Source organism: Falco rusticolus, chromosome 4 (assembly GCF_015220075.1).
Source record: "Falco rusticolus isolate bFalRus1 chromosome 4, bFalRus1.pri, whole genome shotgun sequence".
Taxonomy (NCBI): Eukaryota; Metazoa; Chordata; class Aves; order Falconiformes; family Falconidae; genus Falco; species Falco rusticolus.
Genome location: NC_051190.1, coordinates 97064576 through 97125523, shown reverse-complemented (window position 1 = coordinate 97125523; position 60948 = coordinate 97064576). Strand labels below are relative to the sequence as shown.

At 45.7% G+C, this 60948-nt stretch overlaps 2 protein-coding genes across 2 annotated transcripts; one reads left to right on the top strand and one right to left on the bottom strand.

Annotated features, from left to right (window-relative positions):
* The first annotated feature begins 4912 nt into the window (after positions 1–4912).
* CLEC3B (C-type lectin domain family 3 member B) lies at positions 4913–13136 on the top strand. The gene is made up of 3 exons (XM_037386378.1): positions 4913–5158; positions 9745–9843; positions 11159–13136. The coding sequence occupies exons 1-3, from the start codon at positions 5053–5055 to the stop codon at positions 11557–11559; spliced, it is 606 nt and encodes a 201-aa protein (XP_037242275.1). The 5' UTR covers positions 4913–5052; the 3' UTR covers positions 11560–13136.
* A 12778-nt stretch (positions 13137–25914) lies between these two features.
* Positions 25915–53841, bottom strand: CDCP1 (CUB domain containing protein 1). The gene is made up of 9 exons (XM_037387122.1): positions 53707–53841; positions 40476–40679; positions 38808–39164; positions 37106–37474; positions 33353–33580; positions 32294–32674; positions 31443–31808; positions 30048–30129; positions 25915–28856 (listed from the first exon to the last, which is right to left on the bottom strand). The coding sequence occupies exons 1-9, from the start codon at positions 53780–53782 to the stop codon at positions 28418–28420; spliced, it is 2502 nt and encodes an 833-aa protein (XP_037243019.1). The 5' UTR covers positions 53783–53841; the 3' UTR covers positions 25915–28417.
* Between the last annotated feature and the right edge of the window lie 7107 nt (positions 53842–60948).

Below are 60948 nucleotides of genomic sequence, written 5' to 3'. Positions count from 1 at the left end.
GTGGCCTGCCTTTGAACTGGTAGCAGCCTTGAAAAGCCAGGTCTGGTAACTGCTGATCTTGATAATAACTGTGTGAATGCTGTTATCTAGTCCACCCTTCCACTTTCCAGCCATTGTGCAGCAGTGCTGCTTCATTTCTTCACTTGGCGATACCTGCTCATTTCCTAGGAGCTGAATCAAAATAGCCTCTGATCTTGCTGCCCATTTCCTTGCCTGGCTGGGGATGAAATCGCAGGTCTGCATCGTTGCCAGGAGCATCCAGCTTCCTTTCATGGGCTTATTCCAGCCACTGTTTTGCTAACTGAAAGCCTTCCAAATTCAGCATCACAGCCTGCTTACTGGGTTTCCCAAAGCCACGTAAACTTTTCTGACTGCTTCCCTGCGGCCCTGGGACAGTTTCCATAAGCATAGGTTCTTCTGCCCTCTTTTTTTGGTTTTTTTATCTCAAACAATTTTCCTTATAGCTATGAGGAGCTACTTCGTGTCTGACGAGACCAGGCTTGAAACCAGGGAGTGAAGTGCTTTCGCTGGGAGGTAAAATCCACAATTACACAGATTTAAAAAGATCATGGACAAAGCCCTAGTTTCTTGGCACAATTACAGTCTGTCTACTTCTCATTAACCCTTCCATGAATTAGCTGTTGCTGTCTTTCCCCCGCTGCCTGCTCCCTTTCTCTCCGATGGGCTACATGTGCCACGAGCCTCCCAGCTGGTTCTCCTCAGCTCTCATGTTTGCTGCTTCTCTTCCAGCCCTGAAGGGGAAGGAAGGGGCCGCGTTGCCAAAACCTTGCTGCTGTCTTCCAGTTCTGTTAGTTCATCTAATAGAAAGGCTTACCTCTTCCCACCTCCCACGCCTCCCTTACATAAGAAGTGTGAATCATCGGGATCTCGAAAGCGTGGTGTCTGCCCAAAGAGCCACCTTCAAAGGGACCACCCATAGTCCTGTGACTTAACTGGAACCGCAGCCTGGGGCTTCAGCAGGAGCCCGGGCTGGGGACCGGCAGGAGTCTTCCAGCTTTTAGGTGCCCGTTCCCTGTAGCATCCCCTTCTGGGCTCATTGCAGCAAGACTTCAGCTTGCTTCTGTCAGGTGGGTTTGCAGGGGTTTAAGAGCTTTTAAAGTGTCAAGGATTGGTTTTCTTTCAGTCTACATAGGGCAGAATTGGAGTAAAGCTCCCTGTGAATAGGTGTTACAGCGAGACAAGTTTTTTGAGTCTACTTCTCTTCATTTTTTCTCTCTTTCAAGAAAAACAACGGTGGCATCCAGCACAGGACCTGCTGGCTGGCACAGGGAGAGGTCCCTTTGGTTGCAGACCTGTTCTTCAAGCGCTAATGGAAAGCCACCCAGCCCTTCTCATTTCGGCTGGGGAACTGGAGAAATGCAATGCACTGGCAGGTCCCAGACACCTGTGGTTAGGGATTGCTGGCAGACTCCACACCAGAGCCACCCGTTTCACATGCAGCAGCAAAGGGAACATTCTGGGTTTTTTTCCCCAGCGTAGCAGGACTTGAATCAAAGTAAAGGCTGGCAAGCAAATCTGGAGCCAAGGAAAACTGGGAGGTGCCGAGTTACCAAAAGTACTTTGGATAGGTAAGTGCTACTCAAGTGTCAAGAGAAGGGAGGATGTATGTGTATGCAGCTGTCTGGCATCTCCTGGGCTTCATTACATTTTGGGATAGTCCAGGCGGAAGAACAGCAAATCCCCAAAATACATATTCTCTGGCTTAAATTTGAGCGGGGTTACATGTGTGTGGTAAAGGGGAGTGAGAATCAAACCCGTTCCTCCTTGGCTTCATGAGCGTGGACTCCAAAGGAGCTCTATTCAGGTAGGATTATAAGGGCAGGGTTTTCCTTAATCAGTACAAGTGAAGGCAGGGAAACGGTTGTGGCCAAACTAAATCAAGGGCAGCTGTTTTTCCAGCCACACCCCTGTTTATCTCGGACTTTTTATGCTCCCACAACTCCAGTGGTTCACATTGTGCTGGGTGGCATCTTGCCTTAATTTTTCAGAAAAGATTTAAGGTTAATGGCCAATGTCAAGAGCACTTTGTTCTACAAAATGCCCATCCTTCTCTCCTTTCTCTGCGTGAATTTTCTCCGCTTGCTGAGATTGTTCCTGTCCCTCTTGCAGGAAAGGCTCACCCACTTGCGTTGCAGCTGCTGAACGACCAGCACCCAAAACACCAGGCAGTGGCCTTGGTTTAGGCTGCAGTGTTGCTCAGCGCAGCCTGGCTGCTCCAAGAAGTCAGGCTGGGACCCTGCAAGGGGCCCTCAAGGAGAACGGCTCTTTGTGGAACTTGTTCCCCCTGTCCCGAGTGCAGCTCATCCCAGCTCTCTGTTACAGCTCTAAGGGTACTTAGAAGCCTGAACGTTCCCAAAACTGAGTGAAGACCCAAATCTCTAAGCATTTTTGGTCACCTAACCACTCAGGTGGCCCTGGGGAGGACCCCTCACATACTCAGCCTGGTCCAAGGTGGTGGGTGTGAAGCGTCAACCAGCTTTTCAGAGCCGCTGTGTCTTATGAAATGTCTGTACTTTGACAGACCTGGTAGTCTGGTTCCAGCTGGGACGGAGTTAATTTTCTTCCTAGTAGCTGGTGCAGTGCTGCGTCTTGGATTTAGAATGAGAATAATGCTGATAACACATGGATGTGTTTAGTTGTTGCTAACAGCGGTGTTTGCATTATGTCAAGGACTTTCCCAGGCCCTGCCAGCGAGGAGGCTGGGGGTGCACAAGGAGTTGGGAGGGGACACAGCCCGGACAGCTGACCCCAGCTGACCAAAGGAGTATTCCATACCACAGAATGTCATGCTTGGTATATAACTGGGGGGACTTAGTTGTGGGGGGCAGGACTGCTGCTGGGACTGGCCGGGCAGCGGGTGGTGAGCAACTGTATTGTGCATCACCTGGTTTGGTTGGATTATTTTTTTTCCTTGAGTTTTATTTCTCTTTCTCATCTTGCTGTCTCTTACTATTATTCGTAGTAGTAGTATGTTTATTAAACTGTTCTTATTTCAACCCATAGATTTTACCTTTGGGGTTTTTTTCGAGATTCTCTTCCCCATCCCACTGGAGGAGGTGAGGGAGTGAATAAGCGGCTGCATGGTATTTAGTTGCTTGCTGGGGTTAAGCCACAGCACCTGGCTACAAGATACTTTGGATTATTGTCCCTGGTGCATGCCGGGTTTCCTAAGTGCACAGTGCACCTCTAGGTTTTGATTCTCACAAGTGTGACTACTGCCAGGGGAGGAAGGGAAGTGGTCCAGTGCCAGGCAGATGCAATGCACTTTGCGTGGAGATGGAGCCGCCTTTCTCTTAGCGGGGCATCTGCAGCAGCGGATCAAACATCCGCCCAGGTTTCTTCGTCCCTGCTTTTGCCCAGACCTGCCAAAACACTGTCCCTTTTCAGATCATTTTTGGAACAAAGTTGTAGAAACTGAGATCTCCTCACTGCTGGTGGGGTTAGGCAGACTCAAAATGCCTCCAGCTGCCAGCCAGGGCAATGGAAAGGGTTAAAGAGCAACATGATGAGCAGCTCTCTGGTTTGCTTAAAACCTCTGGAGCTGTTGTTTAGTTTCCTGTACTACAGAACCAAAAGCAGGTTTGGAAAATGAAAAGCACATGAAGCCGCTGCATGGTCTGGTGGTGGGGATGTGTTTGCCACCAAAGGAGTCTCGCTCCCCTGGAAGGTGCCACCCAGATGCCTCCAAGGTCTCAGTGTGATGCTGCTGCCAAGTAGCCCCACAGCACTGACCACCCCTGTCCTTGCAAAATTGCTACAGGGGTACAGGACGGTATGGCCAATGCAGATGTTTTCCACCCTGAGGATGGGAATCACTGTGTGGAGAGCGATTTACACTGGAACTGCCCCAGAACTGGCGACTGGAGCCAGGGCTGGAAGCCACCCTGTCCCCAGGGTGCAAGGAAAAGGGAGGTGAACACCAGGTCATCCCCTGCTGCCTCCCAGCCCCAGGTAGGTCCCACAGCTGAGGGGGAGTGCCACCAAGCTGCCCCACATGGGCATAGGCCAAAGCCTTATCCTGCAATATAAATTTGGTTGCTGGGAGAGAGCAAAGGCACAGCCGTGCACACCACAGGGCAGCTGTGCACAGCAACCCCCTTTCTGGGGGGGACTGTCTCCAAAAATAGAGATCCAAACCTATTGTGTTGGAAGCTGCCCTCAGGCAGAGCTGCCCAGCACCTGCCTCCCATCCCTGCAGGGAGGAGGGAAACAGGGGTCCCCGCAGCAGGAGTCACCCTCCAGAGGGGACCTCATACAGAGATGGGAAGAGGCAGACAATGAGGCGCCAGTCTCATCTCTTATGGAGAAGCACTGATGGCAGGACAACCCCCCCAAGGCCGTGGTAGAATTGCTTTTCTGAGGGGTAAGTGCTGTCCTACTCCATGAGCAAGGACTACCCTAGAAAAAAAAAAGCCCTTTGCCCCTGTGGCTGCGCTCAGGCTGAGGGGATTACAGCAGCCCCTTGCAGTGGGAACAAACCAGACATCTCCATGCAGTTGTGCCATGGCAAGGAGTGGGCTGCTCAGTCCCCCCCGCGCTGCCTCTGTTGGGGCTGGCAGCATCCCCTGCGGGCAGCCCTGCCGAGGGGCTGCCCGGGCACCTGGCCCCTTTCTGTTCTCTCAGCCGCCCAAACGCTGTTTCACACCTTGTGGTGTCGATGCCATCAGTGACACACAAGATCAAACTCACGGCATTTTGCTAAAGAAACTTAGGAAATCATTCCAGCTGTATTCACAGCCTTTCCTCATGTTTAGCTTAGCAGGCTTTCATTCCCTTTTTTTTTTTTTTTTTTTTTTAAGAAAAAAAAAAAACGCACAAAACCAATCAGTGTGCTAAGAAACGCAAACCCGCTGGGATGTTTTCAGCCTTGGCTGGAGCCGCCGGAGCCCCCCCCGGGCCGGGCGGCTGCCGCTGGCCGGGGCTCAGCGGGCGGCTTTCTGGGACAGCCATTCGCGATCCCAGGCGGTGCGAAGCCGGCTGTGCGGGCAGGGCAGAGCCACTCCACCTCCGCTCGGCACCGACGGCAGCGGCATGGCGCTCCGGGGAGCCTGCCTGCTCCTCTGCATCCTCTCCCTCGCCCAGGTCTCCAGCCAGCAAACTGCCAAAGTCCGGCAAAAACCTGGGGCTTCCAAGAAAGGTAAGAAGCGGCGGCACCTTCCCCACAAGGAAACCTTGCGGGGGATGCAATTAGCCTGGTCCTTTGGGCATTTAACAGCGCTTTAATGAAACTGTAAAAGGCATCTTAAAACCTAATGAAGTGTCTTTCCCCCACCACCGCCCCGTGGGAATGACTGTGTGGCCCTTCTGTAAAGCAGTGAGGGTACTGAAATGCTTTTTGGGGAGTTGTACCTTCGATAAATCTGATGGAGCATCTTGGTCAGAATTTCAGAGGGCACCGCATTTTCCGTGTTACCTCTAAGGTTTGCCCCGCACTTTTCCTCTACTAAAATCTCCATTTCTATGACCCCCTACCCCTCCTCGTTAACTTTACAGAAGCAAGTGGCAGATGACTGACAACTGTTGTAGATTTGGAGACAAGAGTAGGCAGATAATATATAACCCATTAAATACCAACATCGATCTTCATTTTAAAAGGCTTGCCCCGGGTGTATGTCAAGCTGTACGCAGGCTCCAACTACTCAGGCTTATCAGAGGGCAATGCACACAAAAAGATGCCTAAGTTTTCTTTTCCCTGGTGGTGTTGGGTTTTTTTTATTTTTTCTTCTTTTTTGCTGCTGCCCCAGCCTTTCTCTTTCTGACTGAATGCACCTTAATTATAGGAGCAGGCAGGTCGGGAAGCAGCTTGTGTTGCAGCCCGGCGGCGTGTGAGCCCACCTGCCCGGTGTGTCCGACTGCACTTGCATGGGCTTAGACTGCTTCTGGCAGGCGCTTTCCTGCTTGGAATGAAGCAGAGAGTGAAGAAGCATCCCAGGAATTTGCTTGGCCGGGCTGCTCTCTATGCTCACCCGGTGTCTGTTTTCATTGGATCCCATCCTTGAGAAATTTTTCCTTTTTCTCCCATTAGATCTTTCTATGAAATCATGGCATAGCTGCTTATTCCATATCCTTAGTCTGTGGCTGTTTTCTAGAGAAAAAAACACACCCCTGGGTGCATTTAGGGTACACATGCATTGCACTTACTGGAGGTACTAAGAGAGAGATCAGTTTCTCAGAGAAATCTTATTTTCCTCTCTGTATCACTGCAGCTGCTGTTTGTAACTGATTGGTCACAAGAAGGTGGGAGAAAATTCACCTTTTTGACAGGAAAATTGGGCTCTGATTTAAAAACATTTGAGGAGAGGTATCCTGAAAAATCAAGCCATCTGCAACAGCTGGTGGCAATTTTTACTGAGAGCTTAGGAGTTGCTTTGCAAAGGAGAGGTCAAGTTTTCTGTGGGGAAAAGGAGAAAAAAAAAAAACAAACTTGGCATTTTTTGGCCAGATGCATCCAGCCCCGTGGCAGGTCAGCTGCCCTGCCTTTACTGGAAACTTCCATCGTTTCTTGGTTAATGCCAGGGGGTGGGGAAGGGGGGAGGAAAGCACTACAACTGCCCTGCCAGGCTCCTCTTCACCCCCCAGCCCCTGGCCACATCCAAGCCTGCCTGCCCACCTGCTGCAGGGGCCAGGGCTCAGCTGCTCCTGCCCTGAGCGATGACAGGATGGTCCGGTCCTGTCCCATCCCCAACCCCATCCCAGCTCACCCCCTGCCTTTCACCCGGGAGGGTCGGGCAGGGTGAAGCCACTGGAGGGTTGGGGTGTTTGGCTGGATTTATTTTTTTTTAATCTGTTCAGCCAAACCACAGATGTTAGAAAAGAAAGCAATGATTCAAGCCAAGCTTTTCCTCTCTTTTTGTTTTTTTTACTTTTTTTTTGTTTGGTTTTTTTTCTCTTCTTTTTTTTGTAATTATTGCTTACATTTGGATCTGCTTCAGAACAAAAATGGTGCTGTTTCAACATGAAAAAGCCAAACCACAACATTTAGGAAATGCTGAGACAGCACATTCACTTTGCCTGCTGTTGGGTTTTTTCACCCCCAAATTGCTCTCCAGTGATTTTTCCAGATGCAGCAGTTCAGCAAACTCTCCCTGAACCCCAATGTCTTGGGGGACAGGTGGGATTCCAGCAGTCTTGTTAAGAAGGGTGTCCAGGGAAGGCAGGTGATAGCACCTCCCAGCTGGGGGGGGGGGGGGCAGGGGGGGCTCCCCTTGGTCACATTGGAGTGCTAGGGGCATCTTTGCATAGCACTCACGTGTATTTTTAAGGTAATTGGAGATGGAAATCAGAGCCCGGATGCTTAAATCATCGGATAGGGACTGATTTGGGCTCCACCCCTGATGCCACCCAAAACTTCAGTATAATGGCACTTCCCTGAAGATGCCTGTGAACACTTACAGTGATACAAAGCCACCGCAGGTGCATTCGGTCCCCTCCTCTGATCCAGGGACAGACTGCAATATGGGACCTGACCTCTGTCTGGGACATCTGTGGAAATGCCTTGTGTTACAAGAACTACTGATGGCCAATACTGTGAACCAGAGCGATGCTCACCCTGCTGGGGGACAGAAACCCATTCAGGTGGGAATAAAACAGATGATGCTTAGCTGAGCTAAGCAACCCAGATATAGATCCAAATTTCATATAGGGGTAGTTAAATAATCAAAAAGAAGTACAGAGGGCTGTGTTTGTTATTCAGCATATGATTAGAGTAAGGAAAACCAGGCAAGAGCTCCCATTTGCAGCGTCCAATATGTTACTGGCTAGGCTTTCAAACCAAGAGACTGTTGCGACTCACATCCTTCTGTGAGTCTTCTTTTCATCTTGTCTCTGCCCACGCTTAACCCCAGTGCTGACACTCAGACACCCAAGGACCCGCTCCAGCTCCCGCGAGCGACACTGGCAGCTGCCACGCTGGCTTCAGGCACAGGAAACCCAAGCTATAAGTAGCCACGATCATGGGCTGTGGGAGGCAAGCCTTGAGGAAGAGACAGCACAGAGGCAAAACCCTCTGGCAATAACATAGAAAACTCAACTCCTGTTTGATGCAGCCGCGGTACTGGCTTTGTAGCCGAAGTGCAAATCCACTGCTCCCAGTTCTCCCTGGGACACCCCGCTGAATGCGCTGCTGTAGGAACATGCTGTGGCCCGGGATTTGGGAATGAGGTGGTGAAAAGGGACAGGGTTATTCAGGAGGTGTGTCACCTTGTGTGGCAGGGACCCTCCAGATGGGAACCCACCAGCAAACTCTGCTGGAACGAGGTAAGGAGCTGCCCCAGCAAGACTAATTGGCAGCGCTGTGGCCCTTGGATGTTACTTAAACCTAAGTGACATCCCTTCTGCTGCCAGACAAGCTCCGTGGAAAACAAAGGGCATTAATTAGCTGTTTCCCACAAAGTGTTTTCATCAAAGGCAGCAAAACAACTAGTGCCTCGGTGTTAAGTGGGCCCATTAAAGTTAATTGAGCAATGAGCAAAGCAGCTTAATGCCCTCCTCCTGGTTCCTCAGGCTTTTTATAATCAGGGCACCATGTAATCTTTGGACTGGTCAGCATCCAAGCTACTTCTCCATTTGCCTGGTCTGGTGCCTTGGCTCCTCATCTCCTTGACCCTTGAGGAAGCCCATCCTACTGCCTTCGTGGACAAATTGTCCCCTTTCACCCTGTGAGGACTACCAGATGCTTATGCCAGGCAAGGTAAAGCAATAGGAGCAGTAGAGATAGCGTAATGAGTACAAATGCCTCAATGTTCGATCTCCTACCATCTCCAAGACATAAGGGTCCTTCTAGTTCTAGACAGGAAAAATCCAAGTACCAATGAATAGCTGGTTGGAGCCATTGTAGAGGCAACACACCTAGCAAGACACGGACTTTAATAGCTGGCTTAACCAACTCCCCAGCCAAAGAGGTGTCTTCTCATGGCAGGAGAGCAGGTTTTGGGTACCTGCACTGGGGATGCTGAAGGCAGAGGGGAGATGGAGGCAGCTGTGATGGCCTGAGGGATGGCGTGGTTGGTGGGCTGAGGGCTGGGGTGGCTGGTGGTGCAGGGCAGACCTAGTGGAGGTACTCCAGCACTTCCTGCTGAGCATCAGCCTGGCGAGAAAAGCGCTTTCCTGCCAGCACAGACAGGGGCACAGCAAGGAGTACATACAGAGAAAATCGTGCGTTAGGGTGTTGAAGGGAAGCTAGGAAGGTGTGCTGTGAGTAGAGAGAGGGAGGGCGTGTTTTTGAGGAATTGAAAAAAAAAATCCTATTCATCAGCAGCTTGAAGTTCCCCACAAAACACTTGTGTGTGGCAGGACTCCGGCTCAGGCAGAGCAGCATCAGATGGTGTTCTGCATTTTGGGAGCTTGACCCCAGTGCAGCACCACCCCAGGTGAGTGCCCTACATAAGGGCTCCAGAGACGAGCCCCTTGCAACATTCATATGTGTGACCACCACCCCAGCACTGCAGCAGCAGCCCAAGGGGAGACCCCCTGCAGCACAAATCCCCACAGGGTGCAAAGACCCGAAACCCAAACTGGGAACCCTGTGTTGACAGTGGAACCAGGCTGGTGAGCACTCACTCTGATGGGTGTGTGACAGTCAACAGGTGTTGACTTTGTGGATTCATTTTGTTTGTCTTTCTTTGAGGGCAGAGAAATGGGGAGTTCTGCTGATAAGAACAGCTTTGGTTGTGTCCCCTGGGGATGCAACCAATGTTTATGCTCCTCCCTTGATTCCTCCAACAGATGGTGTGAGCCTCAAAATGATTGAAGACCTGAAGGACATGATTGACAACATCTCTCAGGAGGTTGCTCTACTGAAGGAAAAGCAAGCACTCCAGACAGGTAAAGGACTCACTGAAGGCAGCATGGCTTTTGCTTTGAGAGAGGAGCTGCTTATAAAGCGGCTACTATCTCTCCACACGTTCTGACAAGAGATGCCCAAGTGCCCTGCAACAAGGAGTCCATCATGGGGAGAGCAGCTGGGGGAATCAAAGCAAAGTGCGGGGTCATTGCAATTCCTCCAAGCAGGTGAAACCCCTTGAGCAGTTAATGACTTGAGTTGTGCAGCACGTGCCCTCCCCCCTTTTATGTGCTAGAGCTTCCCTTTTGTAAAGCTATGGATAGTGCTATGACGCTAAGCCAGATGTTAATTTTCATTTATGAGTTGGAAGTATGGGTAATGGATTAGTCTGTGCTTTAGTCAAATGTAGCTTACGCTTTTGTCCGGTCCCCAGTGAAATGGTGACCTGGTCTCTTATACGTACCATGCTGTTGCCCAAGGAACTTCACTGGAGGTCGGTCCCACCACGCTTCACTGAACACATATAGAGGATGGTCCCAAAATGTCCATCTTCTAGCCAGGCTCCACAGTTATTCTGTGCAAACTCCACCGATGTTGATGGGAGAGAGATTTGCAGAACGTGAAACAGAAATGAGATGAAAATGCAAGTTAAGGAGATTTTTTTCCTTGAAAGAAAAGGAACACTTAAAAGCAAAATCAAGGCTTTAGTTCCAAACTCACATTCACTGAGATGTAATTGGTTTGGATATTAATACATGGCTCTGATTAGTTATTGTTTGGCTACAGTACCCTGCATTCTCAAGATTTAGAGCTTAAAAGAAAAAAAAATATTGCCATTCTTAACAATAAAGTCAGAGGCAAGTAGAAATTTCCGCTGAAGACCTCGAGCTATGCAAGCATAACACTTCTGATCAAAGCTTATTAAAAAAAGGTGGGTTTTTTTCATCCTGCGTAATTAAGATGATTGAATTGGCATTGCAGATTTTCCCCCCAAATACTCCAACACTGGGCAGTGCCCATCACCACCTTTGCCTCCCACAAACCCGTGAGAGAAGAGCAAGGCCAGGGGAAGGGGCAGGAGAACCAGGCTGTGCCTCTGCTCCAGTGGTGGCAGAGCCCAGGAGGGGGGCAGGGGCACCCCGAGGTCCATTTTTCCCATCGGTTTGCAGATGGGGAGGAGATGCAGGAGGGAGAGGGCCCCCGGGACCCCCTCACAGCAGAGGGTTGCTGCGCAGCCTAAGCAGTGAAAACTGTTGTTTGGCCGCCACGTTTGTGGCTGCCGCTTCTTCCCAGGCACCATTTTTAAAACCAATTCCCTTTCTGTCTTTTTGTTCTGTTCATGTGGTAACCTCTCAGTCTGCCTGAAAGGCACCAAAATTCACCTCAAATGCTTTCTCGCATTTTCGGAGACCAAGTCGTACCACGAGGCCAGCGAAAACTGCATTTCGCAGGGCGGCACGCTTAGCACCCCGCAGAGTGGGGAGGAGAATGATGCTCTCTACGACTACATGCGCAAGAGCATCGGCTCGGAGGCAGAGATCTGGCTGGGCCTCAATGACATGGCGGCGGAGGGCAAGTGGGTCGACATGACGGGTGGCCCCATCCGCTACAAGAACTGGGAGACTGAAATCACCACCCAGCCCGACGGAGGCAAGTTGGAAAACTGCGCAGCTTTGTCAGGGGCTGCCGTCGGCAAGTGGTTTGACAAGAGGTGCAAAGACCAGCTGCCCTACGTCTGCCAGTTCATGATTGTGTAGCAGCAGGGGCTCCCCCCTGCCCGCCTGCCACCCGGGGCTCCCCCCTGGGCAGCAGGATGATAAAGCTATAAGTATGTGTACATGTACGTATGCACACACGCACACACGTTCAAGTAGAGTCACTCTTTGCAGAGAGAGTCGTCACGGCTCGGTGTCGGATTAGAGAGCATTAGAGCATTGTGTTTGGCCACATCCAACCCTGTTAGCAGCTGCATCGTTCTTACTAAGGCGTGATTTATAAATACATATTTTTTACACAGGGAATTTATTAGGACAGGTCGGTTGTTTCAGCAAAGAACCAGTACAGCAGTCCAGCCTGGCAGAGAGCCGCCTTGCCTGCCCCCCAGGGCTGTTGCTCTGCAATGTCCTTTCCCATCTTGCTGAGCTTTGCTGGGACACCAGCGCAGCTAGTTCTTGCTTTCTTCTGTTTTGCTTCCCCATAAGCCCTGGCAGCAATCCATGGGAGCTCCTTGTTCCTCACAGTGCCCCGATTCAGGCTCCCTGTGGATCAAGGTCCTGCCTCCATGAGCAGGGGGAGTTACTCCTGCTTTGCTTTGAGATACACAATTGGGCTTATTGGCCAACTACCAGCTGCTCAAAGGGTTGTTCGACTAGTTTTGTTATATGCATGAATGAATTAGCAAGTAACAGGCATGGGTCAACTTACTGAAAAGGCAAGTGTCTTTCCAGAAGTGTTCCCCACTTGCTGGTCCTTTTCTCATCTGCCAGAAGCCAGTTTCACTGATTTCAGTGGGAGAGCGGGACCTGCTGCCAGCTATTTAGAAAAAATCCCATCGGAAACTTGGTCTATGCTCCAGCATTATGAGGGAAGCAGCGACAGCATAGTCAGTCAAATATATTCTGGGAAACAGAAGATGAAAATATTATATCAATAACAGAAACATAATGCTATTAGGGAATATGCTGCCATATAAAAAACAACTGTGCATTGAAAATGAACCCCAGAACAACTTATTTCAGCAGCTTTAGGAATCACCTGACCTGTTGCAGTGATGGAAACCCAGCTGAAATAGTCCGGTCCTTGTTGGTCCAGGCACAGTCCTCATCAAACACAAACCTGCCGAGTACTGTTTGTGCTGATAAAGTCATGCCCTGCTGAAGGTCTGGCCTCAGTAATTTTTTGCTGGGGAAAGGGTTAAAGAAACAAAAAAAAAGTGAAATAAACAGCAACGATGGGAAAACAGTGCAGGGTCCCCCAACAGCTTAACGAAGCTTTGCTGGCTGTTGGCTGAAAGGTATCAGCGGTTCTTTGCAGTCCAGTGCCTGGAAGTAGCCCCTCCAGTTGGGGTCACGTCCCCTGCGCTGCCAGGTTGGGGGTCTCGGGACATGATGCTCTTGAGGAGCCCATGGGAGAGGTATCTCGATTTGCTGCTTTGTTTAAAAACAGTAACGGTGGGTCTTCTAAGACATCGAGTGGGAGCCAAGCTGGAAGGTTCGAAACACACACACGCACATACACACACCTGCAGAGTGCACACTTCCGAGGCTGTCACTATTGCCAAACTCTCCGCTGTTCAAATGACTATAAAATAAAGAAATATATATAGCTTGCTGAAGGAATGGTGTTGCGTCAATGTGATTGGAGTGCTTTCTTCTCCTTGCATTTCTCTTCAGAGCAGCTTCAGGGATCTGTCAGAAGGTCAGAGATATCAAAGGCAGAGGGGAAAAGCAGAAAGCGAGAGCTTTATCCCGCCCTATGATATGGTTTATAGGATTCCCCCCATCCCCCACCCCCCCCCCTTGCTGTTATCATCCCAGTCACATGCCACATGTGGGATACAGGCAGGGAATCCTTTTATAGGAAAATAAGATTTCCTTCCTCCCCTTGCTGCTAGGAAATGTCACTCTGCGATACATGCCAGCTCAGAAGAAAAGTCCTTCCCTCACCCCCGTTTGGCAGCAGTAGCAGTGCCGGGGGAGGTGGCACCTCAGGTCCCAGCACAGAGCCAGCGCTTCCCAGGCTGCCTCCCACCTCCTCTGCAACAAGCCGAGCTGCAGCATCTCCAAGCATCCCTCTCCTTCCCCCACTGAGTTGGCGACAACTTCTCTCTCCTCCTCCTCATCACCCCACAAAGGAAAGAAGATCATACATGAAGAAGACAGTGCTCCACACACGTCTGGGAGGTTTCAGCTGCTGCAGAACTGCATGTGAAATTAGGTTGCTCTTGCACAAGATGACAGCCCTTTGCTGAACTTTACTCTGGTCGCTGATCCTGAAGGTTTCCAAAGCTTTTTGCTGTAGGTCACAGTTACACCCTACAAGCCAGCTTGTCTCAATATAAACCCTCTAGTTCCCTTGGCACATGATCCCTCCACATTTTGAGATACAAAGCTGGAAGTGTTGCTGCCTTTGATCCTGACTGGTCATAAACCACAAGGTCTTAAAACACAAATGTGTGGTCAGAGAAGTGAACAGAGGGCTTCTATGGGAACTAAAGAGGGGCAATGTGAAAGCCACGGACCCTGGCAATGCTGAGCTTTGGGGAAGACGCGGGTGCTGTAGCGGGACCATCTCTGCATGGAGTGTGAGTCTGAAAAACAGCCGTGGAGATGGATGCCAAAGGATATTCCCAGAGAGGACATTGAAGACTCAATCTGTCAAAATCTAGAGAATAACAAGTTGCTCTCAGCAGATTTCTTGCTCATATCTCTCTTGCTCTCTGTTTTCACATAGCTACACTCCTGCCAGCACCATTCTTCATAGATGTTTTGCTCTTCTAAAGCTGGGAGGAGCACAGGAAAGGGTGGCTTTGCTCCTGCTGTAGTTGTTGGATCCAGGATGCCAAAACTGACCTTGCAGTTCCAGGGTTGCATTTATGAGTTTAGTATTATTCTACATGCTGTTTCTTACTATGCATTATGGATTACGAATTTTGTTTTAAAAGCCAAAGAAAAAGAAATTCTAGAAGATACCTCACCCTTGCTTACCACAGCATTCTTTTGTTTGTTTGTGGCCAACCCCATGTTTTGTGCTCACAGTGAATGATGGGGTGCAGGGGTTGAACAGGGGACACTGTCTGTCCCCACTCCAGACAGGCTCAATGGGAACTGCCCAGAGCAGATGTGGTCCATCTGCTGGGAGCTGGGACAAGCATCACTTCTTTGATCTTCCGTTAAATCTTTTTGGCACTCAAGCCAGAGAGCAACATCTGCTGTCCGCAAAGCGTGGTCACAACCGAAGGCATGCAGACTAATGGAAAGAAACCTCAGCTCTTCCCCAAGAAAAAGAAATGTGGAAGCGATCACATCTGAACCAATGTACTGCGATGCCTGCAGTCTCCAGCAAACCTCACGTCATTAAAATAGGAGATGTTGTGTATGTAAGGTCCCGTGCTACTGATGGCGCTGCTCAGCTGCCTGAGGCTCTGTAACACAGCAGAGGAAAGATGAAGCATGAAACGTGCATACATTTATATAAACAAAAGTTACTAGGGGAGCACACAGAATTACCCCAGCGCTATGCTGTCCACAGCTGACTTCAACAGAGCTATGCTAATCTACCCAACCGATTTCCCCAACCCCAGTTCACCAAGGTCCTGAAGTACCGGCAAAGGACTAAATAGTTAAAAGTAAAATGGTTAACCAGAAAATGGGTAACACATTTCTGAAGTATCCCTCCCAGCAAGGGCCAGAACAGCACACTACGACCACAACCCAGCACCCTGGCCAGCAGCCATGTTGCTTTTGGCTTCCACCAGTAAAAGGGCCAGGTAGGCAAAGTGGGTAAGAATTTGGAAGTCACAAGTCAAAAGCTTGTTTTGAGCCCTGAATGCTTTTGTGGGACTCGGTCCTTAGCAGTCCTGGGTGAATTCATAGCAAGAGTTTGGTGACGTGGGAAAAGGACCCCAAGCAGCCAGAGGGTGAAGATTCACACTCAGAACAAGCAACCCAACCCCACGCCTCTGCCCTTCATGCCCAGCCACGCAGCCTGGGGGTTACTCAGACCCAAGGCTCTCACCACATCAGCTGTGCCCTCTCCCTGTCATCTTTTGCAAGGAACAGCCCCCAAACCTCTGCTCCTGCCTGCCACGTGGGGAAGGCACTTCCCACCTCCAGCTGTGGGATGAGACCACCGGTAGGACGCCCCGCAAAAGGGAAGAACTTCTGCCCCAGCGCTGAGCCTTGCTGTTCCTGTAGGCTCTATTGTTTGGTCCCGCTTCTCCATAAGCAGTGAACCTCATTCAGTACCTGACCTCTCAGTCCCACCTCTTGCAAATAAAATGAAAACTAAATTAAATGAGTTAAAATATACTAAAGCCATCTATGTAGGATTTGGTATTAAAAAAAATAAAGGGAGGTAAATGCTAGAATAAGTATAAAGATACATTTTCCCAGCTCACAAGCCACCATAGGCGGAGAAGAAACACAGATCTGTGACGATCAACAAACAAGGGTCAGCCAGACAGCCACTGGGAGCGTAAGTATAAAACAGCTGGGGGTCACTATGCTGATGGAGAGTATAAAAATCATCTCGTAGGGGGTAGAAGATAAAACAGGGGATGAAAGAATATCAGCCTGTGGTGTACAGAGTGAAAAAACAGTGGTTTACCCCCTTTATCTCCAGTATAGAAGTACCTGGAGGGAGTCTAAAGGTGACTGCTAGGAACTGTTGCAAATACAGCTAAAACCAAACATCTGAGCTGCGACCAGCAGCCAGCAGCCTCACCGCCCCGTCCTGCCCCGTGCAAACAGGTCAGCGGCTGCATCACCTCGCTGCAGCCTCCCGCCCGCACACGTGTGCTGGGGCTCAGGCCACGGGTGCTGCCACCCAGCACCTGGTGCTTGCTCACCTGCGCTGTGCCCTCAGCGTCCAGCCTCACCCCAGGGAGGAAACAAAACCCCACAAACAGCCGTGCTGCCATGGGGTGAGGCCATCAACTAATCGCGGAAAATACTCACTTTCGCTCCAGCCCTGTTGGAAAGCTGACCCTGCACTTGCTGAAGAGAGCAAAACGCGCAAGCGGCTTGCCAACCTTGCAGGCTGGCAATGAAGAGCGCGTCCCAAGAAGCTCTGTTTAGGAAACACTGTTTGGGAAGCACTACACCTTATAGAAAGGAAAATACAAAAGGGGAAATAAAACCTACAGCACCCACTGCTTTGCAGAAATGCCCCCCGGCCAGCTTAATTTCCCACTGCACTATCAGTAACCTTATTTCTATCCCACCCATTGACAGGGATCCCCAAAGCCAGGTCCCTGGCATTCAGTGTTGTACCCTGTTTCTCAGGATCAACGAGGCCACATCTGGAGCTCCAGGTCTGGTTGTGGGCTCCCCAGTCCAGGGGGGACACAGGCTTACTGGAGTGAGCGCAGCAAAGGGCCACACCAATAGTGAAGGGACTGGGGCAGCTGCTGTATGAGGAGCTTGTGAGAGCTGAGGCTGCTCAGCCTGGAGGAGGGAAGGCTCAGGGGTCTTACCAACACGTTTAAGTGCCTGATGTGGGTGGGTAGGGAAGACAGAGCCATGGGCACCAACTGAAATACAGGAAATTCTGCTTAAAGAGACTGATAGAATCATTCAGGTTGGAAAAGACCTTTGAGATCATCAAGTCCAACCGTTAATGCAGGATTGCCAAGCCCACCACCAAACTATGTCCCTAAGCACTGCATCTACGCGTTTTTTAAACACCTCCAGAGATGGTAGAGAACCCTCTTTCTCTGTGAGGGTGGTCAGACCCTGGCACAAGTTGCCCAGAGAGGCTGTGGAGTGTCCACCCTTGGAGATACTCAAAAGCTGGTTGGACATGGCCCTGGACAACCTGCTCCACAGGACCTTGCTCTGAGCATGGGGTGGAACCAGGGGATCTGCAGAGCTCCCTGACAACCTCAGCCAGTCTACACAGACACCGAGCAAGGGTTCCTACCTACATAACTGGTTCCTCTTCTACAGTCACAGGAGAAAACCAGGCATTTCAGGGGGAGACCGACCTGATGTTGTATAAAAAAAAAAGGCTGTTGTATAAAAGCCTTCCTACAGAGGAAGGTTATCAAGAAAGACAATAAAATAACCTCTCATGGGATGGGATTTCTCTCCATAATGTTGCCACAGCTCTAGATACTAGGTTTTGCTGCTCTGCCAAGTATGATCAGAAGAGCTGAAACTTCATTCAACTATTCAACCAAAAGCAAACGAAATGTATTTTTATATTAAATGATCAGTCCAAACATAATTCACAAGTGGTTAGATGCAGTTGTGAATCAGCTCAACCACAGGGTCAGATTTGCTTTACTGTTAGAGCAGGGTGGTCCATGGGCAGCTTGAATTTCATCCGGATTCACGTGCAGTGTGGACACTGCTCTGTCTCTGAAAAGGCTTGCATTCAAACCCAAACCCCCTGAGTGCTGAGCCACATTGACACAGGGGACCCAAACCCCAGGAGATGGGTGATGCCACAGGTCCCGCCTGCCCATGCACCAGCACAGAGGTGCTGCCACGCATATGCATGGAGGCTGGCTCTTGCACTTTGTTCTATAATGTATCAGAGCAGCAAGCCAAACCCTCAAGCGGGCAGACCTTAAACGAGTCAACTTTTGGGAAATGCTCCAGAAATAGCACTGGTTATAAACACAGTTAAACAATTGGCTCCTTTGAAGAGCGAGGGCCTGGAAGGAGCTGTGTGGGTGGGGTGCTATGTACCTACAGCAAGCGACTGACAGCCTGGAAACGGAACCTGCCTTAAAAAATGAAGCAGAACAACAATCAACGCTTTTTAAATCCCTAAATTAAAATGTGTGCACCAAAAAGGGATGTGAACACAGCGAGTAATTGTAGCGTATCGCTAGAAAAAAATAAGCAATTCTGAAAGCATGCTACTGGAGAAAAAAAAAACAACCACCTTACATATAAAATGTGGAAAGCCTAAAACCAAATAAAAATAACCATTACTGAGAATTTTTCCATCTTTTGAACATTCACAGGAATTGTTATGCCAGCCTACACAGGTAGCCTATTTTCAAGCCTGCTGGAACCGCAGTTGTAGGTAGTGTCCACAGCCAGATATAAAACCACCTCATGACTTTTATTAGGTGATAAATGCCCATTAAAGAGAGCAGACAGCCCTGGAGGACAAACTGCAGTGAGCAGTGCATGCATCCAAAACCAAAGGTTCAGCCTTTGATTCATGTCCTAACAGGGAGCCTGGATGATCCTGGAAGTCCATGGAAAAATCACAGCCTTGAGTATCAGGAACTAGATGCATCAGGTGAGACAGAGCTCATGGTGCTGAGATACTGCCTTGTGATCACCCACCTTCTCACCTTCCCCTGCGGAGGGCAGAAGACACTGCTCCTTTCCTGCCATCCTTCCCTTTTCCTGCTCTTCTTCCCCTTTCCCATTGCCCTGAATTCACACTCCTTGGGAATTAAAGTTGGTTGGGAATTAAAGTTGGTTGCTCCAGGCACGGGGACTTGGAAGTTGCATAAAAATTGTCTGTTAAAAAAACCTCCGCCACATAATCTGACAGTTCTCTAGCCTGCGTATCCGTTATCCATCCACGGAAACTGCGGCATGTTAGCACTTACCTGCACACATTGTATTTTGCAACAATTCAGCTACTTCTCCAGCTGCATCCCCACAGCACAGAGCAAGCTGGGATATTCAGTGTAGCGTTGAGGTATACAAGTGCAGCACTAGGAGTTCAGCTAACAGGAGCAATGAGGAATTACACATACCTGCGGTCTTAAGCCATACCTGGTCCAGGAACCCAGTTCTCTGTTAAATTCAAGCCTTCCCAGGCAGATAAAACAGGCCAGCACCACAGCAGCCAGCCCCTCTCACCCCTGCTCATCTCATGTACAAGTTCCCATCGACTCGCTCCCCAGCTGCTCTTAGCAGAGCTGCAGGGAAAATCCAGCTTTGTCAAAGGAGAGGGAAAACTGAGAAGACTACCAGGGTCATAACACCTATGTTCCAGCCTTTTGCCACAGCCACACCCCAGAGACACGATACTGCTTTATTCATTGGGAAAGGTAACCAGGCGGTGCGAACTTCGCCATGGGGAGCTGGTTTAGAGGCACAGGTTGGGGCAAGACAAGGCTCCTGGGCATCAAGCACCCTGGCGCCACATGCGCCCAGAAATGTCTGTGTTAGGGCTGTGATCATTCATGGCGCAGAGGGCACCTGAGTATCACAGACATTGCAGTTATGGGACCTCAGGTTTGAATTCTGCACAGTGAAAGACAACACACACACACAAAATAAGAGACATTAAGGCTGTAAAGCTCTGGATCTTGATAGAAAAAAAAAAAGGAGGATGTGAAAATTAAGGTCACCTGGAAATCTCAATTCAACACTCTTCATCCATTATATCATCATGCATTAGCTGTACCAGTTATTTCATAGTAGGGTTAGTACATTTACTGCAAGCATAACAGCAGCACTAGCCACAGCAAATGCTATTACAGCAGCAGCTTTGCAGAGAAAGATGAAACAAGCACCAAGGCAGAAACACGCTCTCCCGCTGTGCAGGAGAGCTCCTCTTCTCTCCCCCCTCCCTCCCATTCCTGGGCTGTGACCTAGATGTGATCAGTTTCTCAGCCAAAACCCGGAGTCCACTATCAATGTTGACAAAGTTAGTATCTCACATTCCTACTGTTGTATAAAGTCATCTAAAGATATTGTGCTGGCAAAGGTTAGGCAGAATAGCGATGTAACTAAACATCATGGCTAGGAGGGGAGACTTGGTAGTCAGAGAGGTACTAACTTCAGCTAACACCACCAGAAGCAGCTTGTGGTTTGGGAACACCCAGGGGCAGCATGCTCCGTTCTTGTCACTCCCAAAAGCTTTGCACAGCCTGCCTGCCCACTGCACCTGTGGGACACTGGTTGATTTTTCCAGGAATAAAAAAAAGAAAAAAAAAGAAAAAAAAAAAAGTGTCATTCACAGCTCCTGCCACAGCAAACTGGGTGCCCGTTGAGTCTGCATCCTCACAACGATGACGTGAGACAATGCGAAGTTTAGCATACATTATGAATTGTTGACAATAAGATATACCAAAATGAGGTGAAATTACCCCAAAAGGAAACATACAGGAAAGCATCTAATCTCAGAATAAGCAATAAGCTTCACTCTAATGATTAAATTTAAAATTGGTATCTGAGCCTTCAAGAGCAAAGGAAGGCATTATTGTCATCATCTTATTTACTTCGAGGTAAGTGGGAGGGGAACGGCTGCTCTGTTTTGTTCCTCAGTAGCAGAAAGTCATGGAGTCATCACATCACCTAAAGCAAGGTGTGAATGGGTGGAGACATTTTTACTATGGTAAATGTTAGTGAAACTATTACAGATTTTATAAAGCATATCTTGAAAAGAGGTTATTGGTAGCGACGTCATTCTTTGCCTTGTCCGTGGACCTGGCTTATTGTTCTGCACACTTCCATCTAATTTGGTGTCTAGTTAGGTATTACTCATATGAGAGGTCGTTCATGACAAGAGGAGTAATAGTTCCCAGAATAATGTGAGGTTTTCCTACATATATTAACGTTTTCCCAAGTACTTCTCCAGCTATTTGAGACGTAAACCAACTATGTCAGGTACTGCCACCTCATTCAGCACTGAAGCAGCTTTGTGGCAGCCATACTAGCAAATCTCACCCAGCAGCTTTGCTGTAACCCAAGCAGGTTCAAGTGTGGCTAGGGTAAGAAATATGTAGTACACAGAGGTTAAAAGTATTTCACTCCAGCAGCGGCTGCTGGCTGTACATCTCATAGAGAGCATTCACCAAAGAAATGGTTTCTGGACAATTCTATCTTGAATTTGGCTGTTTGGCAGTGTGGGGAGAAAGGAAGACAAGACATGAAAATACAGCAGTATAAGCCCAGAAAGGGGGTTAAGGCAAAAAAATCTGCTCTTCAGTGGTGCCTGGAGCAACTTCATTGACAAATAGTTCAGCCTCTCCAGGCTGAGTTGTCTCACTTCCAGCAGTGTCACCTCCCCAGCTATAACCCGGGCACAGACTCCTTAAGACTCACGTCCCATGAGCAGCAACGGGAAACGTCACAGAAATCCAGCACCTCCTTTCAGCTGAAGCTGTGTCTTGTCCTTTAACCCAGACAGGTGGCTACAAAAACCTAGGGAAAATGTGTAGGAGTTTGATCTGCAGAACTGATCAGCCAAAAATCAGATGTTAGAATACACCAGTACATAATAAATTGCCCATTTTCCTCAAATGTTTCACTAGCTGGGAAAAATATTAAATTGTCTTCTGGAATATTAGACATCTGCATGAACCTGTATGCTTTGCTAGGCTGGTTTAAGATATTTAGAAACTTGTTCTCCTGTTAACCCAAAGCAAAGAAATTAAAGAGGAAGATCTAATTGCTTGCTGCCTTTTTTATTTAATTGCTCTAGAAGACAAAGCTAAAGTGTTCACTGAACAATCATACTAGAAGATTTCATCATGCTTTTGCTTACTTTTTAGGGTTTACCACTTATTAAATAAACACTCATTAACTTAAGGAAACAAATGAAGGGAAAACATACATAGGAAACTTTTCAAGATTTTGCATTGGCAAAGCATTAAGCTGCGAAAGTAATTACCAAGTATCTAAACAGATTTGATTTGGCAGAAAGTAGAAGTTTTGTTTCACTATGGAAACATGAAATCTATAAGGATTCAAGCTTTTGGGTTTGCATCTAAGATGATTATTCTTATACGAAAACATTTATCCCAGCATTTATCTTTAAAGCCCTCACTTTTAAGAACATTGGAAGTCATGTCACTTATCTAAGTAGCATAAATCTGATAGTTCCTACAGGGTGAGAAGGCACCAGTGGATGTGCAGGTCTTGCAAGTTGAAAGCTTCACGCAATCATGCCCTGAAGTGCAAATGTGGCGTTTAGTATGAACAAAACTCTACCTAGCATCTTAAACTGTAGAGCAATCATTTTTTGCCTTTATTGTTAACCATATGTTACAGAACAACATCTGTGTGTATTTGAGTTTGGGTTGCTTTTTCCAGAATCCAGCAATTAAATAAAAGTAATGTTTTGAGAGGAGAAATGCATCATTAATTTGCTTAATTTTTTTTTTTAAAAAGCCAAACAAACTTTTAAATAAAAAGCATTTCCAATGATGAATTTGAAGCAGGTGCTAAAACAATGGGCTCAGGAGCCCGCAGTTCATACTTCATTTAAGGCCAGGTCCTTCTGTGCAGAAAACTAGATTTATTCACACGTACTTAACAGATGCTTTGTGGCAATTAATCTCATGTAGGGAAGAAGCTGTCTGTGTGGGCAGGCTGTCTCATTTTTTAGCCCTCTAAATAAAGATCAAAGGCAGGGATACTTCTCCCATAATGGCAAGTGGCAAAGGTTCAGGATATCCTAATATCACCTGCAGGCAAAACATGCCCAGGGCTCACGAGAAAAAGGAACACCCACACCTGTCCCTGTTGCGTTTGAGGAGGTACCCCCTGAAATGGAAGCATCCCCCCACCTCTCCCAGTATTCACCCACCCCACCCCACTGGAGGACGCAGCCCTTCCTGCCTCAGCAGGCACCAGTGATGGCCTCGAGTAACATTCAGACATGAGCACTCCAAAGGCCTTTGATAAATATCATAGAAAAGGTCAGTCTGAACGGGAAAAGCCTGTGGGAGAGCTCCAACACCCCTGGTCTGCCAGGAGGCCTAAGGCCACTCAGAAATTCTGCATTTCTGGAGGAAAAAGTCACATGCAACAGCAACAGCAGCAGCGATGCCCTTGCTGGCTGATGGAGACGTGCTGGGACCTGCCTGCCTCCGGGGGAAATTGGTTTCAAAGCCAAGCAGCTAGGTGTAATTGAGCCAAGCACTGAGGGGCTGTGGCTGTGCAAGCACTGCGGTAAAAAATAGTGTTTAACCCTTGCTGGGGAAAACAGCAGGTAGGTCAAAGTTGTTGTAGGGACCCTGATGTACCCTGAAACTCTGCACACTTCACGAGCCTGCTCTTGTTTCCTATAGCTGGAAAACCCTCCACCCATAAACAAACTCAAACAAAAACCCACCCAAACACCACACCAGAAAAAAAACCCAAAACCCTCAGAACAAAAAGCTTCCAGAATAAATTAAAATACATCCAGGAGATCTGTAAATGCCGGCTTTCTGCTTGCTAGGGCTCAGCTCCCTTCAAGCCAGTCACATCTAGCAAACTTTAACCCTCCTGCGCTCGCCTTCGCTGTTTCTTCCCTCTGATGGGAGGAGAGGCAGGTGGCACTCCCCTCGCCCTCCGGCGGACCACCATTCCCTCCAGCGCAGACCTGCACCTGCGTGGGACAGGCACCCTCTTCACTGAACAACATCAAAGTTCAGCTTTATGCTGACAATGAAATAAAAAATAATAATAAGGGAAGCACATATTTTACATGAAACATTTTGTTTCTTCTAAATAACACTTTCTGAAATCAAATAATTTCCAGTTAGAAAAAAATAAAATAGTTTGCTGCAAAGATGACAGGACATCACCAGAACGTTTCCCCTCAATTTTCTTCTGAGAAAACACCTTTCAGAAAGTGAGACTGTTTTTCTAGCCTCATGTCTAAAAAGGTGTGTGCTGATGGAGTGTTGCTCTATTAGAGCATCTGCGACAGGACATGTCATGGCACTCCGACGGCTAAGAGTGACTGTAGCAGTTATATATAGACATGTGTATTTATCTTGATACAAAATACACACTCAGACACAAATGTAGCAAGAAACAAAGCAGTTCCTTCAGTTTTTGACAACTCACCTTGCCCAGAAGCATAAAGCCTGACTAGTGTGCAGCAGCATACCAATTCTTTCATACAGGAGATGGATACAGCCCAAACCACAAACACCCTCTTTCATATGTTAGGGGTGCTGCTAATTAAAACCATTTTCCATGCTTCATTTACGTTGATGGAACAACATGCCAGAAGTTTCTAAGTCTCTGTAGAAGGACTGCCCCTGCAGGCTGGATCAGTTTTCCACATCAGAATTCCTCAAAGAAAATTAGGTAACCCATGCTTATTTAATTGCTGGGAAGCTATACTTTAGGAAAGATAAATCAATCACCAAGTCAGATGTAGAAAGCCATTTATAATAAAAGGAATGAATCCTATAATTAGTTTGGGGTTTAATTATTTTTTTTTTTTTTACTTTCCAGCTCACAGTTTTTGGGGAGACAGATTTGCTCCCATCTTTGTGCACGCTGCAGCCCACAATTAGAAGCTGGCTGGTGAATATGTGCACATGGATGAGGCTTATTTCAGCATTTTGCTTCCTCCCTGCCCAACAACATGCACGTACTTAAATGTATTCTGTCACACTCACAGGTATCCCTGGATAGTTTCTTCAGAGTAACAGGAGTTCCAGCACCACCACCCAGGGTCAAGGAGTTAGAGTCTCAATATTACTCTGGTGTCAACAACAACAAACCCAACTTTTTCATTTCTTACTGCTGCTCTACAATTTTTGCTCTAATTCCAAGACTAGTAACTTGACTCTTGATTTATCTGGAAATTGTACTAAGACTATTCGCATACGTGCTTAAAAATGAAACAATTGCTGAGTGTTTTGATAGATCAAGATTTTACAAACCTCATCGATTCAAGCCTAAGAAGTATCTTTTCAGCTTTGCTGCTCTGGGCAGTGAAACTCCGCACTTTTCTTTGCTCTTCAAAAGCAAATTTCATTTGGGCCAGGAGTTTCTGCACTGCTGTCTGCCTATGGACCCCCACCTTGCAATCAAGGGTTAACCAGACTTAGAAACTTAAATTTTTAGATAAAGACCACTGCATAGGAACTACTCCAGGATGGCACAATCTCAGCAAAGATTCAAATGCTAAGTACTTTCATTTACATTCATATTAAGTGGCAGTTTTGGAGAGGCCCAGGGACTCGCCAATCCTTGCTGAGCTTCCTATGCCTTCCAAGAGTAGATCCAACTAATTTAGCCTAGGATCCATTGCCAGCAATTACATGGATCCTCCATAGTGAGGATTTCAAACATTTTCTATGTGCATTAAAACTTGCCCCCCCCCCCAAATAAACCAAGAAAACAGTCAGTATTTACTGATTCCATACACTTTAATTTAGAACAAAAAAAGGGCGTCATACATTTTCATAAGGGTCTCTTCTAGGCTGAAGGACTAGTCATAGAATGTACTTTTATGCTATTATCCCTGAAAAGAAATTAATTTGGAATCCAACTATATGTATCAGTTGGGCGTGAATAAATTACAAACACCACGACCCTACTGAGAAGCCAGTGAACCATTCACTTTTATATGAAAGCTTCAAATATTTTATAACCCTTCTCCCCAGCAATATAAACACATGCCTTTAAAGACAGAAATTAATAGCATATCACTGACTATGCGAGAAAAGGGCACGCACAGTCGGCAGTATATTGTCCCAGCAAACCAGATTCTCTAGAAACCCATTTCTATTGTCTAAGGTGATGGTGTAGCTGCCAGCACTAAGACATCAAAATACTCGAGGCTAAGTTTACACACACATGAGGAAGACATACACCAGTTACTCCAGCATTGTTGTATTTTATTTACTTTTTAAAAAAATTAAGTCACAACTTTCTCTTAATGAAAAGTGAACCGGAATTTGTGCCTGAACTCTTAGTCTAAACATACCAAAATAAGCACAGTGAAAGTCAACCTTAGACTGGAAACAACTGTAAACTAAGGTTTATATTGCCATACCAAAAGTTATTTATTCTAACAAATAAAAATACCAGTCAATAAGCATCATCATCTTCCTTCAAAGATCAAGAAGTTGTTCACAAAAGCCTGACTTCCACTACATTTTCTTTAGTTACTTAGCAGGAACATGAGCTAAAAAAATTCATCTAAGCAATTGCAGAAACCAAGCTAGAGGGATGAGACAGCCTTGACTTTCTGTTACAGATTTCTCATTCCTTTTCAATAAACAATAAGTAAGAAACATTGACCAGACAAGTCCACAACCAAACTAATCTGATAAAAATGTATTGTGGCAATTCAGTTACCTGAGAGAAACAGCTATCAGTATTGTAAAAAAACCATAAAAAATAACAAAAAAAAAAAAATCTTTTAAAGCTCTCAAATGACATTACAATGACCCAAGTAAACATTGAAATATGTGATTCCAGTGCCTAGCCAGAGATCTAGGAACGCACAATTCTATATTAAAATTGATAAACATAAGCAGGAAAATACATGAAAAAATTAAAAGGCACTTTTAGCTGGCACGTTTTGCCATATACTACAGAAGACTGAGTCAGATATGTCACTATACTGAATCTTATAGTGGTCCAAGCAGTATAATGGTATACACTGTTAAGTACACACAATTGACCAAATAAATAGTCAATTCACAATGCCAGCATAGTTAACATAGGAAGAAATCCAATTATTATTTTTAATGTAAACAGTAAAGTTTTTAGTAAAGACATTTCAATTTTAGACATTATTATATTTTTAACATCATGGCATGCAACACTGTTTAAAAGTTTTATGGCACCTCTGTATCACTAGGCAAGAAACAGTCACGATAAGACTTTGGAGACAATTTCTCAAGTCATCAAGCCTAATGCTGCACACAAAATTGCAAACATCCTCAGTAACTGCACACCTGGACAAACCAGATGTTTGTATATAAAAGGCAGCTTTATTCATATACCTGTAGTCCCCTGCACAAAGACCTGACCCTCAAGTTTTAAAAGGCACAGAAACCGAGGGGCATGCTAACTACAGCACTTAAAAATGAGACCTATTATTTACCCGATTTCAAGAGGTGTCTTTCAAAGGCAGCCAGACAACTGAAGTTCAAGTCCAGCAAGAAATCAAGAGCTGTCCCTACCATCATTTCAACATGGTTGTTGTATTCAGGCTGATTAAAGAAATATTTAAACATCTAGGCTTTCCTTATGGATTCACTCTCATTCTTTGCATTGCAGAGAAACCACCTGCTGGAAACAGTCAGTTTTCTTTACCCCTTTTTAACACTGATTAAATAACCGAGCATCACTAACAGGTGAAGTGAAAAGCATTAGTAAACAGCTGTATGACCACATCATTATTTCTTTATTGAATTCTTACTCTTACTTGAGCCAAAAGCGTAAGATGTGTCGTAAAATGTGAATGCTACAGGTATCTGGAACAGAAGCCCAGATTGTTTTAGACTTCTGAAACTGTTTTTGTAAAAAAGCAAAGAAAACACAATCTTTGGTGTAGGCTCACACAGTGCTATCCAAGTATGATAAAATCAGCTGGAAATGAGAGAAAACCCATACTTCACTTCTGAACTAGAAGAGCCCAAGCTCAAGCGTTCACACTGGTCTTTCACTACACTTGCATAGTCACCAGCGTGCCAATTACAATGAATTTCCAAGCAGCAAGTGGTGGAAATTACAGTGTCCCCTCCTTTGCTCAGACATCAGCAGATTGCTTAGACATCTGTGCAACCTGGAGCTGCCCCAAGACGGTGACGTAGCCTATGCCTTCCAAGAGTCACCAACCAACACTCAGGAACAAATTACTGTCCAGTATTTCCTCCACTCACAAAACGCTCTCCCCACTCTAATTGCCACAGTTTTAAGCTGGCAGTTAGGAATTAATTTTCCTGATGTCATTATAATAAAAAGCAGGAGTGTACCTTTGCCACCTGTTTCAGAACCAGAAGCGCATGCAGTCCTGGAGTGTCTCAACCGGCTTTGAGTTTGCTAGATGTTCGATCTAAAACTGAAAGCTATCAACAGCTGAAGTTTTAAAAAAAATAATTAAAAACACACACACAAAACAAACCAACAGCAAAACATGTTTTTAAATAACACTCTTCAGGTTTTTTCCTAGACCCCTGTCCTTACACCTGTATTTCCACAGGAAACTGCTATACCTGGCATAAAATTACTCCTCCAAACCATCCTGTTCCTTATTTTCCAGCAAGGACTGACTCCTATCTCCATTATTCTTTTCACTTGTATCTCCATTGTCCTCTGATTTCTGATGAGCAAACGTGTAAGTGTCCTGGTCTCTGTCCGTCAGAGGTGGAGATTCCTCGGTGTTAGAAGAGCATTTAATGTCTTTTCGGAAGGAGAATGGAGGTGGAGAAGGTGGCAAGCTACCAATGGGTCCATCAAAAGGCCGGTACACGTCAACTTCTGGAGTGACTGAGCCATTGGATTCCTTCAGCAAGTGCCCATAGACCATAGCATCATCAATAACCGCATAGACATGAGACTCATTGTTTTTCCTCCCTTTTGTGAATAAGCCTTGTTTTCCCGGCACCTGAGTATTCACGTTAGCATTATACACTCCCACCATGGGATTCTGGCTTTTCTTCCTCCTGTTACAGAGTTGAAATTGTTAACAGGTCAGAAAGAACACACGGCTGATGCATCTGAACTCAGTAACGACAGCTTCTGTGTACCCATCCCAGTCACCCAGTGTCAGGCAGTCTGCCCTGACTGAAGGCTTTACTTGCAATCTTAGGATAAATAACTCGAGTTTAGACATGTTTTTTTAAACAGAGCAGAAAGTAACTTCATGCTATTTGGTTACCTACTGCTGCTCTGCTGACCCTGAATTTTGCAAGATTAACTCCGATGGCCTCCCAAGCATGGGGGTCCTGGCTGTGCAGTGTACCGAGACACCCAACATCCACGCACATTAATAGGACCTAGAGGCCACTAGATCCTCACAAAACAACACTGAGCATTACTGAAGACAAGTAAGATAGCGAGTTCTCTATGAAAGTCAAATGAACTTTTCTTGGTTGCACCTTCTGCAGCAACTGTCCCCAAAATAGAAAGACCAAAGGCTGAACTGAAGAGTTCTAAGCCTGTATTTGTAAAGTCTTTCCTGTGTGGTAGTGTGCTCATAACTGTTCTAGCCTTCCTATTGCACAATTTTATTCAAACCCTACAGTTTTAGAACCCAATCACCCTGCCAGCATACATGTATCAGAAACCCCAAGCTATCGATGACTTCAGACTCTGCTTGCATGAGTAACACTATGCATGTTTGCTTAGCACAACCTAGTTCTCTCCCCAAGGGCTTATCTCATAGAAAAATGCTCCCACTTGATGTGCAAACTTCAGAAGTTGCTGGAGGTTGTGCAGATGAAAGATAGCTCCTAGGCTATCTGGGTGAGTTTACAGCTTGTTTAAACAAAGTCTTGTCTAGAGTCAGAGGTGCAGCAGCCACATTCATTGTTATTTCATTTCATAAGAATTGCTGGTGAAGTCCAACCAACAGCTAACCAACAGTACAGCCAGAAGCCTGCGCTAAGGCCAAGGCAGGCAATGCCCTAGAGGTTGAAGTAGTGTGACTCCAGAAATGCTGCTCTACTCTTAAAGTCAGTCAATTTAGAGTAAAGCAGCATTCCTGGAGTCACACCGCTTCCACTATTGACTACCTCATGCTTCAGACTCTTGTTCAAGGCGTCCATACCAACACATGAAACAAGAGGGCCCAGCAGCTTTCCCAAAATGCCTTCTTGAACTGCTAAGTTACACACACCAAATTATGAACTTACTTCTTCTTAACACAGCACACAGTCAGTCCAATAGCTGTGAGAACTCCAGCCCCAGCCACCACAGCAAGTATCACTCCTAGGTCTGCAAACAGAAAAGGCACAAGGACATTGAGCAAGAGAGAAAACATCCAGCTTTCTGCTAAAAGTTGTCTGGGTTTGAACCTCTTTAAAAGCTTCTAAGCATATCGGCTGCCTGCATGGCAGGAGTTTCCGAGCCACACTCACCACAAGGCAACACAAGCCATTTCCAAGAGATTGAAGGCCAAGCAATGACAAACTCCTGCTGCTAGCAGTGGAGCGCAACCAAGAAACACAACCAACCCACCCCACCTCCAAGGGTTCAATACAGCTCATGTGTGGCTGAACTTACCTGCAGCATCTCATATGCCTCTGGCTGAATAGGCAGGGAAGAGAAGAAAGTGTAGAAAGAGACAGAGAGGGATTCAACAGAGGAAGCGGTGACGTTTCACCAACTTCTCCTCAATACCATCCTTTCCTCTGAAATAAACAATTTGTGTTGACCTGCATGTTTCTAGGAGTCATAAAATTGATTAGGAAAGTCCATGCATAAGCAAAGGAAAATGCTGCGTGTTTTAAAAGCATACATTACAAAAAAAGAAAAAAAAAGAGGAAAAAATAGAAATGTGTACTGGTTTAGTTCTAGCTCGTGTAGCCAATACCTTGACAGACAGAAGTCTCCCAGAAGTGAAGAGGCAGTGCAAATTTGAAGCAAATTTACATAAGCAAAGCCCACCCCAAAATGTTTCCCCCTCGCTGTTTTTGTTGTTGTTGGGTTTTGTTTTTGTTTTTGTTTTTCTTGTAAACTATGTTTCAGGGAGGTGAAGGACAACAAGAATGCAGATTTTGCCGTCAATAGTCAGAACGCTCTCCACTAAATGGTCAGATCTGCCCCAGAAATTATTTTTTTGTTTGTGTGAACACTGAGACTAACTGAACTACTACCTGGATGAGTAAGTTTGCATAATCAAATCCCAAGTCATTTACCAGGTTTGTGAACTTGGGAGGGAAAAACATCACTTGATCTTCTACATGCTGGCTGTATTTTTTTCCAATTAAAAAAGCTAAATTAAATTTAAAAAAATAAAATCTAGTCTTCCTCCCCTCAAGTACTGCAATCCCGTGTCAAAAAAAAAAAAGGAAAAAAAAAAACCCCAACCAAAAAACCCCCTAAAATCCCACAAAAACCCTACCACCACATTAAAACCCCTCCTTCCTCCCCAGCTTCTAGAGGTACCCAGCTGTAACTCTCAGAGGTTTTTGAGGAACAGGTATTTCCAAAGGCAGGGCTCTCATAACCCCCCCACGCAAGGAGGGCCAGCACCCATGACTGTTCCTCCAAGGGAAAGCAAACCACCACAACCTCACAGGACTCACCTATCTGCTTGTCAGCAAAGGCTACCCAGAACTGCAAGGTCAGTTGCGTCTTATCCACAGGTTTACAGTTGGAGACGTTTACCCAGAAGTTGTGATACATATTTCGGGGCTGGGGCAGAAGCTCATCCTCACGGCGCACAGTCTCCTCTGCCCCCAGTGTTTCCTCCTTTATGTTGACATAGGCACGGCCTGTCTCACAGGTGACACCCATGCGGTCCCTGGAGAACCCGAGGCGAGCAACTTGCTTATTGGGCACAATGACATACCAGGATATGGAGACATAAGGACGCAGACCATAAGGCCAGTTGGGAGTCTGCAAGTAAACTTTAGCTTTTGGATCTGGACTCACAGTGAAAGTGCACTCATCTGCAGTAAAGGAAAAGAATAAAGGAATGAAAACTTGGCTTTGATACTTCCTGGTTTGTTGTGGGGTTTTTTTTGTTGGTTCCCCCCCGCCAAGCTTGCTCTTTCAGCATGAAAAATTATCTGGTCTTTCTTCTCCATAACAAAAAAGCATCTACTATACTTGTGACCAGCAAATTTCTACAGTCAATTGCATCTCAGTATCAGCAATACAACTCACCTGTTGTCCCCTCCCACATCAATAATTATCACAATTAGCACAGATATATCTGCAGAATTTCCCACAGCCAACTATGCACCACCTGGAGTACAAAGTTCCTTCCTTCTTCCAGGAATAAACCATGACCCTGATTCAGACAAAGATTGCTCCCAGCAGTGGCTCTGGGACTAGACTCTAAAAAATTGAACTCTTATTTCTATTTATCCGCAAGCGCTCTAATAAGCGTATTGAGACATCCAACACCGTACAACAATATAGTATGTTTTACCTTTAATATGTGGCACAAAAGACATTTTCAGATCCTGATGGTTTGACTCATTAAGGAATCCTTTACCAAATGTTTTTAAGGCTATGGTAATATTATTTCTCATCTGAATCTTTTTAATGGATCCACCAGGACAGAACACACCAACATTCAACTCCATCTCTGGGGTGGCACTAACAATGCTGTAACTGTAGCTCGTGTTGCACCTCTGCTCTGGGACGTGTTGCTGAAGTTTCAAGGACGGAGACGTAATTTCTGTGTTGATCAAATCAGGAGCCAAGAGCTTCCAAATAAACTTATGCAGGCGAATTGGCAATTGGGTAATAGCCTTGGGCACCGAAAGGGAATAGATCTTCCTCTGACACCACCGAAAATCGAAGCAGCCTGCAATCACAGAAACAAGTCCGGATTTTCCTGTGTACCGGAGTACACGCACACACAGTACTGTCAGTTTTGTGTTACAGACCCAGATAAGCATCTACCTGAGAAAATATCCTCTCTTAGTAACCACATGTAACCAAACATATATCATTTGTATTTAAAGAGCTTTCCTTAAAAGGGTGCAGGACACCGAAGAAACCAACAGATACAAACATATTAAAAATCCCTCACTCAGCATATTGCTTTTGCTATATCCCTTGCTGACTGGGACACTGTTGCAGGCTAGTCAAGGTCCAGATACATATTTTAAAACTGTTTCTCTACTGTTAGTTGAAAGCATTTGGGAAAATCCTACACCAAGTGTATATGCAAGTGGCACATGACGCACTCCTGATGGCAACCTTGGTCCTGCATTTTCATGGGCAGATTTATGGCTCTCCTGCTCCATTTCCATATTTTGCAGTTTTCAGTGAGAAGATTCTTATGTGCCTCATAGGAATAGCTACGGGGTTCAACAAGGCCATCTCCAGATTCATTGTACCCATCTCTCAGCAGGCCAACACCTGGTTTCCACCCACACTCTATTTAAACTCCAAGCGAGAAAGAAGGTTTGGCTGACTCCTGGGGAAAAGCATGCAAAAGCATTCCCTAGGAAACAACATTAAACCACTTTTGTCATACTTATGCCTTTTTCAGCTGTGATCCTCAGACGGGACAAGTCCTTGCAGAGAAAGGAGATCTTGTAGACAGCACCAGACACTAAAGTCAAGACACGGTCACAGGTGCGAGGATCTTTACAGATCAAGCACATGGATTCAGACATGAGCGGGATGTGGGTGGGCCACCCTTCAAAGTGTATCGTTACAGTCATATTCCACTCCTTGCTCAGGTCGACCAAATGGGTGACATCTGCAACAAAAAACATCCCAGAACAATTACTAGCAAGCAGCACGGTGTGAGGAAAAACTTACTCTGTCTCCTCTCATCCCATTAGATGAGCAGCCACATCAGCTGTTTCTGTGTCAGGTAAAACATTATGTACTTCTTTCCATCAGTGTAATATGAACTCAGGCAGTATATCACATCACTCCTAGTTTACAGGGTTGAGCCCTTCCATACACAAACTCCATTTCCCTACCATTTTCCAGCTGTAACAGGATAACACATATGCTAGCTCCTTTTAAACAGGTTAGGCTACAATGTAAGGAGCTCAGCCAACTATGTTAGATTTGTTTTCCCCAAGAAGTTTCTGGTATTTCTTTTAAAGTCAGTTCTACTGATCACACAACAGTTGATCAGAAAAAGCATCGACAGCAGGTTGAGCAAGGCAAATCTCGCCCTCTGCTAAAGCACTGGTGAGACATCTGCAAATGCTGGGTCAAGTTTTGGGCTCCCCAGTACAAGACAGACCCCGATGTATTGGGGTAAGGCCAGCAAGAAGCCACAGAGACACTTCTAATGGGATGAGAGCATCTCTAATAGGAGAAAGGAACAAGTGAGCTGGGTGGCATAGGGGGATGTATGCACGTGTGTGTAAATGATATGTGCCAGACTCTTCTTGATGATGCCCAGTGACAGGGCGAGAGGCACAAACGGAAATACAGAAAATCTTTCTTAAACATTAACAACAACAAAGCAAGGTTGGTCAACAATGGAACAGACTACCCAGAGGCCTTTGGAGATACTCAAAACCCAGTGGACATAGTCCTGGGCAACCTGTGCTAGCTGACCCTGCTGGAGCAAGTGGCTGGACTTTATGATCTCCAGTGGTTCCTACCAACCACAGCCATTTCTGTGAGTTTGATAGCCTAGATGACCGACAGAAACATCTACTCCAGTCTAACTGAAAAATCACAACCCCTTATGAGACCTACTTCCATGAGTCTCCAGGCATGCTCCATAAAAGCAACTCCTACACAATATGTAAAACCCAGACATACATAAGGAGAAAGAGTTATGATTTATTGCCGGGTTTCCCCGATGAACTGGCTTCAAGGCCCTGTCTTCCATCACATACTGTTTGGCAGTGACAGCACGCTGGAACAATGGAGGTAAGAAGGGATGACAAACACCTCCCACATAAGCTAATGGCAGGTGCAAATACTTGGAACGGCTGCAAGGGGGAAGGATAAGGAAAGAGGAAAAAATCCAAAATTATGCACTACAGCCTAGTTCAAAGATTAACTATCATGTGGAAAGATAGATTTGGATCAACACAGCATCCTAATGCTGTTAACAAGGCACATGTCTCTGATGTCAAAGCAAGCAAACTGATCTGGCAGAAAATGTGCCTGTCCATGGCAGTGGGGTTGGAACTAGATGATCTTTAAGCCTCTTCCTACCCAAACCATTCTGTGATTCTACTATTCTATAAAGGACAGATTTTTTAAAAAATATACATACACACATACACTGTTATTACTCTTCATTTTCTGGTTTTAGCTGTGGACCTCAAAGTCATAAACAAAAGGTGAATAAAACAGCTTTCTCCAATGTGGGAAATCAGACACATAAAAAGGCAAGAGGTCAGATGGAAATCTCCATCATTGCCACAATCAAGCACAGAACCTAGGATTCGTACTGCAAGGTTAGCCATTCTTCAGAATGTTTTTTCTTGGAGCAGCTAAACATAGAGAGGGTTAGATCAAGAAGTTATTTCAAGTGGGAAGAGCTGTATTTCCCCCTTATTTAATGATAAGCAACACAGACAGCTGTGGAATACCCACATGTTTGGGAAGCTTTGAGAATATGCAAATACCAATAAAATTTTAGTAAGAGCCATGTTTAATTTGCACACTGCAGATGGCTTTTTTTTTTTTTTTAATTTAAATAAAAGTTTCAATACCATCCTGAGGGCTGAATTTGAATCTTTGATGAACTTATATGTATAAGATCACTCATGAAATCCTAATAAAATCCCTAGAGAAACCACTGTTGTCTCTCAAATCCAAGTGGTTCTTTACTTGCATTTCATTCAATAAATGACAACCTGTTTTTTGTACCTTTTTTTTTTGTGATTATCATCTCATTTACTGGCCATGAATACATTAAAATCCTTTTTTGCTTTCTAAAGTAGAAGAGAGATGAAGCTGATGAGTTGAATACAACGTTATCACTCTGTCTGGCTTCCAAGATACAACACAATAAATGTAAGCAAACATGATTTTGTTAACAATTTCAGGAGGATTTGCTGTTCCTGATTGGAGACAGGCTAGACAGACAAACAAGTGAGGATTAAAGTGGTGAGATGCTTCAGACTGTTCCTGGATACGTGACTTCATGGTACAGGGCATTCAAACTTTATTCTCTCTAAAATTACTTAGAAAGCCTCTGTAGCTCCTGATGCAGTGGTAGTCCAGAGTGTGGACTTTCCTCCACCTGCTCCCTCTGCAGTGAGGACACCTTGATTATTAATCTCCACCATGAACTGAGGTCACAGCTTAGAAGCCAGAGGATAAATCACTAACTTCATAGCTCATCACCTAACCAGGCCTTTTATTTGTTTTTAGATAAATGCTCTAGTATTACAAGTCATTGTATTAAGCCAGTCTGGACTTTGGGCAAGGAAACAGTAAAAGAATAATTTCCTTAGTGTAGCAACAAGCAGCAAGAAACCTAAAGAACATCCAAACATGTAGGGAATATTATTAGTGGAGTATCTTACTGACAACTACTTATCTAGTGTGACTTCTTCACACTAGATTGTGCTCAGACTTCTCTAGGAAGCAAAAAAAAAAAAACTCAGAGGAAGAAAGAAAGGAAGGAAAGATGCATATTGATGCCATTAGTAGTATGGAAACAATTTTACGTATCTCATTTCACCAGTTCATGCCATGGATCTTGCCACCTACCACGACAGCTGGTTTTACCTTGCTAAATGTGACTGCTTATGTAGAGAGCAGAAACCTAGGCTCACATTTTAATAATCATAGTGTCCCAATAAGCTTGGATTAAATTCCTGTACTGGAGAGCAGGCAGCAACATGTGACAATTCCAATCAAGCAGTTATGGTCCTTGTCCAATAGCTGGACTGGGCCCCCAGAGGGAACACAGTGACAAGGAAAAGCAAGCTGGTGCTTAGCTTTGTTTATATAATGTGCAAGACCTGATATGGCAGTTGTTAAAGGAATTTTTCAATTACACGATGCAGGTACTGGAAAAGGAAAGGAATCACCGTTTACAAGCTACAGTGTAAAATCTGCAATGGACTTTTAAACTCCACCCCAAATTTTAAGTTTCAGCATCACTGCTCACCTTGCCGTAATGGTGGCTTGGTGGTACCCAGGGCAGTAAAACAGGCCGCAGCATTGTCTGGCAACCCACCTCCTTAAACTAAAGTTCAAGGAACATCACAAAACCCTCAGTATTTTCCCTGTGGTGCTCAGCCCAGATGTTCATAAGAAAAAGCAATGGAAGGGGAAGGCAGGTACTTACTCTCATCAACCTGTGGGTGCTGAACGACAACTTGGAAGAGCAAGCGGAGGATGCCTGGGTTCTGGGCATCCTGATCACAGCCCTGCAGGGACAGATTGAAGCTGCCAGCGATATTGGCGGGCTGGCTGTCACTCAGTTTGAACACCTCTGGGTTGCTGAGGGAGCCAGGGATGTAGTACTCCACCCTCTCTTCTTTCCTTTCACAGTTTGAGAGGCTGTAGTTGTGGAAAAATACGCTTGCTCTCATGTTGGAAGGAATCACAAACTGCCACGTCATGAGCTCATCTTCTGGAAAGCCCAGTGGGTAGTTTGGGGACATCAGGGTGACTGAAGACTCCCCCTTCAAAATGGATTCAATAATGCACAACCCTAAAACAGGAGTGGAAAAAAAAATACAAAAGACATTCCAATTAATGAAGGCACACTGGCATATCTAGCACCCCAGCAGCTGAGTATTTTCATTTTGTCAGTGAGGCCATCCACTTCAGCTACAGGTGAGGTATTACAAACTCTCCAGATTAAAACATATACTCAAGCTGATGATTTTTTCTTCAATTACAGATAAGGTAAGGGACATATTAATGCAGCATTTTCAGTTTAGTGGGTTCACATTTCAAGTATGTGGACAGACAAGCCTTTATTGTTTGGAAGTGAAAGATCCTAGTTCTTGCTCCTGGTTTTGCAAGAGCAAACATGCACCTGACAACTACTTCTGCTTCCCTGGGTTTTGGGAAACAAAAGATGTGAGCTTTTATACCAGCAAGGAGCTCTGCCCCACCCCACCCCCCCCCAGATCTAACAAAAGCATGCCAGCAAAGAGCCTCAAATATGCATGATAAAGCACAAATGCAAACCATGGAGGCCATGTAAGACACTTTATGTTTGGATGACGCTTTGACAGCATGAAGCTGGGTACACAGAGATTATGGTCCTGCTCTAGGACTCCAGCGATGATATGCAACTGCAAGGAGTGCCAGGAGTTAAAAACTTGTATTCTAGAAACTTGAACCTGGAGCAGGTTCCTTTTAAAACTGACAGCAATAACTGCAGAATTAAAGTATAGAGCAAGAGCATCTCCCAAAAAAGGTTTGTCATGATATCACAAAGTAACCCACTGATTGCTATATAATATTCCAGGTATTTTAAGATGATTACACAACATTTTATGTTACAGGTTGAAACAGCTGTATTTAAGCAGTATTTAAGCCTTTCAGGCACTACTTCACCTTTTCCCATCTTCCTCTCATGAAAAAGAGGGACTAATTTGAGGCTCCAGAAGTTAAGGAAGCTTTATTTTAAAATAAACAAACCCAACTACACACTGCAACCAGCAAATAACTCTCTTGGCTCATTCTAATTACGCTATCTAGTCTCACCTAGCCAAAACCACAAAAACAACAGAGCAGGTATGTTTAAGTTTTAGGAAATTTAAAGAGATTGAAAATAAGTATTGTGCACCAAAACCAGCAATGCAGCAGTTTTCATAATTATTAACCAAACAAACTAAGATATTTTGACCCCAGAAGAGCACCAGCTACCAAACTAAAAACCATGCAACAATAGCTTTTGGAAAGATGAAGTGGAAGTGAGTTAGGGATAGCAGCACCACAACTAGGAGGTTACCTGACAAGAAAGGTTTAAATAATTCTGCTGCAATCTGCACGAGCTGATTACAGGTGAGGAAACGCTACTCCATACTTACGTTTTATGGAAGCCCTGTTAGCTATGTTGAAGCCTGAGGTGGTGAGAGGTGAGTTCCACGGGAGGTGCAGAGACAGGACAACTCCTCCCAGCAGCTTGACGCGAGACACTGACCCATTCCTGCAGAAGGTGCCAATGTTGACCTTGGCTGTATCAATACAGCTGTTGATGTTGTAGCTAACAAAATCTGGGCACGTCTCTCCTGGTTCAATCTGTCTTAGCCATGGGGTAGAAAATTTCAGTTCAAGTCCAGCCTTTGTACTTGCCTTCACATCCCAGGTGAAAGTCCTGTTAAGACGAGGTAGCCCCAGTGGGTACAGATGAACATCTCCAAATGGACATGGGCCTGACACACAGTCTAAATGCAGAGACAGAACAGCCATGACACATTCTGGCAAGCATTCAAGTAAACGAGGAATTTGACACTTTCCCCTTCATTGCTATTTTCACCATTTTTAGGTTGCACTTCTCTTCTACAAGCATTAAAAGACACTCCTATAACACGGTCACATGCTGTCTGCAAACAGGACTCCTAAACCATAGACGGGATAAACCTGCTTTCATCAGGCTGATTAACAAAATTGATTGTCTCTACCCGCCTTGTTTGTTGAAGAATTCAGAAGGTATTTAGTGAACAGGGTAGAGCGCTGAAGGGGCAAAAGTGAGAAATGCAATGTTAGGGGAGCTGGATATCATGGATCTAGGGAGCCAACTTCATCCCATCTCATTTGCAGAACTCCTGGCAAGTCATTAATCTTTAAATTTTCCACTCCTTGCCATGAACTGTATCTTCATTTCCCTGGTGCCTTGACGAACAATCTGGGCCCCAGATTTTGCAGAAGTGATGAATGACAACAACTGCTGCTGCACAACTCTGGGGAGAACTTAGAAAAGGATTCTCTGACAAATCTAAACTACTGGTATTTCTAGCTGGACATTAAAAATGAGCACACTTTAATCTACATCTAGGCTTCAACTTAAAAGAAGAAATATCACAAGGGCATCTTACAAATACATAATGAAATATTGCATGAATCAAATTAATAAAATGCCAAAATGCAAAGAGAATTGTCCTTGAACACCACCCCATGAAGACGTTACCAAAGACTGAATACCCTATTAAGTTTGGGATCTTGTTGAGAAGTAGCACATGTTCACACCATTAACATTAACATACACCAGGGATAACATTCAAAGCAAATGAAGCTTTAGTTACACTTGCAAATTTTCTTCTGAACTTCAGCATTTACTGAACTTCAGTACTGTTCATTAAATATAAGGAACCACATGCATGCTTTCAATGCTTCTGTTGCTCTTATAGACACAATCAAGCTGATCAACGAATAATGTGGGTCATACAGCATTATTAGTGCTCAGAGACTTTTGAAAGGAAAAAAGATTCTCTGATGCATTTATAAACTGCAGGAAAAGGGAAGGCAGCAAGGAATATGATGCAACAATTATTTAACTGTTTCCAAAACAGCCTAGTTAACGTTAATTCTGCCAGCCATAATACAGACCACTTCAACTTACATAGTTTCAGTAATTCAAGGTTTCCTCTTACCCAAGGTTACAGGGGATACCTTAGTATAGTAACTGGAAAAGACGGCACATAGTTTTATCAGAGGAAAATTACCACTGGGAGAAAAATTAAAACGCTTTATCTTACCAATATTTTTCTGAATTTCCATGATGAAATACTTCTCTGGAGTACTACAAGTGAAGGTAAAAGTCGTGCTCTCCCCAGGCTTTATCCAGAGTTCAGATCTGGTGACATTTTTAACATTAATTTGACAGCTTGGTGAAATACTGTGTCTCAGTTTAATCATAACTGTGACATTGTCCGCTGCATGAAGAGAGATCATAAAGGAAGCTAAGAGAGAAAAAAAAAAAAAACACAACAAAAAAAGAGGTGTTTTGTTACTAGCACACACAAGTATCACCAGGCATTCCACACATCCCCACAGATGCCACATTGTCAGAAGAAATATTTGCATCCACATTCTCAGAAGTTTCTTGGTTCTTCCAGTACAGCACAGACGACACAGAAATCCACTTGCTGCATGTGCCCAGAGGCAGGCATACATGAATTTGTGTAGGACCAGTTCTGCTCCAGTTTACCTTCACCACTGTTATTTATTTCACAATTTTAAAGTAGCTCAGCTATTCCATTCAAGTTTTTGTTGCCCTGATTTTGGTTTGCAGTCTGTTATGCCCACCATACAGCTTGCTTCATTTCTGAAGGCACCCATGAAGTCACGATAATTCAGGTTTATGCAGCTGCCACACAATCAAGTAAGCCTCAACTTTAATTGCAGGCGATGGTAACAAGACCCTCTGGGTATGCCTCAACAATTACTGAGACCAGAGGAGGCATTCTGGGGATACCAAAAGCACATACCAACACTTGTACATGTGGTCACGGACTTTTCCCACCCTCCCCACGTTTTACAACTCATCCTCTGAAGGTACAGGACATCCATGCAATGCCTCTCAGCAGCACAGAAGGCACCTGTGGCCTAGGACAGACCCTGTGTGCTCAGATACCTCCTCTCCACCCCGATACGGCCATCATTGGCTTTTGGGGAACACATAAAAAGCTCAGCAACCTTCACAGATTTCAACCCATCCTCAAGCACTACTGAACACAAGAGCACCTCTCAGAAGAAACGCTGGAGCCAAGAATAAACTGCTTGTTGAATAATCTTACTTCATGGGCAGCAGTTTATCAACAAATGGACCAAACCCAACTGTCTTCTAAAAAGATACACAAAAATGTAAGACACCAAGAAGCACTGACTGGACATTCAAGATGACTAGAAAAGTTATTAGCATTAATTTGATGCTTAGCAAAGATTAAGCCCAGCTCTGACTGAAGAGAGTAAAGTCTGCATTGAAGTCAACCATATGCCAGCCCCAGGTGAAAATCTGAGAAGAGGTCAGCTCGTAGGTTTTCTGCTATTTGTTTTTACTACTCTGCCTTCCTTATTTCAGTGTATGGAAGACACAATCACAGTGTCCACGGCACCTGTGCTTTTAATGTTTACCGGGGTGGGGGTGGGTGGAAACGTATATAAAAAAATGCAAGAGATCTAGAAATAAGGGTACCCCAAGATATGTTCAAAAAGGTCTCTTCCTTCACTGGGACATCATGCAGAGCTGCATGACAAAGCTCTGCCCGTACACCAGGTTGCTCATTAACCCAATAAAGAGAGGTTTACCCTAGCAAACCCAACAGTGCAGCACCCCAGGAGAGCCCGTGCAGCCATTCCCATTGCCAGGCAGCACACCAGGAAGACATAGGAAAACATCTGGCTCAGAAACGCACATCTGCATGGCGCCCCAGGCTCAGCCCAACCGCACAGCATCCCTTGAGCACCTGGACAGCCAGCCTGGCCCGGGCCAGTGACTGCTGCAATGGTGTAAGTACACTGGCCCAAGCCCAGAGACCCAGGGGCTCATCTGCTAAGGGTTGTGGGGAGCAGGGCCGAGCACACCGTGGGAACCCTTCATCAGCAGAGCCCTCTCATGGCAGATGAGTACACCAGAGACCCTCAGACCACCTACCCACCCAACTCACAGCTTCAGCCACCCCAGCTACAGAGAGAAGCATATTGCATTAATGACTCCACTTCCCTGTCCTATTTTTAAACCCCCCTGTTCAAATCTCCAGATTTTTACAGCAATCTCATTGTCTTGCAAGGCCTGACTTTCATTGCAATGTTTTGCAAAAGCCCTGGGCACTGAGCAGTCAGCACTGGCTATTGTCCTTCCCAGCCTCTGGGAACGCTGCAACTCCAGGTTCGCCAACACTAGACATCTAAAAATCTCACTTCTAAGGGGAGTAGGGCATAGAGTACTCAAAGAGATACCCCATCATGATTTTATTTGAGTTTTGTTGTTGCCTTTTTCCAGCCTTTCTGCCTTTTCTACACAATCTTGAGAGTCAAAAGATTTAGCAAGCCCTTGAAACTGCCTTATCTATTTGCCTCCAGGATCAAAAGCTTTAAAAGAAAACCTCACACCATGAGGCTGGCCAAATTTCTGCACATACTTGTAACAACAAGTCATCAACCCTCAGACACCATTAGTGAGAACCTGATCACCGAGTAAGTTTCCTACATCTTTTAAGTGACAGGACAGTCCTCTGACCCGAGAACATACACTGAATTCCCATGCCTCTTCCAATGGCTGGCACTACCTGACGTCTGCGTTCCTGCCTTAGAAACGCTTTTGCAAAGGTTTTCAATCTGGGTTTTCACCATGAAGAAAACAGAAACAACAAAACAACCCAACAAACAAACAACCATCCAGGCTAGGAAACTGGCTTGTGCCATGACCTTCCAAGCATGCAGGGGACAATTGCAGGGACAAAGTGCGCAGGGTGGGGAAAAGTAAAGCAAAGTCAGCAACCAGGATTGCTCCTCCTCCCTCTTTGGGAGGAAGCAGTTTTCAGACGAGAAAGTGAAACAAGCACTTCCAGCCCAGCCCAGAGTTTTGTTTTCCATAGCACTGGACACTTTTGGGGTTCTTTGGAGGTTTTTAGTTATCATGCTTAGCACACAAAATACCCTTTGACCGTGATAGTCATCACTTCTCTGATGTTTATGCCACCCAGATACGAAGCGTTAACAGCATAATACCAATAAATAACAACTATGGACAAAAGAGACTTCTTTCTTGCATATGGTAGTTGTCATACTCATCTACAGTTTCTACGTTTTACTAAGAAGTCTGTTCCTCACTTTCTGGTCAAACAGTTATCACTGTTTCTTTTCAGGACAGCACAGCCATACAACCAGCCTGGCAGGATGGAGAAATGCACCTGGGCCACAAACAGCCAACGCTTCTGCACCAAATGGTCACACACAGCTCTAAGATCATTTTTAGTCACGATGATTAAGTTTAAGCATAACCTTAAGCACATGACTAGCTTTAAAACAAAACCGATACATGCCCTGAGCTGAAACCAAGGAATAAAATATTTCTACAATTTGAATGGTGTTTTGAAGTAAGCAAAGATTTCCTACAAGGGTCAAAACAAAGCATCATCTTCCCCAGCCCTTGAAAAGACCTGACTTCTGCACAGGTTTTTTTTGCACACATACACCCTTCTTCCAGACTTCATGACCACGTAGCCATTCATCAGATCTCCCTGCAAGATCAAATCCTTGTTAGTTCAGTATCACTTTCCAGCATGGACATGGCCCATGCCTCAGCTTTCCAAAACACGACCTGCCCAAAATCGCAGAAGTGCTGTAATGATCAACATACCAACTATCAACAACGTCCTAGCAGGCAACAAGGACGCAGATCTTTACTCAGCTAGGCCCAGCAAAACTGTCTGCTAGAAACCCACACAAATACAGACACACCAAGCTAAATTAATGCATAACCAAACAGCTTGCTAAGATGATACTCCACAGATAATAATTTTGGCCAGAAATAAGAACATAATCCTGTAATGTCAACAGCAGCCAGCTGGTAGGGATGTGCTAAGCTACATTAGACTACCAAACCTCATTTTCATAGGAAAAATAGAAAAAAAGAATGGTGCAGAAAGTATACCCAGTGATCCCCAAACCACTAAAAAAAACCCAACCCTAAATGCCTAAACCCCCTAAACTATAGCCCCACACATGCAGCGCAATACAGACTACTTTAAAAGCACCTTTATTGCAGAGCTTTTATAAACATGAATCTCTTCATGACTCACACTAGATGTCTTTGTCTATGATTCCCACTGCATACCTTTTTATTAGGATTACCAGTAACTGTACATGTTTCTTGTAAAGAATGATTTTCCACACCTCGTTAACTCTGCACAGGAATGACACACAGGATATCCAAACCAACGAGAGGAAGCATTGCCAAGCTGGATTTGGTCTCTGTCTACACAAAAATGAAATCGCTGGACTAGAAGTTGTCAGAGATAAAGCCTGAAGTCCTGAGCTGGTTCACAGGCTGACGCAGACATCTGATCTGACCTCAATTTTTTTTCCTCTAAGCAATCACAGTTTTGCAGCCTCCCTTGGCTATTTCTTCAACTGTCCTAATCTCAATCTGCATCTTCCCTGCTGCAACTGGATTTCACTACTGCTCATTCTCATCTAAGGCTGTGCCTTCAGAACAGTTGTCTCATCACAGCATCCCTTTACCACTAGAGTAAAGCTTCTCTCTATGCGAACACACCTTGGCTAGCTTTTTCTCAACAGTATGACTTTTCCAAACTTTTCATAAATTTCATTGCTCAGAGGTCTCCAACTTGAGTTAGAAACAAACTGCATAGTGTCAGATTACTCCATAGAATTTAGCCTAAATTTATCCACTGTGGTTGCATCTGACACTAATCTAGAATTTTTAGTATGTCTATATAAATGTCAAAAGGATATTTTTCCTGTACAAGAGGGGGGTGCGATGTAGAAGACAGCTAGAGAGTAGTAGAGCCAGTGACATTCACCAAGAGCATATGTACATACATGGAAGGAAAAGACTTGGCAGGACAGAAATTTTTATGGCTACGTACAGTGCCTTGCTAAACAAAGCGGGAGTTAGACCAGAGCCCAGATAGCTTTGGCTAGAGGACTGCATTTTATTGCAGCAATTTATCCATAAGGGTCTATGGATTGTTGTATGTGACTTTGCTGGATGGATTAAAACAATCAAAAAACCTCCAGAAAAACAAGAAACCAAAGCCCACGAAAGCCACCACCACCACCAACAAAAAATCTCAGATGTTAATTTATCCCAAAATAATATACAATAGCTGTCGGTTTGCTCACTGCAGTTAAATCATGGGCTCATTCCACACAGCCAATTTTAACAAAAACCAGTTGGATGGTGCTGACTCAGACACTATTCACGAGCCGGTGGCAGCTGGAGGCGATGAGAGGCTGCAGAAGGCGAGTAGCAGCAATGCTCACTCCGGATATGAAATACCTGGATCCAAACCCCTGTTCTGCCTGAGGGGGATATGAACCCACACAACCAACACACCTCTCCAAAGAACAGGCTTGTCCACCGCAGCAGTTTGTGCCACTGCCTTGGGACAGGGATAGCACTGCTGGACTGTTTGTCTCTACGGCTCAGTAGGCTCTCCTGGAAAGCTCACTGCTTCTTCTGAGCCCCTGCAGGGATGCTGGCCCACAGGCATGCTCGTAGCCTGCTGAGGTTTTTCCACGACAGTCTACTGCAAGGGTTACAGCAAGGCGGTGGGAGCAAGGGGTACGACTCAATAACACAGTAACCTGGCCATAAGCTGAATGATTTCAGTTTCAAGCCATACCAACTCATCACCCTGATCTAACAGACAGCCTTGGTGCAGAAGACAGTAGCATTGGCAGGACACGTTCACAGGAATCCATCCAAAGCCTCCTTCATCTAGCAAGTGGACCTCAAGGCTGTCTCCTGCGTGATGGGGATCATAGGTTCCAGCTCACACATCCTGAGCTAACACCTCAATGGCTCAACTAAGAGATGCGCCAACAGCTGCACCTGATCATCCATTGCCACATCACCTCCAACACAATTCACTGCACAGTTGCATCAAGTTTGGCAACAACAGGTCAAAAAACATTTAAAAGTCTCCCTCTTTGCCAATTACAATGTTTTGTACCTGCCTTATTGAATTTTTGTCAACTTAAGTTCCACTCCACAGTAACTACAGCACTCAATTGCCCAAGCATCATCCACTCCTCCAGTTCCACCCTCAGTGCCCATCCAGGTAATTGCCTTCACATTCTTCAAGCCCTCAGCAAGCTTAGTCAGGGACCCATACACCACTTCTACTCTTCTCACCTACTAAATGGCACTGTGAGCAGCAGAAATCATGAGCACAATCACAAATTACAACGCTGCTTGCTGCAAGCTGCCGAAATCCTTTTCATAAAGCAAACAGGTTTTCTGTTTACATTTAAAATATAAACTAACTACTCTCCACATTGCTCCATGATCCCCTTATGTTTCAACTAGTCTTTCAATGCCATGCTTGCTTGGGATATGATGTTCATATTTTGTGAAAGGATTGCATTCAGAGTATCACCCAGAAAATTAAAGCTTAAAACCTGCAAAGCTTGTAAACACTTACAGATAGATGCTGCCAATGACTATTATGCCAGGGTAACCATCCACAGCTCAGGGGAGGGCACCTGTGGAAGAGTATCCATTCCTCAGCCACCACAGTACAACTCCCTAATCTTCACTGATTGTTTAAACTAGTATCTAAGATGGGGACGCAAAGCAGGCAAGATGTTGCACATCCCATTCTCCTCATCCACATCATCAGGAAGGGTGGATGCTTCTGGGGTAGTGATGTTACAAGCCATCCCAAGCACAACTCACCAGAGAAGGTCTGTCAGTACCCCATGCCAACAAGGTTGCTCACTCAAGGCTTGTTAATTCATTAATTTGTAATTCCTAACAGGAATAACTAAGCTGAAGTACCTTCAGCTTAAAAAAAAAAAAAAGTAGTAATAATAAATTTCAGTACTTCCATCTTTTTCTCTAGAACCTTTTTGGAAAACAATTAAGACAATGTATAAAAGAAATTTTGAAAAGAAGCTTTTTTCACCAAAAGTGGGGGGGGGAAACCACTTTGGGATTTGGCAAGCTTAGCTTTAATTACAGAAAGGAGAATGTTGACTCTGAGCTGCCTTTTCTTTATTATTATTTTACAGAAATTAAGTTTTGTTCCTTCTGTAGAAGTGAGATGCAGAGCTCAGAGAACACTGTCTGCAAGCTGACCACCAGCTCGCATGCAACATACAGAATGTACAACACATGGGTCTGCACATGTTGACAAGAAAATGTTGCACTGCCACAAGGAACACTAAGGCACCACACAAGTCGCTGGAGGAGCCTCCCTTGATCAAAGGGGTGTTTGCTTGCACAGTTTATCCCTACCTTGATGTAAGCCAGTGAGAGGACAGCATCTCGGAGCATGTCTGAGCAGCTCTTTGGTCTTGGCTCTGGTGAATGAAGGTGGAAAAAGTGCATTTCACAATCAAGGGTCCCTCCCATGCCAAACATTCTGTTGTCAACTCGTCTCTCACTTCTAAGAAACTTGAGATCATCCCTTTTCACCTCCACAGTTTGCAGTCTCTGTACACTAATCTCTCAGCTCCACCAAAGCCAGGGCCAACTCCAAAATGCCGGCATGATCACACCTTTCCAAATGAGTTTGCTCTGACAGTGAGTAAAAACGCTCACTTTGTTCCCCAAGAAATCAAAAGGCACAGCTCGAAGCAGGCTGTCCCATGGCACCCCTGAGGATGGCTGTCGAAAGTGTTCAATGGAACAGGCAAGGGTGAGACTTTTCCCCCCATTACAGGGGATAGGTTGAAAAACCCACCAAAAAAAAAAAAGTCCCAGTTTTCCCCCAGTGCTGGCAGCCTGGGCACTTAGAAGCAGACTAGACCTTACTAACACACACAGAATGCACATCCATTAGACATTATGGCATGATTCTTCAGCTGGCTCTTCCTGAAGTCTTCCAGGAGGTCCCATCAATACTACCTACACTAGGCTACCTAGGCTAGGCAGGTTCAGCTACAGGCAGCAAACCCTCGCCTCTGTCACCAGCTAAAACAGAAACAAAGATTTTGCTCTGACATAACAGCCAGCAGTCAACAGTTTTACTAAGCACAGCACAACCCACGCCACATCCTTTCCTTCATGCCCTGGTGGCACAAGCAGATGTTGAACAAGGCAAATCTGTCACACCTCCATCAGATCAGAGTTTTTGAGTTGAGGGATGGTGACCAGGCTTTATTAGCTGAATCCTATCAAGAGAGCACCAAAAGTCATCAGGTGCTCTACAGGAACTGGTTCATGGTTTGGCTCCAACAAATCAACCCGTGCTGCAGTGGGTGTGTTGTCCACCCCACAGCTGAGGTTTGACATGGGTACCTGAGCAGCATCAGCAAGACAGCTAATGTCCCAGAAACTCTGGGAGTGCTTTGTTAAGGTAACATATTTAGTCTTTCCACCAGCTGGGCAAAGGTTTATAAATTATAGAAGTTATTAAAAGATGTAGAATTGTAAAAAGATTTTAAAAGACACTTAAGAAAATCAAAGGAAGAGGATAGAGGTTTACCCAAAAAGAGCCCTGTTAGATCAAAACTGGTGTTCAAGGCCCATTTTCCCCATATCCTCCAGCCTAACACATGCTTTGCTGCAGCTGAGCCTTTTTAGGAGCTCTCACATGGAAACCAAGGCCAGAAAGCAACCACAGGGAAAGCTCAAAGGAGCACCCAGAAGACAGCAGGAGAACCTCGCTGCAGTAAGAAACAGTGGAACAGCAGTGAGCAACACCCAGCTTCCCTACTGCACAGCCCCAGCAACAACCCAGCAGCCCCGCACCAACCACAACACAAAGAGGTACCACCCCGGGGAACATCCACTGCTCTCAGGTTGCATTCGTCTGTCACTGCCCAGGACCCAAAGAAGATCATGTTTTGCCATCAGCAATTACAAAAAGCAAATTAAAATCTAATCAATACAGAGAAACTGCTGAAGAAGGAAAAGAGTTAATCAGCTATTATTGTACACTAATTTGCAAGCACACCCTGTCCCTGTCACCCGTAGCTGTAGCAGTCAACACAGGTAAAGCCAAAAGCATCTTGACTTTGCTCCCAGCATGCTGTTTCTAACGTGAAGTATTTCTGGAATGAACTAAGTGCAAAGTTGTTCAGCCTCTACCTAAGACTAAGGTTTTGGCAGATGGGGATTCCAAAGTTTATTAAACACATACACATGTATAAGTATCAATTAAGCTGGATGATAAGGGCTATACTAATAAACCAAGCCCCAGCAATACTTGTGAAAATAATGCTGCTATGTATTTCAAGAAGTCAAAACTTATTTTCAGTAGGTTTTTTTCAAAGCTCCTTTCTATTTCTATTTTTTCTATTTCTGTTTCTCAAAGCTCTTTTCTATTTCAACATCATCTATACATAAGATTAATTCTTTTAAGTAATTAACAAGCCTGAACACAACTGACCCAAAGGATACCTGATATCAGGTAGGTGAAAGGTTCTTCCCTTACTTCATAAAGCAAGCCCTGATTTCTGTCTAGAGAATCCTGTTACAGTGTAGCAAGACAATGCACACAAGTCAGAATAAAAATGAGAGTAGGGCAATTTTCTAGCTAACGAGTAATTTCCTCTGTGCCATAGGTCCATGGGTAGTACTCTGAACACAAGCTTCAGCAGCCCCCAACCCTTCCACCCTATTTCTCCCCTCACCAGTCCTTTCAGCCCACGCCTTAAGCCAATGCTAAAAAATAATCCCTTTCAGCCTGCTCTCCCTTAATTATTTTTTTTGCTGATAAGCCACCACAGCTCATCAAACGACAACCCCAGGCACAAAAGACTCTTGCCAGCTCCCTAAGGAGCCAGGCTCAGGAGCTGGTCCATTGTACCACGTTTCTTCTCTCCTGGGCCACTTCTAAGTAAAAATTAAGTACTCCGGACTGATAATGGCACAATGCAAGGAAAAAAAAAAAAAAAAAAAAAGAAAAAAGAAAAAAGTACAACCAACTATTCAGGCACAATAGTTGTGGTCTTAAAAGGAGAGGTCTCGATGGAGCGAGCAAAGAGCAATTCAGAATGGAAATAATCCAGCTTCCACTGACTTCCAGAGCAGCACAAACAGGCCAGTTATTTATATAGTCAGAACAGCAGAAAGACCTTGCTAACAGCTTGGGGTTTTTTTACTTTATTAAGAGAAGCAGCTTTACATGTCAAGACTGATGCATGATTCAAATCAGTCAGTTGCCAAGAAAAAGTTAACTGGAGGGTAGAGCAAGAAACAACATGGCATTATCTGCAAATTCACTTCTTGTAACGACATTTTAAAGACAAAGCCCAAAATACATATGCAGATTTTATCACATAAGGGTACTTTAAATCTGAAATATTTGTTTACATTTCATAGACATCATAAAAGTCTGATTAGCTGCATTATTAGTGCTTCAAAGAAACATGTTTTAGTTGGAAAAGACATTTTCAAAGGTCAGATACGCAGTACTATGTTCATGCTCCCACACCTATGCAAAACTATCGAACCAAATACTTTTCTGTCGTTTTCCACCTTTAAGTTAACCATTGTGACACTTGATAATTTACGCTACGTATAAAGTTGCATCTGAAAAAAAACACAAGCTCCTCTGAAGACAATGTGACCAGCCACGCCTGATCTACACATTCCTACAAGACAGTAAGAACACCACCATAACAGTGTACCTGCTGGGAAAGGGTGGGGAGAGAGAGCAAGAGAAGGAAGCACTTCATCAAGGATGACAAGAAACAGATTTAGAGACAGGCACACCAAGGTTTGTAGCCTTCCCACCAGAGCATCACCAGTCCCTGAGAAGAGGCACACGTGCCTCATACCCACCTTGCGCGTGGTTCTGCATGCCCAGCCTGAACCTGGCCTCGCTGAGGGGGAGACAGCTGCAACTTGCAGCCAAAATGCAGCAGCAGCAGTGCGAGCAGCAACGTCAGCACCAGGGCAAGGGAACTCCCAAAAAATAACCGACTGCATTGGGGTGCTGGGGAAAGAAATCAACCTGAACTATTCTGAGCTTTCAGGACAAACTTTTGCTCAGGGAAACGTTACAGTTTCAGTTGTGCAATAACAAAAGCAGCTCCCACTGGGATGAAGGACATACCAGGTATACAAGATCTGCCAGCAAACTTGGGAAGGCACCATTCCCTCCTCCCGTCCCACTTACGCCATCACAACCTTCAGCCTGCCAACCAGTGCCACTAACGCAGCTGAGACTGAGCCACCTCCTGAGGGGGGGACAGAGCTGGGGGCCCACAAAGAAGCAGAAGGCACTGAGTTAGTGAGTTTGACAGGATGACTGAGGACCTGGACCCAGGAGCAGTGGTGCTTGTGCAGGACAAGCAGACAGAAGCATGCAGTTGGAAAGGAAGGGACTGGAAGAGGTAGGAAGAGGGACTACCATCAGTGGCACCAAACAACTGGGTCTACCAGTGGTATTTTGGGCAACTTCACCATTACTAACCTTGTTTTACAGAGTAACCACAAAGCTTGCTCCCCCCAGTTCCTCTAGATTAAGCTAAGCAAGCCCCAGACCATGCAGACATCTTGTTTGCAGGGAAGGTTTGCACAGGACAAGTGAGACGTTCCTCATCAGACTCACCATCATCCTTCCACTTCCTGCTCCTTCCCATCTGATTTGGTTTTGTCATCTTCCCGACAGGAGTTGTTACAATCACACGCAAAGGAGACTTGCTCAGCTCTCCAGGGTCACCACCTGCACCCACAGCCACCACACAGCTGCTGTCCTGCTCACTGCTACACCCAACCAACTACTGGTGTGGGCCCAACTTTGCATAAAGAGGGTATAAAGTATTTTTTAAATGCCAATGTGAATGCACAGTTTGTTTGGATGTTTTAAGCAAGAAGCAAGAGATATTTTTAAAGAAGATGCAGGAGCAGATGATGACAATAGGAAAAAAAAACAAAGACAGTGGCTCAAAAAGAACTCTACTGTGCCTTAAAAGAAGCCCAAGAAATTTAACATAAGGCATCAAGAAGATTGGAGGGTGAAAGGGGATTTTGATAACACAGTTTGACCAGAGGGTGAGGACTAATGTGTGAATAGGCTGCTGCATCTCTCCACGAAGGTCTAGACCTATGTATGCAAAAAGATGCAACTGAAGATTTTTTTAATTCGCTACTTCAACAATACAAGACTTTTGGAAAGTCTAGCTCCTCTCCTAGCACTGATCCATCTAAGCTTTTAAAAGTTTGAGTTTTTTGAAAACACCACACAATTAACCACAGTATAACATTATTTCTTTCCTGTGAAGAGCCTTATAGAGGCAAATAGCTGTTATTCATTCACTCAGAGGCAATACATGAAATACAAGTATTTTATGTAAAAGACTACGCAGCTTGAAACTTAAATCTCAGTGCTATCCAATTTCACAGTCAACATTTAGGTTTTATTGTTTATAATAATAGCCCTAAGCCACAGATCTGCACAACCAGTACAGTTAAAGGTAACAGAGCTACGTTAAAAAGGCATTAATTTCATATCAGAGTCTTTAGGTTATTCACAGTCACTGCAAATAACTCAGCAGTTACTTTCTATAGAAGAAGACATACTTTAAGAGTCTTTAACAGGACCAATAGCTATACAATGGACTGTTTAGATTTGAGGATGAGCATTTTTTGCAATCAAGCAGCTTTGGAAATTGAGGAAAATCCCACAGACTGTCTCTGTGTTCATAACTGGCATTCTCTTGGGGTCACAGACAGGATTTAAGGAAATTATTCACGGGTTATACACATGGGATTGCATCAAGCGTCCAGGAATTTCAAGACACAGAGCTCCCACCTGCTCCGGCTCCCAAGTTACCTGCACAACCAGTTCTCCAGTAAGCCAGAACGTAAAGGTCAAATCATTTGCCCTGCTAGCACTTATTTCACGAAGAAAGAGGGATGTTCCAACGAGAGGTGCTGAGACGCGGTGCCCCCACGCCCTCTGCCCGCGGGGCCCGAGCAGCGCGGCCCGGCAAGGCCGCCCCCCGCCCCGAGGGCCCCGCCACCGACGCCCTGAGCCCTCGCCCCGGGCCGACGCGGACCCCCGCACCCGCAATGCCCGGGCTCGCCCCCCCCGCCGGCACTGGAGAAAGGCGGCCGCTCACGCTCCCCGCGGGGGGCTGCGGCTGCCGCGACGCACCGGCACCGCCGAACGCTACAGGCGCGGTCCTAGCCCGCTCCCACACACACACTCTCAGCACCCGATGCCGCCCCGGCAGCCGCAGCGCACGGAGACGAGCGCGGAGCCACCCGCCTCCCGCCGGGCGGGCCCCTGCCCGGGCAGCCCCGCCGCGCTGAGGGGCGCCGGCCCGGCCCGGCCCTACCTTCCCGCCGCAGGAGCTGCGCCGAGGCGGCCAGCAGCGCGGCCAGCAGCGCGGCCAGCGCCCGGCCCGCCGCCATCTCCCTGCATGGGCCCGGCGCCGAGGCGGGCGCGGGTCCCCTCCGGCGCCGCCGCCGCTTCCTGCTCCACCTGGCACCTGGCGGGGCGGGCCGGGCAGGTGAGGGCCCTCCTCTTCCTCCCGGGCGGCGGGGACAGCCTGGGCCGGGCCGGGCCGGGGGCGGCCCCGGGCGCTGCCTCCGCCCCGTCCCGCAGGCGCGGGTCGGTCAGAGGTGCCGCCGCCGCTGCTGCAGGGCGTTATTTGTGCTGTTACACCTCGGTGTCGCGCTGTCCCTGCCCGAGCCGGGCAGCATTAACCCCGACAGGAGCGCCAGGAGCCCTCGCTCGCTGCTGGGTGCCCCGCTGCCGCCGGGCCCGGCGCTCCTTGCCGAGCGAGGCGCCTCGGCCTGCCGTGCGGGCGGCGAGGGGACCCTGCCGCTGCCCCTCGGCACCGGCGGGGGGGTAGGAAAGATGGGGACAGGCTTTTGGTAGGGCCGGTAGCAACAGGTAGTGGTTTTAAACTAAAGGAGGGTAGATGCAGGCTAGATACCAGGAAGAAATTTTTTACAACGAGAGCAGTGAAGCACTAGAATAGGCTGCCCAGGGAGGAGGTAGATGCCCCATCCCTGGAGACACCCCAGGTCGGGGTGGACGGGGCTCTGAGCAGCCCGGTCTGGCTGTCCCTAGACAGATACCGGTGCTCCCGCTTGTTGCAGGCGGTGGGACTAGACGACCTTTAAAGGTCCCTTCCAACCCAAACTATTCTGTGATTTTTACACCTGGAAGTGCCACATTTCACACAGAAGTAGGTTCCTCCCTGTGAGCAGTGGTTTGTACCCAGCTTGTTAAATGTTTGGGGACTTTGCAATGGAAAACTCTGGGCAGAAACCATCATGACATAGTCAGGAGTAGATGTTTTCCCAGTGAGTAAATACCTTACTAACATCAGACAGCTCATCTTCTAGCAATGCCCTGCTGTTGCTTTGGAGCGTCTGTTTCTTTGGCGATATTGTTGCAAAAAACCCAGTACATTTATACTTGCCCACAACAGCACTATTACAGAAACGTACACAAGAATATTCATGTTCAAAGAAGGAGAAAAGTCAAAATGACATCACAAGTCCAAGACCCTTTTACAGCTTTAAGACCAAGCCTTAGAGGAGACTGAAGACCCTTTGCTCTTGCTGATTTTAGCTGGCAACGAGGATACTCAGCTCTTCTGGGAGATCTTTAAACTTCTTTTATAAATATGTTGTTCAGTGGTCTTCTACATAGTATGGCTTTTTACTTATCTTAATGAAGAATATGCCATTAAAAGAAAATACGTATGACAAAAAAATGTCAGTCTTTAGAAATGGACACTGTTAATAAGAAAGTAATCAACTGGTTATATGACTGCAGAGAAATTAACAGCTAGGAGTTTTATAGCCATATGAAGAGGAACAGTATGATTTCTTAGGGGCTCAAATCAGTTCTGAGGCCACTTCGTTAACGTAAGGAAGCAAGGAAGGGCTATGACTTTTATTTACTCAAGGAAGGGCTACGGCTTTTATTTTCTCCTACTGGAGAAATAGGAAGGCTTTTGGACAACTCACAGCTTTTCATTTATGTTAGTTGTATCTTATCAAGTTTCACATCTGCATAAAGTTCAGTACTTTCCCACTGAAGGTAACTCTTATGTCAGTTTTATATTACCTTACAGTTCCTTTTTTCTCTTTTCCAGATCAAAACATGGAAAAAGTGTGGTAGACTTCCTAAAATGGATGTGCAGTTATATCCATTATAATTCTTAATACTATTATGTCGTTTGTAATTCTGATGTAGGAACACAGAACCAGAAATCACCCACGGTCTGGCTGCTCTTATGTTCTCCTCGGTCACCCCTCTGGTTGCCAACATTTCCAAGCGATCACATTATCATCTAATTCCTTTGGTAAGCTCTATAAACATTGGCTAGCCAGGCAAACATCACCTCTGCGAGACAGCTAAGTTCAGTTCCCTCTGATTTGGAGGTGGTGGACGGAGGGACAGACAGTCCGTATGACTTTCCCAGTGTGACAGGAGAGTGAGTGCTCCTCCAAAGGGTTGAGAAGGCTCTGTACTGATGGACTGGCTAGTTATGAGAGTTACTTGGTGCATTTGGACATCTGCTGTTGCATAAACAGTGTAGATAGCTGGATTAAGATGCTTAAAATATTTGGCATGGGAAAGCATGCAGAGCTGACCACTTCAGGTCAAAAAACATTGTCTGTACACATAACTCTATGGGGAAAAAATACCAACATGAAGTGAAGGCATTTTCCATTGGCTTCGTTAAGGCTTGCACAGCTAATGCACTTCCCTACAGTGGCAGCAATCATGGTTGCTCTAGTATCAGCTACAGTGAAGGAGTCAACCACCATCAACCCCTTTGATCTAGACATACCAGGGTGCTATAGCAGAGCCCTGGGGCTTGGCAGAGTTTAAGAGTTGTTCCACATGTGTGGTGGGTTGATGCTGGCTGGATGCCAGGTGCCCACCAAAGCTGCTCTATCATTTCCCCCTCATCAGCTGGACAGGGGAGAGAAATATAATTAAAGGTTCATGGGTCAAAGTAAGGACAGGGAGGTCACTCACCAGTTACCATCACAGGCAAAACAGACTCAACTTGGGGGAAATTAATTTAATTTATTACAAATCAAATCAGAGTAGGATAATGAGAAATAAACCCAAATCTTAAAAACACCTTCCCCCCACCCCTCCCTTCTTCCCAGACTTAACTTTACTCCTGATTTTCTCTACCTCCTCCCCGAGTGGTGTAGGACAGGGAATGAGGGTTGTGGTCAGTTCATCACATGTTGTCTCTGCCGCTCTTTCCTCCTCAGGGGGAGGCTCCTCACACTCTTCCCCTTCTCCAACGTAGGGACTCTCCTATGGGAGACAGCCCTCCATGAACTTCTCCATCACGAGTCCTTCCCACAGGCTGCAGTCCTTCACACACTGCTCCAGTGTGGGTCCCCCACAGGGTCACAAGCCCGGCCAGCAACCCTGCTCCAGCCTGGGCTCCTCTGCTGCTCCAGCGCAGGCTGCCCACACAGTCACAGCCCCCTTGGGCATCCCCCTGCTCCGGCGTGGGGTCCTCCATAGGCTGCAGGTGGATACCTGCTCCACCGTGGACCTCCATGGGCTGCAGGGCACAGCCTGCCTCACCATGGGCTGATTCACCACGGGCTGCAGGGGAACCTCTGCTCTGGCACCTGGAGCCCCTCCTGCCTCCCCCTGCACTGACCTGGGGGTCTGCAGGGCTGTTGCTCTCACGCAGTCTCACTCCTCTCTCTGGCTGCAGTTGTGCAGTTTCCCCCCACCTTCTTAAAAACATTATCCCAGAGGCGCTGCCACCATCACTGATGGGCTCAGTGCCTTGGCCAGCTGTGGGTCTGCCTTGGAGCGGCTGGCGTTTGCTCTGTCAGACATAGGGGAAGCTTCTGGCAGCTTCTCACAGAAGCCCCCCCTGCTACCAAAACCTTGCCACACAAACCCAGTACGTGTCTACTCCAAAACAGCCTGACCCTCAGAGTACACCGTAAATGGAGGTGTACCACTCTCCATGATGATGCTCCAGCATCTGGGAGGTAAAGCATGCTCTGAAGGTGAATGCTGTTAAATAGGTACCCTGCTAAGGTTAGACTTTTCTCCTGTCTGCAGAGGTGAAGAATTGTCACTCTAGTGACAAGAGTGATCTGCTAAGCATAAAAGTATCTTAGTCTGCTTTGCTATGACTTTAATTGCTTCAACTTTGTTTTTTAAAAAAAGAAAGAAGGAAAACTGGAGGAAGATACCCTCCTCCTTTCACATGTCTTTTAACCAAAATTTCCTTTGAAATAGCTATTGACTTTCACTTTGGTGTATTTTCTTGAGAAGGTATGTGTGATATTGTCTCTTGTGATACTGTCGATTTGTCCACAAGTCTAGTTTGGCTGATGCAGCTGATGAACAATTCCCTGTCAGTCTTTTTACTGAAGGCAAAGAATTATTTTTTTTATTGTTCCATCTTCAATTCTTTTTGTGCTTAAGACATTTCTGGTTTTCTTCTCTTTTTGGTTATGCATATATATTGACAGTGACAGGAAGCATCCTGATTTGGTCCTCAAGTGAGTTCAATTTGAAAGAGTTTGTAAGCAGAGCTACCATCCTCAGGGTGGTGGAGAGCAAAAGGAGCAAAACCCATACCATTTTACATTCCTCCTCCCTGCTCTACAGTCATTTCCTCCAAAAAGGTCAGAATTGCAGGCCAGCCTTACTGAACCAGCTTCATGTGGTATGCAAGCCTATGGATTGAAGCTGCCGCGGATTGAGAAATAATTGTGTCTGCAGTCAGTGTGCCCACACTCAATGAAAGCTCCATCAAAACCAGATAATTTGGCTTTCACCTCTCATTAGATTAATGCACAGTGCCTGGTCCAGCTGGAAATGGTGTAGAAAATCAGAGGGTTTCATCCTCATTAACATTATTTGTCATTTTTATAGTATTCTTCTGCAAGACTTGAAGTGCTTTGCAGCCACCGTTCACATGGGCCATGCATTGTCGTTCAGTGGTGAGCTTTACTGACTGGCTGACCACAGTAATGCCGATACACTTCTGAGGAAGAGCTGCAATTAATCATCTTGGAAATGTGATTTAGCAAGGGAGTTCAGGCAAGAGATAAAAATGGGGTAAAACAAGAAAAACATCTGTGTGCTGGTTAGTCAAAAACCACCCTCCTTTGTCTATGGGAATCATATCCCTTTGCCTGGAAATGCCCTATAAATTACACAGAGCAAGTTACAAGAAAACACTGAAAAGCTATAAATGGAAGCCCAAGAATTCCAAACTATACTATTTTTGTGGAATAAATCTCGCCCTTCAGCTTCCTTACCCCCACATTCAGCGTGTGTAACAGTGAATTGCACACTGAATGTTGTTTCTATCAACAGTTGTCAATGAGAGATTCCGCTCCCCACTTTTTTCCACCTAGAATGAAACCATTAAAGTAATAAACATACAGGCACATGGGCACAGACCCCCACGGTCAGCTCGGGGAAAATTCTGTTCAAAAAATACCCAGCAACCTCACACTGAGAGAGACACAGGTAAATGTGCTCTTTGTCCTAAGGGAAGTTCACTTGGGTATCTTTAGGTTGGAGGTTTCTACCATGCTCTGACTTCCAACAGCAGAACAAGCTCAGCAGATCCTGAAACGGCAGGGTATGTAGTGCAGATGCCCATGAGGCAGGTGGTAGAAGCTGATGCAGCCTCAAAGAGAGTAATCAAGATGCAATTCATCATGCTTGAAACACAGCTGCTGTACAAGATAGCATTTGCTTTCGCTGTAAACCAACGCAGCTTTCAGCCAGCTGCGTGACACTCATCCAGCTGCCCAAAGAGCACCAGATGAGTACTGTGCACTGGTGAGAGGTAGGGCGCTCACTGGGTATTCCAGCTGAATTTCCAAGTATTTAATCTCCTCTGTTCTTAAAACTATCAGATTGAGCACCTGCTTTATAACTATATGCTGCGGTTATTCCTAAAGACCATACCTAACACGGACAGCTTCACCCTGGGCACCGTGCCAACGCTGAGAACGAGCCTTGCTCCACAGAGCTTGCAATATGTAAGCGGAAGGTGGCAGAAGATGGTAACAGAGAAGTGGACATGTTACAGGGAGCAGAACCGGGGGCTGTTGGTGTCTGCATGCGCTGGACAAGGGTGAGTTCAGCTCCACTTTCCTGGGATCTGAGGCACCGGGGTAATTGCTCTGCACTGGCTCTCTGGTTCTGCTGCAGCTGAGAACAGCAATGATGCACAGCATCTGTTTCCCCGTGCTGGAAGCTCAGCTCAGGATGGTAGGAGAATGGTAAGAAGTACAATATGTTTTGCAAGAGCACAGGAAATACTGTGTTTTTCAGACCTAGCAAATTCCAGGCATATTTTTTTCACTCTCTGAAGCTTATTACCAGAATATTGTGAATGTGCTACCTTCTGAGGTAGGCATGGAAATGTGTAATTGCATATTTACTTTTTAAGCTGATTTTGCTTACCGTGCTTTATGAAAGTAATCTATTTCCCTTTTACAGTAGTTGCATCACCTTAGCAGACTAATTAAGACAGAGCAAGTTAATACTGAGGAAAGACCAAAGAACTATGTTCCCTTGTCTCTGTTCAAGAGAACCGAAGTCACTGTTACCTCTGCTTCAGTCCTAGCAGGAATATCCAGCTACAAGGATATGGCACATCTGTCATGGCATTCATGGGATGTGACACCTCTCTGCTGTTTGTAGCAGCTGCGTGGAGAAGGAGGAGTTGGAGCCTCATGACTACCTCAATAAATACGGAAGGAGATGGGATTTTCATTGCCTGCCGGGCATACAGCCCTACGCGATCTTCTGCATATTTGTGAAAATGCGAGCCATATGAGCACATTTCCATTCCTTTGATAACTTATGAAAGCAATTCTACTGAAGAAATTATTCTACTACAGTGATTCCACAGGGTAAGCCTGCCTCTGACCAGGTCTGGTGAGTCACTTCTCAGGGGTAGCAGGTGAATCAGAAGGAGCAAGGGAAGGGAGCAAACATAGATGCCAAGGTACATTAAAGTCAGGGCCCTTCTGATAAATATAGGTATGTACTTAGATGATTTTGTAATCAGCATGATCAATATCATACCAACACTGGCTCTAGTCTACTCAACCCTCTGGACACAGGATTAAGTCTATCTCTGCAGTATAGAACAGAATTTCCCACAATAAAATAGATGTATTTGCATGTACTTAAATTCTATTGCTTTCAAGTTAGGCACTTGCTTAAGGATGTTCTCAAAATAAAAGTTTCCTGAGTTGAAGCATATCTGCACTGTGAAACACTTGTTTGCTGTATTTGGGAGCTACTCTACTATAGTGTTTAACAAGGATACGTTTGATACTAAATAAGCAGTACAGCTTTGCATGATCTGTCATAAAATATTCATTATTGATCATAAAAAAAAAGAGGAAAGAATTAGACCCAGCTATAAATAATGATCCACAGAATATTTTGGAGTCAACAAATCAGTCATCCATAGACTGAAGTCATGCAGCACATAATTTTGGTCAAAAGTTTAATTATTTTCAAGTTATGCATGGTGGTTAGATGAATTGTAGGAAGCGTAGGGACTGCTTACAGCACTGGAATG

Bases quoted from the DNA above. Each gene is read 5' to 3' on its own strand.
- CDCP1 (XM_037387122.1), bottom strand. From the start codon at position 53,782: ATGGCGGCGGGCCGGGCGCTGGCCGCGCTGCTGGCCGCGCTGCTGGCC. The intron at 39,165-40,475 runs GTAAGATAAAGC...CTCTGCATTTAG, and splicing joins GGAAATTCAGAAAAATATTG to ACTGTGTGTCAGGCCCATGT. The intron at 31,809-32,293 runs GTAAAACATACT...CCTTTACTGCAG, and splicing joins TTTTGTGCCACATATTAAAG to ATGAGTGCACTTTCACTGTG.
- CLEC3B (XM_037386378.1), top strand. From the start codon at position 5,053: ATGGCGCTCCGGGGAGCCTGCCTGCTCCTCTGCATCCTCTCCCTCGCC. The intron at 5,159-9,744 runs GTAAGAAGCGGC...TTCCTCCAACAG, and splicing joins ACCTGGGGCTTCCAAGAAAG to ATGGTGTGAGCCTCAAAATG. The intron at 9,844-11,158 runs GTAAAGGACTCA...GTAACCTCTCAG, and splicing joins AAAGCAAGCACTCCAGACAG to TCTGCCTGAAAGGCACCAAA.